Source organism: Juglans regia, chromosome 10 (assembly GCF_001411555.2).
Source record: "Juglans regia cultivar Chandler chromosome 10, Walnut 2.0, whole genome shotgun sequence".
Taxonomy (NCBI): Eukaryota; Viridiplantae; Streptophyta; class Magnoliopsida; order Fagales; family Juglandaceae; genus Juglans; species Juglans regia.
In genome coordinates this window covers 6,222,600-6,290,621 of record NC_049910.1, presented here as the reverse complement: position 1 = coordinate 6,290,621, position 68,022 = coordinate 6,222,600, and the positions used below count along the sequence as shown (strand labels likewise).

Genomic DNA, 68,022 nt, shown 5'->3' with positions numbered 1-68,022 from the left:
GTCGGCTGTGGATCCATTTATTTTTATAGTAGGTTGCATGTGGTTGCATGTAAATGCAAACTCTATCATGCTCAAAGGAAATTGGGAACTTGGTCATAAAATACAGACATTGGAAAAGAGGGAGTGATAGAAGAAGGAAAATGGGGGAGCATGGGATCAGTTAGGGTTGAGGTGTTTCTTCTTTTTAGTAAATGGAGGTGAAATCAACACCAGTCAGAAAGAAGGTAAATGACAAGAGATGAGCCAAAGATCATGAAATGACATGACCTTTTATCAGTGTGTGTGAGATTGAGACATGAACATAGAACATAAGATTAACCAGAGTCAAATTACTTTAAACCTAAGAATCAGAAAATCTTTAACAGTGCAGTAATCATATGGATTCAGAACATCCCGACAAGATCTTGGTGGGTTTGCTCCAAATGCTCAATAAAATCAAATTGTGTTGCACTAAGCTCCATTTAGTACATGAACTGCTAAAGATTTAGTAGGTCAGGTTCATATAATAGATATCAATCGCTCGGCCGGAGATTCCCAACTCTTCTAGCCTTTCAAAACTGTAGGCTTAAATTGAAAGGCGGACAAGAATCCTCTCCATTTCACTTCAACCAAACACAAGAACAATATAGAAATTTCTGCTGTTTTTAGTTTCAAAATCCAAATCTCACGGCTGTACTGATCAATTTTAGCTCCTCCAGATAAATCTTCATTTAGTTGGATATTTTCTTTTAAAAAAGGATTCTAACGCATCCTTGAAATTGACTTTTCAGATGTATCTACATGTGCCCCTTGTGTCTATGTGTACATACTCTCATTTTAGAGCAACTTAGCCATTTGAGCACAAATCATGTTAGTTACTATATAACTAAGGTTCAAAGTCCTGGGATATAAATCCAATTTAATATATGTATATATATATATATATATAACATATATATTTAATAAAAGAGAACAATTGAAGTCTCAACTCTTTTTTATTGGTGTAAGTCTGAAAAGAGAAGTCTCGGTCAGGAAATAATAAAATGTCATGCAAGATTATTGAAATAGGTGGAATTTAAGTGAGGATAGATGCCAAAAGGTATTCAGATGAAAGTAGAGTAAAAAGAGACTGCAAAAACTCTTTGGACATTCTTCTGTGTGTCAGTTCAATGACAAGTCCAGTTGCTAATTGCCATATATGTGTCTACAAACGATCCAAATTTAGAGACCACATCACATAATTGAATTTGCCATGCTTACTCATTATGTTTGTAGGAAAGGAACAGGGTTGTAGTAAGGTGGATAATTAGAGTTTAAGAGCCTTACACATATCGAGAAGTTGTCATAGGTAAAGAATTTGCATCTTGGGTTGAGCTATAATTGAGGTGATTAAATGGCTTAGTAAGAACCATACTATAAGAATTGATGAAATTATTAATAGGTGTGAAAACTGTTGGCAATAAAATGGTTTTTCACTTTTCATAGCTGAATATGCTACATTCAAGACATGTTTAGCTGCAAAAGGTTTTAGTCAAAAAGGGAGTGTAAACTTAATGAGGTTTTCACACGTGTTTTGAATCAATGCTATAAGTGAGTAGTCGTGACTGCTATATTTGGCTTAGAAGGCAAGCAGATTGATGGAAAAACTGTGTTTCAATGCCATAAGCTTGAAGATACCTTCCATATGCATCAACCAGAAAGGTTGACAGGAAAAACATATCACCCTTCTAGATTGAAATATGTTAATTTTTTAATTTATACTTCTATATTTGATAGGACTATAGATATTAACTTGGTTTATGACATCAGCTACAATGTTACTGATCATGTTGATTCAAACATGCTGGTGATTTGGACTAATTAAAATCCATGACAGTTTACGGTTTTACTCTCTATAATCGTGCTATTCCTTGAAGAGCTATATCAAAATCGATAAGAAGAGCTATATCAAAATCGATAGCAAGAGCAAAGGACTTAACATGAGATATCTTTTCCTTAGGGAGATTATGAAACAAAGTGCCATCTCAGTGAATAGGACAGTGGCCATAGAAAAACAAAAGATATATTAACTAAGCCTATTCGTGCTTTAGTTCAATTGCTTGGACTTTATTGATATTCATAGAATCTGAATTACACCCTTTGCGGATTAGCAGAGAAGGCAACTTGAGATGTTCGTTCTGCAAGAATGACTTGATGGAACAAAAGCCAATTTGAAGATTTACAGTTTACTTGCATTCCTCTCTTATTCATGCCCTATCTGACAAATGTAGGCTTTCAAAGCAAACAACATGCATCTTGATACCTTGTGTGTGCATGTTTTTCTGTTTTTTTTTTTTTTTTTAATTTTTGGTTAGTTTTTTTAATTCTTATTCACTTCTTGAATTATTCATATTAGGTCGAAGATGTAAGTATGTGCCTGGTTTCCAGATTTCTATCCGAGCCCCACTCAGGAGTCACATTATTCTCCACGGTGCTACCAACCAATCAAAGGGCAAAAGTTTGCAGGAGGTGAAGAATCGACGCATTTTAAATTGTTGGCATGGTCGCTGTCAAGCAAGCACTCCCCAATTTTTTAATATCCAGCAATGTAGTTGTCTGTTTCCCAAACATCTGGTTTGGTCCATAAATTTCAAATGAACTGAGATACTTTGCTGAATTATGAACTTCCCCCAAGTCTTGAAATCCTTCACTACAAGACGACAGAGAACATTAGGTGGAAAAGGAGAGAAGAGGGGGGAACACAAAGGACCCATCACTGGAGGCAACTAACATGATGGTGGAGTTGTCACCATGTCATGCAGATAAAAGTGCGTAGCAAATGAGTTCTCTCGATTACCGAATCCCATGATCTGATTGACCCGAAGAGGTTGGATCTATACACATATTATTTTCAGTCTAGAGTGTGTCACATTAGGACAAACACTGTTCTATCTTCTTATTTATCCACTAAAAAGGTTGCTTACTTTTCTCCTTGCCCTATTCCATTATTAGTTGGTGGGTCAGTTGGAGATTTTAGCTCATATTAGAAATGGGGGGCAAAGACAATCCGAACTTGATTTTGGTCTTGGATTTTTGAAGGAAAAGGCCGGTTGATAACAAAAGCATGTTCTCTTAGTTTTGGCAAAAGTTATGATTAAACCTGTTTAGGTTTAAACACCAACAACAAATTTCCCTGGTTTTTTTATTCTTTTGAACGGTGGTTTGGATCCAATTTATATCTAGAATCTCTTAGGATCTTGTTGACATTCTTACAAGGGATTGGTGATACGTGTTATTGCTCAAATAAAAGATTAGACAAACTGGTGGTTGATGCAGTACTAAAATGATAGCATGTCATAATTACATATATATGGATGCGAAGGTGACTAAGTTAGGAGATTGAGAATTATTTTAAAATCTACTTGGAATAGTAGATCCATTATATAACTACTTATGTGTATGTTTACATAATATATCTTATCAACTAAGTTGTCACTTTATTTGAACTGATATTTATGTTTATCTAATACTTTTATTATTACGTTAAAAAAATGAAGAAATAACTAAGGACTATTACTATTGTGCTACGTGCCGTAGTTACGATGATTTAACATGGTTCGGCAATATGCCTACATCCATAGGAGCGAAGGCTGAATTTTTACTAATTGTCAAAGGTAGGGTTATATCATATGTATTTATACTAACTTTCGTTTTGTTCCACTCGGTACGCTCCCCTCACTCCACTCCACTTCACTCTCGGCATCAGCCTGCTTTATCTGTATACGTGTTCCATTTGATATGAGCCAAATACTACAAGAACTTTGTCGGCACTGCTAATAACTAAGAAAGGATCCCTAAAGCGACATAAACTACGTTTTCTAAGTGGTATGTACTGTATTATTTGCTAAGACTTGCCTCCTCCATCAAATCACGTAGTACTGATCTGGCATGCAAGTGTGCAGGCTGAGGCTAGCATCTTGCTTTTCATACACTCTCATCTGCAGCAAATAGAGAGAAATTGAGAACAGGAGGACAAACACAAACACAAACAGAGCTTTCCAGATCTTTATTGGCAGGTTTCTTTTTTCAGAAACCAATTATTCTATCTGAGCATAAAGGAATAATATTGTAGTCTAGGGAAGCCAACTTGACAAAGTCACATCCTAGAAGACAGACTGACTATTTGTTTGATAGTACATTTGAGGGTTGAAGGACGAACAATAGTGTCCCACGTTTGAGTCCTTGCTGTGCCATTATCTCCGTTTGGGTTTGTTGGATGGGAAATAAGTATGTTGGTTTGCTTTGGGGAGAGAGAAGACTAATTTGGACAAAAAGCCTTGTTTTCTTCCCTCTTCCCCATTATATTTACACCGAAGATAGAAGCTGGTGGTCTTGTTTTGTCAGTTGTACACTCAGCTTCCATAAAAGATGGTCGGGGGACATGCCATTGGGTGATCTGGTTTTTATGGAGACTCGATCATCATCAGCCCAAGGTTGGCTTTGTAGAGCCATCCTCTTTAGCTTTTCGTGAAAAGCTACCAAGTAAAGTCAATAAATTATTATTATTAGGAATAATGCTAGATAAAAGTTGTAGTAGTTATAATCTCTTTAAAAACAGGTTCTATGTTTTTTTAAGGAAAATGCTGGTTCTTCCTGCTAGAAGTTACCACTGAGATTTTATTATTATTATTTTTTACTTTATAATTAAGTATTTTTTAATAATATTATGATTATTTTTATTTTTTTAAAAAATTTAAAATGTAAAAAAATACATGTAAAAAAAACCAAAAAATAAAAATAAAAAATCAGAAAACAACTAACGGGAGCCCAGTGAAAGAGAGCTCAGAGCGGTAAGAGTAGCACCACCCTTTTTTTTAAACAGCATGCACAGAATTTGCATATCTCGACTTATGTCTCCAAAGAATGACCACAGTCGTGTGTTGCTGTTCTCTGCAATGGCAGATCTCTACTCGATTTTCATATCTGGTACATCCTTGGAAATGAAGACTTGTTCAAATGGATGGATATTGTTAGTTACTTCTGCTGTTGGTCTTTCCATAAAGTTAAATGATAGTAAGAAAAGACATCCAAAAAGTGGGGAAATACATAAATGGCTCTGCATTTGTGTAGCTGGACGCTCGTATATACTCTTTTCTCATATGCTACAATTTTTTTAGGTCTTTGTCAGCAGCAGATGCTAAAATATTATGTTTAGATTATAACTTAAACGTAAGCTGGTTCAGACAATTCACTGAACAAAATGTGATTCAGATTCAAAGCAAGCAAATATGTCAAATTAGTCTGTAGCATTCATATATACTGATGCAATTTTCAGTATGCCTGTGGTGTGCCCTAACAACCCGGGACCAGAAAGAAGAGCTCGGGGTACCTAGTGGGGAATGCCTCCGATGTCTGAGTCAGAAAAAAGTTATGCTCGATCTTATGATAATTGATCAATTTATGAATCAATAGTATGTATCTGATTGGCTATTTATAAAGTTTGAGGTGACCTAATATTACAAGACACCATAGACATGACTCTTAGTGCCCAGTTTTGATATGTTACATTCTCTGGCATGGTTTGGCTGTTACTAGTGCATATCCAGCGCAAATATCTTGCTTGACCTTATCTTCAGAGGTACGTATATCATTGGGATACAGTTAGTCAGGTTTCCATATGGGTTATGCTCTTCTAGGACTTATCTTTATGGACTGATCCTGACGTTAGAGGGATATGAGTGATTGAGTTCATCCTTGAACTCATATGATGCATTTGACATGGTTGATCATTTAATCGCCCTCTGTCGTGTGAATCTCACGTGACCATACCTTTAATTGCCTGTAGCTCTTTCCTCACCTACCAAACATATTTATACCTAACATACATATATATACGAGAGAGAGAGATCCTGTTATAACTTATGATATACATAGCATGGATTATATTCTACATGGTAAGGTATAACCTAAGTGACGAAGATAATATCTCGTTGTAATATTCTAATAAAACATCTTAATAAAAAAATTTCTCAACAAATTATTATTAATCAATATTATAGAATCTGTATTGCAACCTACGAAATGGAGTTGAATACTGGAAAAAATTGGTGAACTAATTGGAGTTACAATGTTTTGAACATAGAGATTTGTGGGCCTACTGTAGAAGTTATTACTCTGGTCTTCTTGGGTGAGTAAGAGTATTCATACCCTTGGAGTTTTTTGAAAGAAAACACTATAGTCATAAAAAGATCTCACACTGATGTACCAATATGCCACGTCTCCCTTTTTTTTTTCCTCCTTTCCTCGTGCCTCTCCCTTTCCCAACCCCTCCCCACCCCCTCAGTCCGACCGAGAGAAGAGAGAGAGAAAGATCTTGTACCTATTGGTGAGGGGCAACAGCAGCGACGATGATGATGAACACAAGGGTGAAGGGCGACGTTGGAGAGTGGTGAGGAAGGTGAGGGGTGAGGAAGGTTCAGCAGTGACGTTGGTGAGAGGCTACGGCAGCGACGTCAATAAGGGGTTGGGAAAGGGAGAGGGAAAGGGGGAGGAGGGGAGAGGCACGAGGAGAAGGGGGAGAAAAAGAAAAAAAGGGGAGACGTTGGGAGAGGGGGAAAAATAGAGAAAAAAAAAAAATTAAAGGAAAGACGTGATGCCACATCAGTGTGTAGAATCCTTTTGTATCTCTAACAGCTCTATTTTTGAAAATGGTAGCAAACTCATAGCTCATCAAAGAGATTCTAACCACTTGGGTTGGGTAGGTTGGCATTCACATGAAAGTTATGAAACTATATTCTATTCAACAGCAGCTTTATCCCCATGCAAATAGAAATCCTCCTTCCCAGGAAGAGGAAAAACGACTGCTCCAAAAAACTGCATCTGCTGCTTCCTCTATTTCCTTGATTGTGCCAACTGCGTCCTCGCACTACCTAATTATTTATTTCTTCAATAGGCTACAATTAATGGCTTTGAATGCATTTAAAACCAGCCCCTGCCTACCAACTTACCAACCATCTTATATTCATACTTTTAGGTGCTTTTTCGAATCGAGTTCTCCCTGATGAGTCTCATTCTATCGATGGCGACTTAGAAATGGAATGAACTGGTTCACTCTAAAACTCCTTTCCCTGGGAAAACAAGAATACTGGATACATGCAATTGAACGTAGAATAAGGGTCATGCTACGACAGTAGGTTTCTCCCTTCTTGTAAAGTCCTTCAAACTTCGATACAGATAGTGCCAAATGCGATTACGGCTTACTTCATCACAGTCATATCTAGAAAAGAAATTCCTTCCATAAGTTGCCCAATGTTCCTTCACAACGTTAGAGACGGATACCAACTTCTAGCCTGGTTTCTTGTCTCTGTTTCAGCATGCAATTATTGAAAGCCAAGTTAAGACAGCCCTGTTATTTGGAGATATCGAAGTCATTTCACATGGGAACTGATGGTTTAGATAATAGAGGCAGGATGGAAATGTCATCTTTCAATGTTTGTGTACCCTTCATATAACTATGAAAACTTGTGCTAAACCATACATTGAAAAGTAAGGTTTTTTCGTTGGCATAACAAAAGATGAAGGCCATAACAACAATTAAAAAGGAATGGAATAACGAAAAGCATGAATAAGTGAAAAGGTCAGTTGCCAAATTTTATTGAAGGCCACCACACAGACATAGCTTTAAGTTTCCACAGAAGCTTCAACTTTCTCCATCACTGGCTGATCAAATGGATAGCCTTAATTCTCGGGTTAAGGAAACAATAAAAGACAGGGAGGAGCAATTGAAGAGTAACTGACTCCCCAAACAGAACCAACTGAATATATGACCCAGTTAGATTGAGGACAACATACCTGAAATTTGATCATGAAAGAAGACTTCGATAAGCTGGAAAGCCCATAAATTTTACTGATCTGAGCCCATATGAATTTTCATCTCAAGGATCAAAAGATGTATACATTTTTTTCCTACCTCCAGTCTCCAAATAGTCAGAAATTGGATCTACTACTTCAACGCTGAAGTTCCCATATTTAGTAACTCCAAGACGAGATAGGTCAATGTCCAGAATGTATCCCAACTTTATTTCATTAATCTGCATCGAACTTACAAAATTGTAGTATTATGATAAAAACACACATACACACACATTCAATGTAAATGAAAAGTGGAAAAATACAAAATACTTATGCTGCTTAAAAGCAAAAGGAGTAGTTAAAATATCAAGTTGTAGCTCAAAATATTTTGCAATTAAGGTCTTCATATTTTTCTGTCGGAAATTAAAAACAAAACCATTTTGAGAGAATGAGAAGAATGAACAATGATCTACATAGTATCTGACATAACAGACAAAGCATGGACATAGTAGTAGAAGGGACAAAAAACAAGTAAAAAGAACATCGAGAAAGTATTGGAGTTGATATTATTACAGACAGATTATTGCTTGGCTGCAAGAACTAACCCTTATCTTGCCTGTTTGTACAGTTTTATTTAGCAAGAAATGCCTATTGACTGGTTTAGAGAATTGATGTGTGCAACATTTAATGTTGCCAATAAGAATAGTTAGTTGACAGCACAAGCTACTGTAATTCCGCACATTCTTTAAGGTGAGTAATGGAGTCTCTCTCAGCGATCTAAAATGATGAAATATATGACAACCCAAAGTTGACACTAGGAGGATACAGTCAAAATGAAGAAAAGTTTCAACAAATGGGTCAAGTATCAACTTTCTCTTAAAGGCGTGAACTTTCACAAGTATACCATGTAGAATTGTCTAGGAACTTTATTCTTGTTTTTTTAATCAGTAAATAAGAATTTTATTGATGAGAACTAGGCATATTTCAGGCTCTTTAGAAAATAAGTATACAACTAGGAATGTTATTCTTGTTAATATTTAGAACAGCAATCAAGGCTTCCGATGACACTCAACATGGTTCTTCCCACACAATAAACACGCTGAAGATATTTGAATCAATCTTTCAGCTGAACAAAGGCAGCAACTTGTTGAGCCATAAATTCAGACATGCAAACACATAAAAACACATTTTTCCATACACAAATGACGGTGCACCACGGGAGGAAGAGGCGGAGTGGAAGAAGGGGTGGAGGCAATGGTTTCTAGGGTGGTGAATTAACCTCATCTCTGTGAAGAGCCTGAAATTGTCAGCAGCTATTAAACCCTAAATTGAGAAACCCCGAAATATATGTTCTACCATATGTCTTAATGGAATGCCCATCCGCTTTCAGTAATTGAAAAGATCTTCAACAAGAAAGTGACTAACTAACTAACTATATATATTAAACAAAAGGGAGAGTATGTCAGTCCTCTCTAGTTAGACTGCTCTGTTGTTTGGGAGCTGCAGCATTTCATGTAATTCCACTGTAAGTAGTTGTAAATGCTGCAAAGTTCGGTTAGAAACACCCTGGCTACATCGGTGTTTTGTTCTGAGCAGCAATACCATATAGCTTGGAAGGCCACTTCCTTGCATTTTGCCAAACTTTCAATGGGGTGGGAAGGACTACTTTGCTCAAGGATTACTTACCCCAGTACTCATTTGCATGGATAACCAAGGCTGCCAGTTTTTTCTCATCCTTTCATGAATCATATAGATTCTTTACAGTTAAAATTATTTTGCTTATTTTTTCCTCCTTTTTCAAAGTGGTCCCTCTTGTAATTTTCTAGTGCATTTAATTTCCCTCCCTTGGATTTCAATTTTTCCATTGCATTTATCCAAGGACAGAGAACAAAAAAAGAAAGAAAAAATCACCTCAAGACAAGAAGTGACAGCAACTAGGATTTAATCTTATACAGGAAGATAAACAGGACAGAAGAATAGGAATCAACAAGAAGAGGCTCAGATAATATAAGTCAATAAGAGTGTTTCCGTAAATCTTGTCAGCGATGGATTCAGGTGCAGGCTGACCACTGTTATTGAACTGGAAAGCAGACAGCAATGGCATTTTGAGTTGGAATAAACTAGATGATGTCATTGCTAGTAATATGAATCCCTCGGATTCTGCAACAAACATCAGATGCAAAAAAAAAAAAAAAAAAAAATTGCATTCACAAACTTCCACGCGGCTATGGTAAATGTTCTCTCGGAGATATTGACAAACAAATGGGGCAAAGATGATCAAGTAAAAGTATATACAAATCTGAGAACTGTGATCATCAAGACAATTAGGTTTGGTTGTATTTTATGACTTGCTCTCATCATAAATCCACCATTGGCCAGTGAATAACTGTTGAATTGCAGAGAGTTGGGAGGATGGGGGGATGCACAGCCAAAGGAAAATGAGTCAATTTTTTATCGCAGTTTTAAAGGGAAGACACTGGAAAAAAAAAAATAAGGGACTGCACTGCTGCCAAGCAGCTCATCATTCAAAATTAATGGAATTGCAAAAGCTGTAATACCACCTTGTTTACATAAACTTTCCTACGAAAATTAGCTACTATAGTTTGAATAGCAGCCAATTAAGAAACTTGCCAACCAAAGTTTTTCCAACATCATTCCCTGCAGCAATTTTGGTAATTATCTGCAATTTGAACATAATTTAGCTATAAATAGAGACTGGCACTCAAAGCAAACAGTTCCAATTCAAATCTAGCATCGAGCAAGGGAAAACTGACCTGTGCAGCTTCTCGATTGAAATAGCGCCTATCACCTCATAACACCAACAACCCATTCTTGTAATCCTCAGGTGGCAATGGACTAAGCAATGCCTACAGAATAAATTCTGATTCATAACGAATCCACAATCACCAAACATAAAAAAGAATTCCCTATTTCCAAGAAATGTGAGAATTTAAAACCTGGATCCAATAATTTTCTTGCATAAAAACTTTGACCTCCAAAACGTATAGTAAAAGAAATCAACAGAAGACCAATCATGACCAATCATGCTATGTTTTGATTGCAAGAGATTTCAGGTAAACAGAATGGCTCTTGACGAACTCTCTCGCTGTCTTTTACATTGAGACAGAGAGAATGAGAGTCGGAGAGCGATTGGGCTAGAGTGATGGTTTTGAGAAGCAACTCAGCAAGGGTACTGAAGCAGAAGATCTCAAGAGAAAGTTCTGCTCTTGCATCCTACACCGGATCTTTATTTTTTATCCTTTTTTATTTTGTGAACAGGGTAAACCACACAGTTAAACCCATTGATATAATTCACAGTATCTACTCCACGAATGCAAATATCGTTGCTCTTAAAACAAATTACGTGCTAATTTGTCGCAAGTCGTCCCAGCATTGCTTACATTTGATTAAAAAAATAAAATAAAATGATTCACCCTTTAAGTACCATTGCTTACTTTTGCGATACACACAACTGGCTGACAAATTTGAGATAGAGAAGTCATAGGCACAAAGACGTGAACAGTGTAACAAAGAAGTGAACAAGGTAATTGTATATATAATCACAGTGCATTGTTGTTTCTTGTTGTTGGATATTATATGCCCGTGCATGAGACACGATAATTATACACACATCTTCGGGGTTTTGGAAGAACATGATCATCCGAAGGCGACACTTCTATTATAAGCAGCGCATTTCTGGCTGTCCGATGAACAATTCAGTCTCCGCATGATCTATGTTCGAACCCTGGCTACAAGGACGACTCCTCCTGTTGGTTAGTGTAACTATGTCTTTCTCTTGATCGCCTGGTAACTGCTGCTGATCTTTTGCACCGCACTGATGTCACCAGGGTGGAAAAAGAAAGTGATAAACTTACAATATCTCTAACAGCTCTATCTCAAATGTATATAACTTAAATACTACACAGTTACACATGCAATCATATATCAAATGTCATGATTCCTGATTTGCCAACAGGAGAAGGATCAGAGCAAAAAGATAATTTTTGGTTTGGAAATGTTGTTTTATGATCAATTCCCAGAAGGGAAGCCAACTAATTAAACATGCAAATTCACTTTAACGGTATCTTGTAGTTGCAGGGTATGAACAGATGAGTACTAAAGGTAAATATTGAAGGTTCACCTTTCCGCTAATCCTTGCATTCTCTTCTAAAATAAGTCTCTCCTGAGTTTCAAATGAATGTATTAGAAATTAGTACTTGGACATGCAACAAAAAGTTATAAATAGAGAGCATATATTATTGGTCTTCAATGGCATATTACGTACCTTTTCCTTTAGATGCTTTATGTGATCCATTAATATCCGAGCCTGTCAATTTAGGCCATTTCCCCTTTGTTAGCTTCTACAACATTCGTTTTCTAAATGCATATGAAAAATGATAGATATTTGGTTGTGTTTATTATCTTTCAATATATATTTGATTGCTGAGAATGGCATATAGGAAGTGAAAAGATGGCTTCCAGCTTCTCAGCTTCCTCCCCCCTTTCAATGTCAACCGGTCAAAAATTTCTGGAAGAAAACTGTGTTGATATGTACCTTTCTTTCCCTGATCCGCTGTAAGCTTCGCACCAGCTGGTTCTCCATCTCTTGAAGTTCTTCAGAATTGCAAAAACTTAAACCATATCCAAAAAGTTGCCTACAGCAAGCAAATTTCGAAGTGGAAGAATTCCAGATGAGACTGGGATCAAAGATCCAAGTAACAAATACAGCAAGGAGAGCATTGCCAAAGCAAGAGAAGAACCTTTGAGAAACATCAAGAAGTCCAATCTTCTTTTCCATGATGGCAGTTTCGCTTCGCAATTGCTGCGCGTGTAATTAGTTTTAGGACATAGGATTAGGTAAATAATTGATTCTTATTGTTTGTGGAATTCAGGAGTCAAAATATATATGTTCTTGAGAGTTAAACTTGCACATCAAACTCAAAAGTGTCCAATTTGTTAGATCATTAGCATGGAATTATAGTGTTATATCAGCATTGTAATAATAGATACATACATACGAATCAGATTTTATTCGAGTCATTCAACGCTATTGGTTTTAATACTTAATGCATTATTGGCAGTATCATCTTTATCATTATGTTTTAACTGCCAGAGCTAGCTATAAAGCGTTAGCATACTTTCTATGAAGAATCAGTTGTAGAAAAAGAATAATCTATTAAAGGTGAAAGTAACTTATAAATCCTAAAAAGTACAATTTCAAAGAACAATCAAGAAGTCCAATCTATTTGAACTATGTTGTGTGGTCCATGACAACCCACTCTATCGACACTGGCCCAGTGTTAACCCTTTTTCTTTTGGTGGTTTTACTCATCTATCAGTATTCAATGACTTAACACTATGCACATACATATTACCAAGATATTTTAATCCAACATATAGGTTGCCCCATCTATGACTTGAACTCATGACGTGATCTCTGCTCTGATACCAATTGTTAAAGACCCAATCATTGGCCCAAAAGTCCTAAGACTATTGGATACTAATTTAGTTAAACTTTTAACCCTCCAAACCATAACATTGAATATGAGCAGCATTACATATTCTTCTTAACTCAGACTGCTACTGTTCACAACACCATGAACTTGCCTATCATCACCCCTTAGCAACCCCAAAACGCACTCCTCCCCCTACACTCTTGCATGCAGACCTTAAATTCCTTAAATATTTGCTGTACTTTTGCCTCAATGAACAATAGCAAAACTCCATTCATTAATGCCGTGTAGCTAGAAGTTCCAGAGAGAGTTCTTTTATGGTGTGTTGGGGTGGCTGGGTTTGGAGATCAAAAGGATTTGGATTTGGTCTTTAAAACCCAAATCCCTTATTTGTGGATTATATATTAAATCTGGATTTGGATTCACACTAGGGTTTTAACATTTTCAAAATCATAGGTTTAAAATCATGGTTGATTTTAGGATGGTGCAGTGCAAGGAATTGGGAGTTGAAGTGTTGAGGTTGGGTGCAATGCAGAAGAATGAATTGCAGTGTTGAGATTCATTACGATATGCAGCAGAAGGGAATACGACATCGTATAGTTGGAATCATATGCAATGCATGTGTTCATTAATAGATTGATAAGTCTGTTTTAGCCTTACTTACAAATAGGAAGTTATGATATTGTCCTTGTAACAGAAATAACTAACTCACTCACAGGAGTTATTGTATATAAACCTACAGAATGCTATGAGAAAATCATTTGAAGCCTTATACATAAATCATTTTCTTGGAGGTTCTGATCCCTCGAATGATCAGAAGTATTTCTTTCTCTTGTTTTCTTGTTCCAGTTACTAGCATTCTATAACAAAGTGGCATCAGAGCAGTAGATTCTTGGTGGTCTTGAAGCTGTGCAATTACTGGGTTGAAGCTGGCGGAAGGCACGAGATACAAGGATTTGGAAAAGTTGGTTTTGGGGTTGAGACAATCGCAAGAGTAGCAGCAGAAGAGGGTAGATCAGCAGAGAAGAGTCGAAGACCATCAAGGTGCTATGGAAGAATTAAGTTCCAAGATGGATTTGTTATTAGAGGCTATTAATGGGGGTTGTATTGGCTCAAGAAATGGAAATGGAAGTGGGAATACCAGGCATGAAGAAGATAACTCTGTTGTTCCTTTTCAAAGTATCAAGATTGAATTTTCTAGGTTTGATGTGAGAATCCAATAGGATGGATTTACAAGGCTAATCATTATTTTGCCTTGCATCCCATGCCTGATGGTCAAAATGTTCTAATGTCTTCTTTTATATGGAGGGCAGTGCCTTAGTCTGGTTCCAAGATGCGGAAGAAACCGGCAATTTCAGCACTTGGGAATCATTTGTAGCAGCCTTGCAACTAAGATTTGGTAATTTTTCCTATGATAATCCCATGGAAGCCATTACTAGACTTGGAAAAACTGCTTTTGTTCCAACATACAAGTCTCAATTCGAGATAATTTCTAATCGATTGAAAGGGTTGTCTGAAGTTATTAACTGAGTTGTTTCTTAAGTGGGCTAAGAGATTAAATAAGGTTGCCAATTAGAATGCTGCATCCACAGAATTTAAATTCTTCTTTTGGGTTGGCTAAGATCCAAGAAGAGTACATTAATAGTACTTGAGGAAGCTATAGAAATGTGATTGGGCATCATTCTTCTCATGTGTCACATTCTATAGGAGATGAGGCCTCTAATCATCTAGGGACAAGTGTGACAACAAATTCTGTTTTCAGAAAGGAACTTAATGTTGGAAATTAAGGGGAGAAATTTTAGAAGCATCTTACATGTTCAAAAGGTTTCTCCAGCAGAAATGAAAGAAAGAAGAGATAAAGGCTTGTGTTATTTTTGTGAGGAAAAATGGAATCCATCTCATAAGTGTAAAAAGGCTAGAATTTACTTGATGGAAGGCATGGACCTATGTTCAAATGTTAATGAGGATTTGCACGTGGAACTGGTGGATATTGACAGTTTTGAGGAGTTCAAGTTGGAGTGTGAGATGCATGAGATTTCTTTGAGTGCCATACCTGGTTCTTTAAGCCCAAGAACCATGAGGATCAAGGGAAAAGTCAAAGGGTGTTCTGTCATTATCTTGGTAGATACTGGCAGCACTCATAACTTCCTTGATCCAATGGTGGCCAAGAAAGTTGACATGTATGCAAATATGAAGGAACAGATTGAAGTTCGAGTTGCAAATGGGGAGAGGGTAAGAAGTAAAGGGTTGTTGCAAGGGGTTTAGTTTCAGATGCAAGGAACTGAGTTTGTAAGTGATTTTTTTCTGCTTTCACTGGGTGGTTGTGATGCAGTTGTGGAGATGCAATGGCTGAGTACTTTGGGTTCTGTGTTGTGGGATTTTAATAATCTCACTATGACTTTTGAGGTTGATAAAAAACCTGTGATGTTGAAGGGTTTAAGTCCTAATAGGCCTAAGTTGGTGGAAGAAGTTCAATTTTGTCAACTTACTGCAGTTGAGAGGAAGGGAATTTTTTTACAGATTGCTCCTCAAGATTCTACTAAGAAGTTGCCAATTTTGGATCCTAGCATTGAAGAGGTGTTGTTGAAGTTTGCAAGAGTATTTGCGGAACCTAAAGGGTTGCCTCCTAAAAGGAATAAGGATCATTAGATTCTCTTTGAAAGAGGGAACTCAACCTATATCTGTAAGACCATACATATATATCCCTTTTACAAAAGTCTAAAATTGAAAAAATAGTGCATGAGTTGTTAACTGCTGGGGTGATTCGAAATAGCCAATCTCCCTTCTCTTCTCCTGTACTTTTGGTGAGGAAATCAGATGGAACATGACATATGTGCATGGACTATAAGGCTCTCAACAAAGAAAAGATAAGTTTCCAATACCTGTGATAGATGAACTCTTGGATGAACTGTTTGGGGCAACAATTTTCTCTAAGTTGGACCTCAGATCAGACTACCATCAGATTAGAGTGAGGGAAGAAGATATTGAGAAGATAGCTTTCAGAACACATCATGGGTATTATGAGTTTTTGGTTATGCCTTTTGGCTTAACCAATGCTCCAACAACTTTTCAAACCTTCATGAATGAGGTATTTCAGCATTTCCTTCGAAAAGTTGTTATGGTTTTCTTTGATGACATTCTTGTCTATAGCAAAACTAAGGAGGATCATTTACAGCACTTGTCTTTGGTGTTGGATACCTTAGCAAAAAACACATTATTTGCTAAGAGGAGATTGATTATTTGGGCCATTTGGTCTCTACAGAAGGGGTTAAAGCAGATCCCTCTAAAATTAAACCCATGATTGAATGGCCATTGCCCAAAACCATTAAGTCCTTAAAGGGTTTCCTTGGACTAACTGGTTACTACAGAAAGTTTGCGAAATGATATGGTATAGTAGCTAGCCCACTCACTCAATTGCTAAAGGAATGATTCCTTTGTATGAGGACCCGAGGCTTCTAAGGCATTTGAGGCCTTGAAGTTAGCTATGACTAATCCTCCTGTGTTAGCTATGCCTAACTTTTCTAAAGAATTCTTAATTGAATGTGATGCATGTGGTAAGGGAGTGGGTACTGTGTTAATGCAATATGGGAAGCCCTTAGCTTATTTGAGTCAAGCTTTGAAGGGTAAGACATTGGATTTGTCTACCTATGAAAAAGAACTATTGACATTGGTATTGGCAATTAAAAAATGGAGGCCTTATTTGCTTGGAGGCACCTTTGTGATTAAAACAGACCAGATAAGTTTGAAGTTTCTACTAGAGCAAAAAATTGGAACTTCTTCACAACAAAAATGGATTAGCAAGCTTTTTGGTTATGATTTCAAGATTGAATACAAGAAGGGGAAGGGCAATGTAATTGTTGATGCTTTATCTAGAAGAGAGGAAGGCTCTGAATCGGGTGCTCTTTTGGCTGCTATAACAATATTGGATCCCATTTGGTTAGAGGAATTAAAATCTTCTTATTTGCTGGATAAGAAAATATCTGATATTTGTGGGAAGCTACAACATGGTTCTTTATCTACTTCTGAGTTCGAGGTTAAGAATGGCTTGTTGTTCAAGAAGGGGAGATTATTTTTGTCTGCTACATCTCCACTTAAACATCAAATTCTCCATTTTGTTCACAACAGTGCTGTGGGAGGCCATTGAGGGTATCAAAAGTCCTTGCAGAAAGCTAAGGCAGATTTCATATGGGCTGGTATGAGGAAAGATGTGAAGAAATTTATTAAGGAGTGTTCAACATGTCAAAAGTGCAAAACAGAAAACATGCTTCCAGTAGGCTTATTACAGCCACTGCCAATACCAACTTCTTCATGGAGTGATATCTCTATGAATTTCATTGAGGCCTTGCCACCATCAAAGGGATTTTCTATAATTTTTGTAGTGGTGTATAGGTTTACTAAGTATGCCAATTTCTTGCCATTATCTCATCCTTATACAGCTGCTACAGTTGCTCAATTATTCATTAATCAGGTTTTCAAGTTGCATGGGATGCCCAACACTATTGTAACAGATAGGGATGCGGTGTTCACTAGCAGTTTTTGGAAGGAAATTTTCAAGTTGCATGGCACGAAGTTAAACTTTACCTCAGCTAACCATCCTTAATCCGATGGTCAAACTGAGATAGTGAATAAGGCAATACAACATTATTTGAGGTGTTTTGTGTTTGAGAGACCAAAATAGTGGGTTCATTGGCTATTGGGCAGAGTATTGATACAACATTAATTAGGTTTTCAAGTTGCATGGGATGCCCAACACTATTGTAACAAATGGGGATGTGGTGTTCACTAGCAGTTTTTGGAAGGAAATTTTCAAGTTGCATGGCATGAAGTTAAACTTTCCCTCAGCTAACCATCCTTAATTAGATGGTCAAACTGAGATAGTGAATAAGGCAGTACAACATTATTTGAGGTGTTTTGTGTTTGAGAGACCAAAACATTGGGTTCATTGGCTACCTTGGGCAGAGTATTGGTACAATACTTCTACACATTCTTCTACAAGAATAACTCTTTTTGAAGCTTTGTGTGGCAGACCACCTTATTCCTTCTTCCTTGTTGCAATATGTAGTTGGTACAACACATAATCATGTTGTGGATTCTAGCTCAAATCAAGGGAAGAAGTTTTGGGAATGATTAAAAAGAATTTACTAGCTACTCAGTCTAGAATGAAGTAGTATTATGATAACAAGCATATTGATAGACAATTTGATGTGGGAGATATGGTCTACTTGAAATTGTAGAAGTACAAGCAGAAAAGTGTTGCAGCTATTCCTTATCCTAAGTTGGCTCCTAGATTTTGTGGGCCATTCAAAGTTTTAGAGAGAATTGGTGAAGTTGCTTATAAGCTGGAATTGCCCTCAAATGTTGTAGTGCACCCAGTTTTTCATGTTTCCAGGCTTGAGAAGCATGTGGGTCCTAATGTGAATGTGTCTCCTTTGATTACTTTTGCTGATGCTCATGGACATGCTAGACTGGAACCATAATGTATCCTTGAGAGGAGAATGACACCTGTCAACAATCAGCCTTTCATTGAGTTGCTTGTGAAATGGAGATGAACACCTTAGGAAGATTCTTCTTGGGTACCAGTAGAGCAGCTTAGATTTCAGTATCCTGACCTTGTGGGCAAAGTCTTTTGAAGGGGAGGGAATTGTTAGGATGGTGCAATGCAAGGAATTGGGAGTTGAAGTGTTGAGGTTGGGTGCAATGCAGAAGAATGAATTGCAGTGTTGAGATTCATTGAGATATGCAGCAGAAGGGAATATGACATCGTATAGTTGGAATCATATGCAACGCAAGTGTTCATTAATAGATTGACAAGTCTGTTTTAGCCTTACTTACAAATAGGAAGTTACGATATTGCCCAATCCTCAAAACTCCGACCATTCCTCTTTATCCATATGCAATGCCATAGGCAAATTGGTATCATCTTCCACATCGTTGCAATTTTATAATTACCTCAAATGCCTTGCCAGCTAGCCAAAAAGTCAACAACCCTTCTTGGCATTACCAAAACAAGTCCCACTCTAGCAAAGATATCATTCCATAAGTTCATGGCTACATCACAATGCAATACTAGGTGATCCACAGACTCCCCAACAACCCTTCTTGGCATTACCCAAACAAGTCCCACTCTAGCAAAGATATCATTCCATAAGCTCATGGTTACATCATAATGCAATAATAGGTGATCCACAAACTATCCACTTTTCTTACACATATAGCACCAATCCAATACCATCAATCGGCGTTTTCTTAGATTATCTAAGGTAAGAATCTTCCTTAGTGAAGCTGTCCATACAAAGAAAGAAGGTTTTAGGGGGGCCTTAGTCTTCCATATGTTCTTCCATGGGAATGTTCTTGTAGAATGTGTCATGAGGGACTTGTAGTATGACTGTACAGTAACGTTATTGCTAAGCTAGAGCTAGGACCTCCTATTCATTCACTTGGGAAGCGAGTAACGTTAAAATCTCCCCCAAGGCATCAAGGGAGGCTCCATAAGCTACAAAGACCAACCAACTCATCCCACATGCCTCTTCTCTTAGTATTGGTATTGGGACCATAAACACCGGCAAATGACCATTGATACCTATCTTCCACATTCGTGAAAGAAGTAGCCACTGTATAATCCCCCACACACTCATCCAATTTTTCCACCACCTTTTTATCCCACATTATCAAGATGCCTCCCGAAGCCCCCTTAAACACCCCACATGACAACAATTCCACAAACTCCGTATGATGTTCTGGGACATGAGTTTCAGCTTTGTCTCTTGTAAACATACAACATCCATTCTCCAACTATGAAGTTGGTTTCGTACTTTGGTGCGCTTCTCTAATTCGTTCAACCCCCTTATATTCCACGAGACTATTTTGAGCTTTATAAAACCATCGATTTTGTCCTACCCTTCGTCCACCACAACTCGCACGTCCTTTATAATTTACCCAACAAGTACGTCGCTTTGACTCCCTTTCCCTTTTCTTGGCTGAATGGCTCTTCATGGTTGCATTGGACTGCCCAGCTTCGATGGCAGCAAGTAAGGCTAAGAACTGATCTTCATAATCGAAACATGGGAGCCCGACACACAATTAAATCTCCTTGGCTTTAAAGTAAAACCCAATCTGATGCTATTTGTTCTTTCAATGGGGACATTAAATTCAATGGAGTAGGTTCAACCCAATGATCAATAGCTCCCATATTCCTACCTGCTGCTACCTACGCCAACTAGAACTCCCTCTCGTTATTATTGTGTTCAAAAACTCTGAATACAACCAATGTGCCAGCATCGGTTTGGTTGTCATCCTCAGAATTGCCCCCATCGGCATCTCAGTGTCCATTGGAGGCTCCGGTGCAAGTATAACAAGTGTAGGACTTTCAACTGTGTCGGAGAAGGTCGCCACCTCACTCTAGCCCTCTTCCTCTATTCGGGAACCCTTCGTACACTCGAAATGGACATTTTTGGCTTCTAACACCACCGAAGACGTCAACTCTGGTACACTATCGACCAGAGGCTCACCCACCAGGTCCCATGGTCCAAGCGATGGGTTCTGTCTGTTTTTTGTGACTCGTTGGCCCCTCGTACATCCAAAACAAGCTGTCTCGGCTACGATCTCCGTCGTCGATGTCAACTTTGGTGATGGTTCAACCAGAGGTGTCCCTGTGGTGGGGTTTGTCTCTTTTTCGTGACTTGCAGGCCCCTCGTACATCTAAAACAACCAATCTCGACTTCAATCTCCGTCGGTAGCGTCAAGCCGGTGATGGGTCAACTAGAGGCCCACCCACTAGATCGCCGAGTCTCGGCAATGGGTTTTGTGTGATCGCCGGCCGGTGATTGGACGACGTCAGGAGGTCCTTGCTGATGACAGGCACAAAGCCCATTTCGGGAGGCCTTAGGGGTTTAGCCTGCCAGCTATTGGGCTGGGCTGGGCTGGGCTGTAGCTTTGCCTTTCTCGGCCAGAGTGAAACGCCTCTCTTGACCCAGCGTATTCTTACTAGGCCCACCTTTGCCCAAGCTTGAGGACAATGGGTTCAGGGCCAAGCCCAATCTAGTCTTATCCACTTGCTGAATCATGTTGTTGACCAAATTTTTTAACTGTAGCAGATCTTGTTTAAGAAGGGAGAGATCTTCTTCCCTCTCCTTACTTCCTCTCTTGGTCAGAGAGCTACCTACCATTTCAACGTTATTTTTGCAGACTGGAGCATGCGGTGCACGTCTCTGTCCTTCTCCCTCAACGGCTATCTCCTTTACTTTTGAATACCCAATATTACCCTCCACCCATGGTTTCGCTGCTACTGCATCTCCCCTAGCACTCATTACATTTCTTGACTGCTGGCAACAAGTCCTGATGACCAGACCACCTATGCATAGGACTTAGGCAAAGTGTTCATCGACACTCTCTAGTTTAAGTTTTGAAACCTTGACAACCCAACCGTTCTCCCCTTCTTCAAGCTGCTGTAAGCTTCCTGCAATGCAACCACCATTTTTTTCCACCATTTCCCCTCCATTTCTTCCAGTATAAAAGCAAAATTCCGTCCGCCACCATTGCCATATTCCACTAACGCCATCTATCGACCTTGAGTATTGGAACATCTCTGAGCAATGTAGCTTCTATGACCATCCCTTAAGGTTGCAAAGAACTCCTTTTTATCACCATATGAACATTCCTCACGGGCTCTAATGAACTAGTTCACCGGGAACATCTCCAAGATCAATGCTTTCGTAACCTTCCAACTTTTCTCTATTATGCGAATCCATCAAGTACCTTTTTCAGACAGTTCAAAAACTTTAGATTCTATAAAAATCTACTTCAATTTGTGATCAAACCCATGATAATCTCATAGATAAGCACAATCATCACCAATGAGAAAGTACCGTACGGAGAGAAAGTACGTGTTATCCCAAAATGTTATACTAATTAGTCATAACTAGAGTTAGACTTTCTTAGAATCATCATCAAAGCTTAATTCTGCATGGTAAACAACCTACGTAGGATTTAGCACATGCCTAAACATCTCCCATTATCTATCAATTCAATGTGGAAACTTAACACATGATCTTTACATTCCATAATATCACATATATGATATAAACCCAAGAAAAAAGACATGATTATTGAGCTTAACTAAGCAATTACTCAAATGGCTAAAAACAAAGCATGTGGAAGAAAGTTTCAGCGACGTTATCTTTCTTATTATATTGGTTGTTGTGGATGGAAGGTTTAACAATTTATCAAATCATTATGAAGTGAGCAATACTATTCTTTTCATTAATAATACGACACCGAGTGTTTTTCTAGCTAAATCCAAGATAAAGGCCTACCTGTATATATTGTTCCTCTGCAATGTTGTTGAGTTGCCCACCTTTTGTACGGTTATGGTATCTCTCTATAATCATTTGTATGCTGAACTTCCAAAACACAAATTGTCATCAGTACGCATAACCTATATTTTAGAAGAAAAAAAAAGGAACTTTGCAACGTTTCGATGTAACTAAATTGCAATTATATGTCAATATAAAGCTGAAATATTACATTAACATATGAGGTTCTAATTTTTTTTTCCTTTTTATTTATAAAAACGAAAGACACTATCATTGATCCACAGCCCACTTAGCATGGGCGCGAGCAAAAACAACAATACACATCTTGCCGGCCTACTAGTAAGTGCATGAAGCCCCTCTAGGCAACAAATTAATTAACATGTAAATATAGGTAGGTCCATGCATCTTTAGGATTAGTCGAAACTTTGTCCTAATCACCCAGTATCAGTTAAAAAAAAATGTATGTATAGGAATTAGCGACTAAATAGATAGGGCCCACATTAAACTACAATGTTCAAGTTCCCCCGTAGTATTATTAAGGCAGTTTTGTTCTTAATTTGAAACTTCGTAAGCAGCAAAAATAATTTATTCAAAATCATAAATATATAAAATATGATTTTGTGGGACTACTAAAATGGATTTTCTAGAGATTTTTGAGGTAAGGAGGGATTTCAGAACTTTTGGAGGCCATGGTACCTTTTAGCTAGCTAGTGCTTTTTTGGGTCATGATTGGAGGCCGTATCAGATTGTAACATGATGTAAGCCCTAAGAAGTAAGTATATATATGAGACATGAGAAAGGGAGCTGGTTATAACTCTTCAGATCGTGATTAAGTTTCACTTTTGATGAGATGATCGTGATTAAATTTAGTTCTTTTGAAACATATGGGAACATGCTACTGCATTCACCTAGGTTGTAATAAATGATATCAAAATTGACCTAGTAATATCATGTAGATCTTGATCAATGATGATTACGTTAGAGCATTTTCATTGGCTTAGGCAAAGGTAATGCTAAAATTTGACTAAAATCACATTTTTGCCTTTTGCCTATTCCATTTAAGAGATCATATTCTCACATTAGATTATCCATATATTAGTCAAAATAATAATATGGTATTATTAATTTAATATTTTTTTTATAATTTTTATCTAATTTATTTTTCTCATATTTTGCAATTCAAATCCATTGTAAAAATCAGCTATATATATAAATAATAATTAGTGGGGCAACTATTATGTAGCGACAAAATGAGAGAAATTACTATAAATTATTTAATGGAAGGTGAACAGCAACCTGCATACAAACATAGAGTTACTGTAGCTAGCAAGAAAAATATTTGCCTTTTGCCTCTTCCAATTAAGGGATTATTAGCCAAATTTTGGTTTGCATTTACATTTAGCTAAGCTGATGAAAAGGATTTGGGTAGGAAATATCATGTGACTCAAAATGTGATGAAGTCTCTAGTTAGAGGATTGTGATGACATTGTACAAATGCTAAGTCTCACAGTAATTGTTTACTAGGTTAAAAAAATGATCTAGTTGTAGCTTTGGTTTAGTCATTATGGATATTATATAGACTTGATTAATAGTGCTTTCTTGGGTCGTGACAAATAGTATCGTAGTTGACTTGACAATGGTATTGGCGCTAGGGCATAATGCAACATATTGCATGTCTAACGATAGAGAACATCAGAGATTTGAGTAAAGGAAGTTGTAAAACCCTAGATTGTGGGAGTCCCATAGTTGATGGTTTAATTACATTGTATAAGTGTTAAGTCTGTAACTTCGATTGATCCTTTTTGAAGTATAGCGAGGGATACAAAAGTCGCCGAAGGGGGGGAAACTTGCTGATAGTAGCATTTTTCAAGTGGTGGTTGGACTTATTAATTACAGGTCATCACAGGGTAGGATCTTATATATTGGTGAGTCCTAAACTGACACGTTAGACATGTCTAAAACACCATAACTGCATCTAATTCCATTGATCAAGTGTGAAGAAGAATTATAGCGAGGATGACACCAAAAGTTATAATTACAATTGGGGGAGATGCAGGATCGAGCAACCACTCATGGAAGGTTAAATGGTAGTCCTATGGTTCGTTTGGAAGTGAGATGAGATGATATAAAATGAGATGATTTTAGATGAGTAGAATAAAATATCGTTAGAATATTATTTTTTAATAATATTATTATTTTTAGATTTGAAAAAGTTAAATTATTTATTATAGTTTGTATGAAAATTTGAAAAAATTGTAATGATAAAATGAGATGGGTTGAAACTGTTTATATATCCAACTGAGACTCTATTATTCAAATAGAGGACTGATTAAACTCATTAGGAATTCTAGCATTTTGTCCAGGGAGAGGATTGTCATCCCAAGGAGGAGCAAGTAAAGGATCTGGACGATATAAATTCCTGATGATACACCTAGCTTCTAGCTTCTGAGAATATTCTAAGAAGCTAGTGACTAGAACAAGACAAACCTTAATGCGCGTATAGTTTTGAGAAATTAAGATAGGTAAAACAAAAACTAAACCCTTGAGTGAAATATCTTAGAAGGTTTAGTTTTCCCATTTTGTTAAGATTTCAATACCCTTTGACTAGTGTGGTGAACTACGGTTAGAATTTCAGCAAGTTTAATGAAATTTTATATATGGTCATGCGCTTAAGGATCTTGGGAACCTAGCCTTTTGCTTGATTTGCAATTTATCGTATACCCTTATATATAGAAAATTACTTATCCAAAAGAAAAACACCATAAGTGCCTGGACTCTGGAGTCATTTACGAGGATAGAGAGACAAAAACAAATAAAAATTAAAAGTCTTCACGCTTATGTATATCATGGTAAGTGATATCACACGTACGAGAAAGAAGAGAAAATAAACTGAAACGAAACTACCTTAAGCTAACCAACTCATGATCATAAAATATAATAGAAACAAGCACGAACCTAACAGTGCTTTTTTCCTACTGTATGTACCTCCTAACGTTAAAGATATCCGTTATCTAGAAGGGAAAAAAAGATGATGAACAAATAGCATTTGATGAAAATCTCCATCTATATGTTCAAACTTGGGCATATCTAGCTGGCCTCTGAAATCATTAATGTGGTTGCATTTTTCGTACGTCTTTCAAAGCTTGGATTATTTCTAGGTGATCTTAATATTCTTGATCACGTACTAAGTTCTCATTGAAACAGAGACTTTCATTTATACTAGAAAACAAGGAAAAAATAGGGACATTATTTATAGTACTTGATCAGCTGCGCGCTGGTTGCTTCCGTATACCAGTCATGGGAGTAGCGAACTAGTTTTGGATGGACTTCAGATTGCAAGCTTGCATACACACACACAGTACATACATATATATAGAAGTAAGAAAGTACTAGGGGAATCTAGGAAGGAAAACCTTAATATATTTTCTTTTGAATTATAAAAAAAGAGCAAGAAATTGAAAGGGAATCGATTCAAGAATAAATTAGATGGGTGCTGCATAAAATACCACAACTGAAATTTAGTAAATTATTGGAGCCCTTGCGTACTCACAGAGAGAGAGAGAGACTTGAGATATGAATCTCATAGCATAAAATTTTTCTTAATTTCTTTTGTCTTTTTGGTCAGACAAAATATATAACGTTTAGACTGCATAAATGGAAAGTGAAAGATATATATATATATATATATATATATATATATATATATATATTCGCTAAAGATATTAGCTATAGATCAAGAAGCAGGTGTGCTTTATGGATTACTTTCACCTTTTATCTTGCTTGCTATTCCTAACTTTTATAATTTTGCATGCATGATGCATCGATCTTACTTAATTTTCAGTGCTACGACCTTCTTTTGTTTTTTATTATTTATTTTAATAATAATGTACATATTTCATGTGTTAGACAACATTTTCCTTAGATAAAAATATCTCTATCTCATTTCATATGCTAACAAATGTTGTCTAAGGAAAAACCTCCAAAACATTGACACTAAGAGAGCAAGAAGGGAAAATTCGTGGGGAGAAATGATATTTGCAATCATAAAATGCGCAAGCGCCGTGCACTCCTGAAAAAAGTGAGTAAATATAAGACTCACATGAAAATTTAATTTTTTAGTGGTGGACCCCGCTCTTTTTTAAAAGAAGTGCACAGCGTTGCACAACCCATAACTGTATCTAGTATTACTTATCTGTGGATCTCCCTTCTAACCAACCTAGTACCTTCCATATTCAATGTCTGACATTAATCAGTACTTAACATGGTGTTGTGGTGGAGTTCGTTATCACGTCAGTCTAACACTTTGTGTATTTGGTATATCTCGACTCCTTTGTGTATTTGGGTTACGCTTATCTCTTTTGTATACTTGTTGTAAAAATGATGATATGATACCCCATTCTGATAAATGATAAGGGTAAGTGGTGTATGAAGTTCCACATTACTTGGGAATAAGAAGTATTTGCTCTTTATAATATTCCAATGTGACTCAAATTGTATCATTGATTAATTCTTTTGGAATATAGGTTATGTGATTTGGATATTCCATTGGGGGGAATTACAAATGGTATTAGAATCTATTCCAACAAAAAATGTGAAACTTGAGCCCTGCCACCTGCGACGGACTGGCTCAATGAGGACGTCGGGAATATAAGGGGAGGAGATTGTGATACCTCATTCTGAGAATTGATAAGGGTAGATGGTGTATGAGATCCTACATTGCTTGGGAATGAGAAGTTTTTGCTCTTTACAATGCTCCAATGGGGTATTAACTAATTAAAAAATATTTTATTTGAACCCGTAAGGGTTGGCTCAAGTGATAACGGCCTTGAGCTTAGGGGTATGCTTCCCTCGGGTCTAAGATTCAAATCCCCTTGTGTGCAAACAATCTTTAAGGATCATCGGACTGAGAGATTTTCTCCTTGAATTACCCGAGGTGCACTTGCTATAAACTCCTTGTTGAGGGTCTGTGCACCCCTTGGATTAGTCGGGACGCTGTTCTTGGACACTTGGTGCCAATAAAAAAAATATTCCAATAGGACTCAAATTGTATTATTGATTAGTCCTTTCGGAATAAAGGCCATGTGATTTAGGCCTTCCATCGGGACATTTTTTTTTTGATCAATCCTTCCATCGGGACATTAGAAATGATAGAATGTTTTCATAACTAAATAGCCATATGCTCACGTCTCTTTAAAATTCTGCAAAAGTTAACGATAATACTTTCTTCTAATTTTTCTCAATTTTGAATGATTCTTCTTCTTGCTCATCTTAATTATGTGTATCTCCTTTGTATACTTATTGTGTATGTGGGTTACATCCCTATCCTTGTTCCCAATACAATTGGAACAAACTTGACTAATTTCTAAGTTGTGCAGGCTCTCGACAAAAATTTTTCTACAATTGTATCTAGGATAATTTCAGGAGAAATTGCCCTTAAATTACCCGTCCAATATTAGCCCCAAGAGCGTGAATATGGAGATTTGAACCCAGTACTCGTAAAGTAAGGCTTGCTCCAAAATCACTATACGCACCACCCCTTTAGAGTCGTCAAAAAAATATATCTTTTACATTTTCTTTCCAATAACTAAGCCTAGAGGCTACTCTCTCATCTTTTTTTTGTTAATAGGTAAAAGTAAGAATTTATTGAAATAAAGACATTGTCGAAGTAAAGTGGATGTATACAAGGAGTGCTTAATTACATCTAGGTATTAGTGAGAGATACAAGCAGGTCATGAAAATTGTCTATATTACAAATAATGGCCGAAGCCCATGAAAGTAAAGTATTGTAGAAGAATTGCTTCAGTTCATCCAAAGAACGCTACATGTTTTCAAAGCACCTTTTATTTCTCTTCAACCACAAGCACCACATAATGCAGTGAGGGATCATTCTCCATGCAACAACTATTTGTGCATTCCCCCTAATTCTTGTCCAACACCCCAGAATATTCCTAACTCTTCTGGGCATGACCCAAGCCACCCTTGTCCTGTTAAGAATCTCATTCCATAAACACCTGGCACCTCACAATGTAACAAGAGATGATCCAATGATTCCCCATCACTCTTGCACAAAAAACACTAATCTATTATGATAAGACCGTGTTTTCTTAGATTATCCGACGTGAGAATCCACCCAAGAGATGCAGTCCATATAGAGAAAGCGATCTTAGAAGGTATTTTACATTGCCATATAGCCTTCAAAGGAAAATTATGATCATTAGATACTCCCAAGAGGGCCTTGCAAAAAGTGCGCACCGAAAATTTGTTATTTCCATTCAAATACCAAATCATCCTATCCTCCATCTCACTGCCCATCAATATTGCATATAACGAGTCAAATAAATCAACAAGCATATCCAACTCCCAATCACGAGCAACTCTCGAGAAACTTACATTCCAATGGACAACACCATTAGATATTACCACTAAGTTAGCCACGACAACCTCTTTGTCGCAAGAAATCTAGTAGAGCGTGGGAAACACCTACGTTAAGACCCTTTCACCACACCAGACATCATGCCAAAAATAAACTCTATTACCTCTTTCAATTGCAAATCTTAAATACTTGGAGAATCTTCCCCATCCAGCTCTAATGTATTTCCACAAGCCCGCACCATGTGTCCCTCTAACTTCCTTAGAACACCATCCCCCCATCACTCTCATACTTAACATCTATGACTTCTTGCCATAAGCCCTCCCTTCCTTATGGTATCTCCATAATCATTTTTCCAAAAGTGCTTTATTGAAGACGTTCACATTGCACACCCCCAACCCACCACATGGAATTGGTTTGCAAATTTCATCCCAACCCGCAAGATAGAACTTAATTTCTTCCCCTATGCCTCCCCAAAGAAAGTTGCAAAACATTTTCTCCATACAAGAAGCCACACTTGCAGGTAATGGAAAAAGGGATAAAAAATAGGTAGGGAGGTTAGATAGGGTGCTCTTCATAAGAGTTAATCGACCACCTTTGGAAAAATATAAATGTTTCCACCCAGCCAATCTTCTTTCAAATCTTTCTAACGCACCATCCCAAATGGTTTTTGTCTTGAAAGCAGTCCCCAATGGGAAGCTAAGATATTTTGAAGGCAGCGAAGCAACCTTGCAACCCAAGATATTCACCAAGTCCTAGATATTATGTACAGCACCCAAGAGAACCATTTCAAACGTAGAGAGATTTACCTTCAAGCCTGAAATTGCTTTGTACAGCACCCAGAGAACCATTTCAAACGTAGAGAGATTTACCTTCAAGCCTGAAATTGCTTCGAAGCAATGTGGTTCTTAATAGTCATGATCCAAGTTAACCTGGCCCTCAACCTGAATCACCTTGATCGTATTATTTCAATGATGAGAATTAGCCACCCGGTAGAAAAATATAGTACATTTGTCCCCTTCCTTCAACCATAGGGCTCGTGACTTTTGTCTCCATAAAATTTCCTCCATAAGAGCACTAGAATTGGTTTCTCTATATGCATCTTCAAAATCAAATCTTTTGAAGATTGATTTTGCATATCAAGAAAAACTCTCATATTGGATTATACATCTTTAAATCAAATAATAATAAAATATTATTATTTTTTATTTTTTCTTAAAATTATTATTTTTTATATATTTTACAATTAGCACCATGTGCTCAAAAATACAAATTTTATATATCTAAATATTACCAATTTCATATATCAAAATGACCAATTTTATCAATGAATATTAATATGTACTAAAAAACATTTTATATCACCAACTTCATACAAATTTCCCATATCAAATCATTTTAATTCAAATTCCACAAAGTCGATTTTAATGGGTATGAGAGAGAAAAAAATAGTAAAATAATGTTTGGAGAGTGAATAGTATTTCTTCAGATTTAAAGAATACTATTCATAGCTATGCAAAATTTTGAAGATGCATAATTCAATGTAAACCAATTTAGAGAGATATTATGCAAATATGAAGATGCATAAACTATTGCCAATGCTCTAAGAAGCACCTTTTCCAAGTCCAAAATGATGGTTAATTTCCTGCAAGAGTCCTCAATCGAAAGATGAATGCTCATCTCTCTTTCCTTCAGAACACTTAGTTCCTCCATAAGGGATTGTTTTTTATTATTAATGTGTCCAAAGACTTCAATATTCCACATTTTCAAATCTTTTTTTAATGCTTTCAGCTTCCCTGCCAATATGAAGCTTGGTGATCCCTTAAAGGAATAAGAGGACCACCATGACCTCACCTCTACAAAACCCTCAATTTTCAGCCACATATTTTCAAATTTAAAATCTTTTATCCTCTTGAATGCCTCCACAATCCAGTACAGTGGGAAAGTGATCCGAGCAAACTCTATCCAATCTCTTTTGAAGTAAGGTAGAATAATGTGCCTCCCATGAGGGGGACACCAAAAATTTGTCCAAGCAAGACCAAGCCCGGTTATTAGACCAAGTGTGCACGCCACCTACGAGTAGTAAGTCCACCAGGTCCATATCGAAAATAAATTCAGAAAACTCATTCATTGTCTGACTATACCGGACTTCTCCCTTTATTTGACTAGGGAACCAAATGATGTTAAAATCACCCCCAATACATCACGATAAATTCCACCAGCTATCCAATCCCGCTAGCTACTCCCATAACATCTTCCTAAGTGTGTCCACATTTGGCCCATATACACCAGCAAAGGCCAAACAAAAACCATACTCCATGTTTTTTAACGAACACGCCACCATATAATTCCCAACACACTCCTCAAAGGCCCAACAAAAACCATCCTCCACCCTTGAATCCCACATGATAAGGATACTACATGATGCTCCCTCGGATGACAAGTACACCCATATCACGTATGGACAACCCCAAATACTAACGATCATGCTACAATCCATGAACTCCATTTTGGTTTCCTACAAACACACAATGTCCAATTTTCAATGCCATAAAAGATTATTCAACCGCAACCGTTTATTGGGATCATTAAGGCCTCGTTTGTTTTCAGGAAACTTCTCAACTCCTCTCATCTTATCTCATCCAATCATTACAATTTTTTCAAATTCCAATACAAAATAAAATATACAATTAAACTTTTTCAAATCCTAAAATAAAAATAATATTAAAAAATATATTATAACAATATTTTATTCAACTTTTTAATTTTAATTTTAACTCATCTCATCTTATCTGTAAAAACAAACGAGGCCTAAGACCCCGAATGTTCCAAGAGAGAATTCTAGGCTTCATGGATCAACACAGCTTTTCCTTTGGATCTACTCTTACTAGTACTCCCCTCCCTTCCGTCATAGTTAATCAAACAAGTGAGATGCTTCAGTTCTCTATTTCTCCTAGAGATGGATCTAGGAGATTGAAACCGATCCTCCTCGATAGAAATAAGTAATGCCCTGAATTGCTCATCGAACCCATCATAAGAGATCCCCACACACTCCTGGATATCCTTCACTTTCTGAATCACCCAATTCTGACAGTGCACCTCCTGTTGTGGGTAAAGGAGACAAAGTGCATAACGGTTTAGGGTCCACCTCCGCCTCCTTATAAACCAACTGAAGAGTGTAGTTCAAGTCCTTAGGCTCAGACGAGAAGTCAAGAGGCATTGGCTTCACTGCCCCCTGTCGCTGCCTAAAGACATTCACTTGAGCAAAAATTACTTGAACATCTTCCCCACAACGCCTCGATCCTGTTGTGGCTGTTTAGACTGAGAACCCACCACTATCAACAAGGAAATAGCCTGAGCCCCTTCCTCACTACCCATCGGCCCTGTCTGTGTATGATGTGGCTGGGATTCTACTACCGTCGGTGAGAAAATATTGAGATCCAACACTGGATCTACCATTGGCACCATCAAGATCTCCTTTTGGACCATTGTCGGTGGTTCCTCAGACCATCGAGATCCCAACGTGTTGATCGTGGCAGGAATTACATTTGTCAGCATCTCGGTACCTTCATCTCCTTCTCTTGGGTCCTCCTTTGCCGTCATTAAGCTTCTCAGTGTCACCATCATCTTCTCGCCAGTCTACTGAGTGACCTGAGGGTCCATTGGGTTCATCGGCACCTTCGCCGGCGACGTTGACTGTCTCCTGCCGGTAAAAGGCCCATCCTCTCCATTCCCCCTTGATCCTCCATGCTTGATGGGTTCCAGTCCTGACATTAGGCCTTGTTACCTGGAGCCCAACCAATCTTACCATTGGACCTGGCCCAGTCCTTGTGGAGCCCGTTTGTTTATGGCCTAACATATTTCCTTTAGATTGGCCACCTGTTCCCTCAGGATCTTTCAACTTGTCACATGCCTCATAGCCCAGACCCAACCCATGTACAACACCCAGGCCAGTTTGACCATCCTCCTCCACACATCGTATCAAAAAGACCTCCACCTTTTCTTGTAGTATTGACAATTGTGTTTGTACATCCAACAAGGTTATGTGCATGCCATCATTTGCTAGACCAACAACACGCCTGCTTCCTTCACCACTCCATTGTGCCCTCGCTATCCCAGAGGGAAGTGGAGCCTGTACACCCTTGTCGATCTTCATTGTTGCACTAGAACTATGAGTTGGCATCTTCTGCTGTACCAGGACCTCCCTATAAGAATGGCGCTGTGAGTGATTCACCACCACCCATGGCCTCTGCACCTTCCCTCATCTGCCATGAAACTCGTCCTTTCTACGAAACTACTTCCCACAGTGCATCCACCATTTTCCTCCAGCTCTTTCGTCCCATTTCTTCAAGTATGAAAATGAAGCTACGTCAGCCTCCACCAACATACTCCACCAGAGTCATGTAACATCCACGAAGATTCGACACTTCTGCTTGATAAAACTTCTGTACACCTTTGATTCTATCACCAAATGGTTCAAAAACCCCATAATCCCCCTAATCTCATTAAGACAATGCTCAACTCAACAAAAATCTAACCTCACAAACCCTAAGAACCTCATCGGTAACAACTTGTACGGAGAGAAAACTCAACACCTTTGGTAAACTCAACAAAATTCATTAATTTCTCATCTTATAAATCTATATTTGAGAGTTCCTTGATAATGGCAATGCATTTAAAATGTAACAAAAATTTCACTGAAGTCAGAATGGTAAAGAATACTTCAATCTCCTTGATGTTTACAACTTCAATGAGACCTTTGGGAACAAAAAGATATCAGAAAATGATAATTAAAGAATTCTCCTGTGGATATACATGCGCTAAGTGAGGATGTTTGGATGAGGTAATTTTTTTGATAAGTAAGAAAATATTTTATTGATATAAAGATAGGCATAGCCCAAGTACACAGGAGGTATACATGTGATTACACATATTTAGGCCTTGTTTGAATTCAAAACCTACATCAACTCATCTCATCTCATCATTATAACTTTTTCAAATTATCACACAAAATATAATAAATAATTCAACTTTTTCAAATCCCAAAATAATTTTTCTAAATTTTCACACAAAATATAATAAATCATTCAACTTTTATTTTACTATTTACAAACCATCTCAACTCATCTATGAATTCAAACCACTCCTTAGAAACCAAAAATGGTTACAAGAAAGTCATGGAAACTGAGACCATTTAAATCTAAAGCAATGGCCCACATAAATAAAGTCTTCCAAAAAAAACTCTTAAACTCTTCCAAGGATCGCTTACGATTCTTGAAATTTCTATCATTTCTCTCTCTAAATACACCAAAAAATACAAATGGGGGTCATTTTCCACACAGCTGTAATCTGTGGTGTCCCCATAATCCCTCTCTAGCTAGTTAGTAGTTCAACTACCGTTCCTGACATAACCCATGCTAATCTCACTTTGCTGAAAAAATAATTTCATATGGCCCTTACAAACTCACAATGTAGAAGTAGATGATCCACAATTTCACCACTATTTCTGCACATACAACACCAGTCGATGATCATAGGCCCACGTTCTCTTAAATTATCAACAATCAGTATCTTCCCTAAATCTGTTGTCCAAGTAAAAAAAGCAACCTTTGTAGGTGCTTTACTCTGCCAAATGTTCTTCCAAGAGAAGTGATTCCTACCTTGGGCAGTATGAGTCTCATAATAGGAGCGTACAGAAAATTTGCCTTTCCTGGAGGGCTACCACTCCAATTTATCCTCTGCTGTAACACCATGACTAATTTTGTATAACAAGTTAAGGAACTCTACCATAACTCCTACTTCCCAATCATGGGCCTCCAGAATTAAACTTAACATTCCATTGTTGTGCATCATTATTAATATCCTGCAAATCAGCCACCACATCTTGTTCCCTTGCAATTATGAAAATAGAGGGTAGACATCCTTAAGAGCCATATCTTCAACCCAAACATCATGCCAAAAACTGATTTTATTGTCATCCCCCATACATATCCTAGTGTTGCTAGAGAACGAGCACCAACCTTTCTAAATATGCTTCCATTAACCCACCCTATATGTCCCCCTAATTTCATTAGAGCACCAAACCCCCTTCCCTTTATACTCTCATACTTGGTATCAACCACCATCTTCCATTAGGCTTCCTCTCATAATTATATCTCTATAGCCACTTCTCGAGAAGAGCCTTATTGAAGGCCCTCACACTACAAACCTCCAATCCACCACCCCTCAAGGGAGAGCACACATTATCCCACACAACTAAATAGAATTTAAACTCATCTCCAAATCCACCCCACATAAAATCTCATTGAAACTTCTCAATCTTCGAGGCAACACTAGCAGGAAGAGGAAATAATGAAAAAAAATAAGTGGGAATGTTTGAGAGGGTACTCTTTATTAGTGTAATCCAACCCCCTTTAGAAAATACGCTCTATTTTCTCTAACATCTCATCCCAAATAGTCTTGGTTTTGAATGATGCTCCCAACGAGAGGCCAAGATATTTCATAGGCAGGGAAGAGACTGCACATCCCAATATATTAGCCAACCCCGTGACATTACACACATTATTGTCACGGAGATATGATTTGATATGATTATTATATTTTAGTAACATTTTCCTTTCTAGCTAAATATATACGTAATCGTGTAAATACTTACCTTGTATAGATACTTACCTTGTAAATTTCCTTCTATATAATGAAAGCAATCCCTATGGAAAGGGTATTCAGACCAATTTGACATGGTATCAGAGCCTCTACTCTAATATTTACCTCTGTGGTCTTAATCCTTCGTGTGCGACGGGAAGAATTTTGTTTTCCCTGTTTCGGCAAGTCCCAGCTTGCTCTTCGTGTGTCGATCCTTTCTGTGGTGAACCACGTTGTGGGTTTATTGTTCTGTGGTAGTCGACCTCCTCTATGGTGGTGTTCGACGTTTTCTGTGGTGGTTGAGTGGTGTTCAACCCTTTCTTCGTGGCCGTTGTTCTCGTTCTGGGCTGTTTTCTCTCTCTCTCTCTCTCTCTCTCTCTCTCTCTCTCTCTCTCTCTCTCTCGGTGATTGCGTTGTGGTGGCTGGGTCGCTGTGAGCACGTCGGCACTATCTGTGGTTGTCGGCACGTTGACAGTTTGGTTCCCGGTTCCTGTTGGCATTCTGGGCAGGTATCGAGTCTTTTCTTTTGGTGTGGGCTGTTGCTTGCTGTTAGTGGGTTTATTATTGGGCTTCTGTGGCTGTCAACTGTTGCGTGTTGTTAGTGGGTTTCTTATTGGGCTTCTGTTTGATTTCTTTGGTTGGTTTGCTCTTATTTTCTACGTGATTTCCTTTCATCATGCCTATTGAGAATAATATTGTTCGCTTTACTGGAAAGAATTTTTCTACCTGGAAATTTTAGTTTAAAATGCTTTTGAAAGGAAAAGAATTATAAAAACATATTGATAGTTCTGCTAAAGTTCCCACTGATGAAAAGGAACTTGCCCAATGGGAGGTCAAGGATGCTATGGTGATCTCTTGGCTGTTGGGGACGATTGAGTCTCACCTTGTGACAAATCTTCGATGTTTTACAACGGCTCAGGCTATGTGGGATTATCTCCGTCGTATTTACCACCTAAATCACAGTGCTCGGAAGTTCCAATTGGAGTTGAAAATTAGTAATTACAGTCAAGGTAATTTAACTATTGAGCAATTTTATTCTGGTTTTATTAATCTTTGGAACGAGTATTCTGCTATTGTTCATGCTAAGGTTCCCACCGCGGCACTCGTGGCTCTTCAAGCAGTTCATGCTAAGAGTCAACACGATAAGTTTTTGATGAAGTTTCGACCTAAATTTGAGCCTGTTCGAGCCGGTTTATTGAACCGTAATCCGGTTCCTTCCTTGGATATTTGCTTGGGAGATTTATTGCGTGAAGAATAGCGATTATCCACTCAGATGGGTATGACTTCTGAGAAAGTCTTTTCTAAGGCTGTGAATGTAGCCTATGCTGCACAAGGGAAAGGGAGTAACAAGTTGCAGTGTTTCAATTGCAAAGAGTTTGGTCATATTGCTCACAACTGTCCGAAGAAAGTTTGTAACTACTACAAGAAATAGGGTCATCTCATCAAAGACTGTCGGGTGCGGCCTCAGAATCGCCAATCCCAAGCCTTTCGAGCTGTTGTTCAGTCCTCGTCTTCTTCTGCACCCCCTACTGTAAGCTCTGACTCATCTGTTCTCACACCTGCCATGGTCCAACAGATGATTGTGTCTGCTTTTACGACTTTTGGCCTGCAAGGTACGGATCCTAGTTTTACTTCTTGGATTGTTGATTCGGGTGCCTCTAATCATATGACTAGTAGTACAACGGGTCTCCATAGTGTTCGTAAGTATGGAGGCACGCAAACTATTCAGATTACTGATGGCAGTACACTTCCTAATACTGTTGTTGGTACTTTGAGCTCTTCATTTCGAAATGTTTTTGTCTCTCTTGGATTATCTACCAATTTGATTTCTGTTGGCCAATTGGTGGATAATAATTGTGATGTTCATTTCTCTCGTGGTGGTTGTCTTGTGCAGGATCAGGTATTGGGGACGGTGATCGCGAAGGAGCCTAAAGTGGGACGTCTATTTCCTTTACAGTTTTCTATTCCTAATGTTATTTCCTTTGCTTGTACGACTACTGCCAATAATAATGAAATCTGGCATAAGAAATTAGGTCATCCTAATTCTGTTGTCTTGACTCATCTTTTGAAACATGGATTTTTGGGCAATAAAAATTCATTTTCTTCTTCTCCTGTATCTTTTGATTGTGCTACTTATCGTCTTGGTAAAAATAAAACTTTATATTTTCCTGCGCATGGTAGTCGTGCTTCTAATTGCTTTGAGATTGTTCATACTGATGTTTGGGGTGTCAGCCCTGTTATTTCTCATGATCAGTATCGTTATTTTGTGACATTTATCGATGATTATAGTCGATTTACTTGGATCTATTTTCTCCGTTCTAAAGCTGACATCTTTTTTGTTTTTCAAAAATTTGTTGCGCTTGTCGAGACAGTTCAATACTTGTATCAAAATCTTACGCTCCGACTCAGGGGGGAATACATGTCTCATTCCTTTCGGACTTATCTTCAGCAAAAAGGGATTATTTCCCAGCGTTCTTGTCCTTAGACCCCTCAACAAAATTGAGTCGCTGAGCGTAACAATCGTCATCTCTTAGATATTGTTCGTACTTTATTAATTGATTCTTCTATAAATTCTAAGTTCTGGGTAGAAGCTTTATCTACTATTGTTTATTTGATCAATCGATTGCCTACTGTCACTCTAAATTATGATTCTCCAATTTTCGGTTACTTGGCATATCTCATGAGTATCAATCATTTCATACTTTTGGGTGTGTTTGTTTTGTTCATCTGCCACCTGTTGATCGTCACAAACTTGCTGCCCAGTCTGTCACGTGTGCTTTTATGGGATATAGCCCTACTCAGAAGGGATTTGTTTGTTATGATGCTCATGCAAACAAATTTCGGATCTCCCGGAATGTGATTTTCTTTGAAAATCAATATTTCTTTTAGTCTCAGGTTATTTCTGATCCTCCTATTACTCTTCTACCTGCTTTTGATGATGTGCCTTCTTCCATTGAGCAATTTAAACCAGGTTTAGTGTATCATAGACGTCCTCCTTCAATGCCTCTTCCAGACACTGATTTGTCATCTGATTCTGTGATTTCTATACCTCGGCGCTCCACCCGGATTACACATCCACCAGATAGGTATGGTTTTTCTCATACCTCACTTGCTGCCAATCTCGACATTGTTTCTGTTCCTAACTCTTATACTCAGGCAGCCACCCAAGCATGTTGGCAAAAGGCCATGCAAGAAGAAATCCAAGCTCTTCAAGACAATTACACTTGGGATCTTGTGACTTGTCCCTCTGGTGTCAAACCTATTGGGTGTAAATGGGTGTACTCAGTTAAGTTTCGGTCTGATAGCTCACTGGATAGATATAAGATAAGGCCCGTCTCGTAGCTCTTGGGAACTGGCAGGAGTATGGTATTGATTATGAAGAGACATTTGCACCTGTCGCTAAAATGACTACTGTACGGACTATCTTGGCACTTGCTGCATCGCAGGGGTGGTCTTTCCGATAGATGGACGTGAAAAATGATTTTCTACATAGGGATTTAAAGGAAGAAATCTATATGTCTCCACCTTCCGGCATGTTTGCTACACCTTCCTCTGAGGTTTGTCGGCTACGTCGATCCTTGTATGGACTGAAACAGGCTCCGCGAGCATAGTTTGATAAATTTCGCTTTACTCTGCTTGCTTTTCACTTTACTCAGAGTCAGTTTGATTCCTCTATGTTTCTTTACAAGACTTCTATAGGAATTGTATTGCTTTTAGTATATGTTGACGACATTGTGATTACTGGCTCTAACATTGAGTTAATTAAGGAATTACAACAACATCTCAAGGCCTCTTTTCACATGAAAGATATCGGTCCCTTACAGTACTTTCTTGGCCTTGAGGTGCAGATTACTTCGACTGGTACATTTTTACACCATCACAAATACATGCAGGAAGTGATTTCATTGGCTGGTCTCCAATCGAGTAATCATGTTCTTACTCCCTTGGAGGTAAATCTTAAGCTTCGTCAGGAGGAAGGCGAGCTCTTATTAGATCCATCCTTGTATCGGCAACTCGTTGGGAGTTTGAATTACTTGACGATTACTAGTCCTGACATTTCTTTTATTGTGCAGCAGGTCAGTCAATTTATGCAGACCCCCCGACATCTTCACTTAGCTACTGTCCGCTGCATTATCCGATATCTGAAGGACACCTCTACACGCGGGTTGTTCTTTCCTAAGGAATCTTCCTTACAGTTGGTGGGGTATAGTGAGGCTGATTGGGCCGGATGTGCGAATACTCGTCGCTCTGTTACTGGCTGGTACATGTTTTTAGGCAATGCACTCATTTCTTGGAAGAGTAAGAAGCAAGATAGAGTTTCCAAGTCCTCCACTGAGTCTGAGTATCGAGCTATGTCTTCTGCCTGCTTTGAGATCACATAGCTTCGTGGGTTATTAGGTGAACTTGGTTTTCCTCAGTTTTATTCCACTCCTCTTCATGCTGATAGTACCAGTGCTATTCAGATCGCTGCTAATCCTGTCTTCCATGAGCGTACGAAACATATCGAAGTCGATTGTCATTCCATACGTGAATCATTTGATAGACGTGATTGCACTTCCTCACATTTCTACCGAACATCAAACTGCAGACATATTCACTAAAGCTCTTTCTCGGCACCGGTATCAGATCTTGGTTGACAAATTGATGTTTCTTGATCTACCAGCATCAATTTAAGGGGGGATGTCACGGAGATATGATTTGATATGATTATTGTATTTAGTAACATTTTCCTTTCTAGTTCGATACTTTCCTTTCTAGCTAGATATATACGTAATCGTGTAAATACTTACCTTGTATAGATACTTACCTTGAAAATTTCCTTCTATATAATGAAAGCAATCCCTATGGAAAGGGTATTCAGACCAATTTGACAATTACCCACAACAACCATTTCCATTTTGGAGAAATTTATTTTTAACCCGAAGATTGCTTCAAATTAAACACAGCAAAATAGCCTTTTAAGGATTGAAAATGCCTTGGATTTGCCTAAAAAAATAACATATCATCTGCAAATAAAAGATGCGATATAATGTTAGTATCCTCCACTGAATAACCTAAAAGAAAGCCACCTTCAATCAAAGCCGACAACATTCTACTTAAAGCCTCCATGACTATAACAAATAAGAGGGGTGATAGTGGATCGTCTTGTCGCAACCCCCTTGAACTGTTAAAGAAATCCATGGGGTCATCGTTTACCAAGACCGAGAAGCGAACTGTTGACACACAATGTCTCACCAACCCCCTCCATCTCTCCCCAAAACCACATCGCCTCAACAAATAAGAAAAGAATTCTCAATTAATGTGATCATAGGCCTTCTTCATGTCTAGTTTGCATAAAATACCCAAGACTCCTGACTTGATCTTGTTGTCCAAACATTCATTGGCAATGAGGACCGAGTCCAAGATTTCTCTACCCCTAACAAAAGCATTTTAGAGATGATCTTATCCATAATCGAGCTATTCCTATCAGCAAGAACTTTTGATATTATCTTGTACATACTGCCCACAAGAATAATAGGCCAGAAATCATGCATCTCTATTGCACCAACCTTTTTATGGATAAGTGCAATAAATGTCACATTGAAATTCCCTCCAATACACCACTAAACATCCCACCAAGAACACATTCATGCTAGCTCTTCCCAAAGAAACCGCCTCTCGCTATCCAAATTAAGACCATAAACCCCAGCAAATGCCCACAAAAAATCATCCTCAGTATTTTTAAAACACCCTACCGAATATTCTCCCACAAACTCATCAAAATTCGCCACCACCCTTTTATCCCACATTACCAACACTCCACCCGATGCCCCATTTGAGGGTAGATACATCCACCCTACATGTTGGTAGCCCCAAATGCTCCGGATAATACTTCTTGTGATAAACTTCAGCTTAGTCTCCATCAAGCACAAACTGTCCACATTCCATTGTCTTGAACAAATTTCTTATTCGGAGGCGTTTGTCTATCTCATTCATCCCCCTAAGGCATCATTTTTTTTGCAGATGAGATGAGATGAGTTGAGATGAAAATTAAAAGTTGAATAAAATATTGTTAGAATATATTTTTTCTAATCTTATTTTTCTTTTGGGACTTCAAAAAATTGAATTGTTTATTTTATTTTGTGTGAGAATTTGAAAATGTTGTAATTATTAGATAAAATTAGATGAGATGAATTGAGAAAAATTGTGAAAACAAACGAGGCCTAACATTCCAAATAAGAATTTTGGACTTCATTTATCAACTATTATAACCCTTCATTTGTTTCTTCCTTTGCTTGCATTTCCCTCAATTCCATCATAACTAATAGACCAAGATAGTCTCCTCAACTCTCTATTTCATTTTGACCACATTCATGATGATAATGTCCTATCTCGATTGCTGTGAGGAGTGCCTTGAATTGATCTTCAAAGCCCTCACAGGAAATCTCTACACATCTCTGAATTTCCTCTACTTTTTTCATAACCCAATCTGAAGATATACAAGGAGGGATAGTAGAGATAGAAATAGGATCATCCCTAGTTTTCTCTGGCCCAAACTGATAGAATCTGCCTTCCTCAGTTGTAACTCCTCACCCACGATTGGAATCAAGTTGGACCCATATAAGATCATTGTTCCTTCCCATTCTGCCTTCTCATATATATGTGTCTCTTTCTCCTACTCAACCCTCTCCATCAACCCTTTCTTTTTTTTTTGATCGGTAAACAAATTTTTATTGATCAAAAGGGAGACAAACCCTTTCTGTGGAGTTTTCCCTTGAATCTGGACTCCCATCAATTGTGTCCCTTGATTCTGGTTTGTCTTGGAGTCTTTTTCCAGCACCAAAATATCCCTTTGTACAGCATTGAGGTTAAGCTCTTGCCCATATGGCTCCTACAAAATTTTTTGTGTATTTTTTAAGTTCCTGAACACCCGATGATGCATATGTTGTGCTGCCGACAACGACAACATCACCCTTGCCTCTGCAGTGCCAAAAGGTTGCCCAAAGACCGTCGGCGCAGAAGTCTGTGTCAACCCGTAAAGCTTTGGCCCACCAGAAAATGACATCCGCGAGTTCACCACTATCTCGTGCAGTGACAGCGCTAGGATTTCAGTGCATGGGTTGCTGGAGACTACCCCAAATGACACCGACGAAAATGACGGTGGCAACCCTGTCTATTGTAACGGCATGGCCTCTGACCCAGTGTAGGACGTCGAGCCCATTTCGAACTAGGTAGCTCTTTGGGCCTGAATGGGCAAAGCCGCATAAGCCCAATTCTTTTTAGGTGCCATCCCACTTTAGGACGTGGTGCGCCCATTCGGCTCAAGCCCAGAACCATCTTGGCTTTGCCCTCTTCAGGCCTCCCAGGATTTCCTTGGCCCAAGCCCAGGCCCTGGCTAAAGATTAAATCCCAATCCACCCTTCCTATCATCACTTCGACAAATTTCTTCAGACATTGCAGCTCCTCCTTCCTGCCAACCAACTCCTCCTCTAGCCCAAAAAGGATTCTCTGCACTTCACTTTCCGCTATGCAGATATTGGGTAGACCACCTCTACCTTTTCCAGGTACTGAGTTGCAACCTTCCCTTACTATGTGGGAACACTCCCCTGCCACCCTTTGCTTTTTGTCATTTTCTCCTTGTGAAGCCAAAAGATTGCCTGAACCACTATGCACCGCCACCCTACTTTCTGCTCTACCTCCCATTGCAGCCTCAACATATATCCTAGCATGCATTCCCAATTCCTTCCCTTTCCCATCAACCTGACCCACCACTGGAGACTTGGAGGAGTTATGTAGAGCAAACTTCATCTCCATGGAAAGACTTTTCCACCCTCTGCCTTCCATCCCTTTCGGGAACACAAGCATACTTTGACGTCCATTGCCACCATACTCAGTGACTTCTAAATATTGTTTGTAAGTGTTGGAACGTCGAATAGCAACCAGTGACAGAGACCCACTATGAAAAGTCTTGAAGAACTCCTTCCTACCCCCTGAATGATAACACTCCTCCACCGTGATTGCCAAACAACGAGCACTGGCATGGCGGAAGATCATCTCCTTCATGACCTTCCTACTTCTTCCAGTAATAAAAGTAGCTTCCCCTCCATCGATAACACGAAAACCTTGGTTTCAATAAGTAATTGTTTTCTAAAACCCATCCTACACCGAAACTAATTCAGACCCAAAGAATGCTAATGTGATTCTGATGTAACTCACAAGAAAAAATCATCCATGTTGAAAGCGTACGGAGAGAAAAAAAGAGAGAGAAAAAAGGGATCGATACATGGAAGAGTTTAGCAGTACTTTTGGATGAGGTAATTAACGAGGGTATTCGAATAAATGCCGTGAGGAATAGATTTTTTCTTAGAACTCTTTAATTAGAGTGCTGGCCAGTTATATTTGCAGTGAAGTTTAATTTGTGGTTTTTGTGAATTTTTGAAAACTTTGAAAATGTGAATCTGAATATTGTGAACCAAAAAAACGCAAGCCCACATGACATAGTGCGGATTATAGTATAGTATTTATAAAAATTAAATGTATGACTTTGTTTTTAAAAGGTGAAAAAGTATATAACAAGTTGGGTGAAATTGAGGATTCATAATTTTACTATTTTTTTTTTAAGTTTGAGTCTGATCTCCAAATTTGAATTAAAAAGTTTATTTGTAATGAATTATGCAGATGTTATACTGTATCCTTAGAGTATATTATTATTTTTATGGTTTTGGGTGTATAATATATGTTTATGTCTTTATTTTACTTATATAATTACCATAACTTGAACTTCAAGTTCCAAGTTCTAACTTATATATAGTTGTACTATACACTAAATATTATATACAATAATTACATTATATCATGCTAAATGTTACAAAACCATGCATTATTTTACAATATTATATAATGTGGTATAAACAATATTATTAAGTTGACGATTACTTATAGCTGATTGATTTCTTTGGTAAAAAATACCCATGGAAAACCAGTGGAGGAGGGATCAGACCAATGAGAAATGGCTAATCTGACTTGAAAAATAAGAAACTATGACAATGGAAGAAAATGTGATATTATTACTGCATTAAAAGTGTTTGACAGAATGAAATAGAATAATTCGAGGAAAAATACAAGCTTTTGAAATGCATAAATTAAACTTGATCTTTATATATCTCTCATCATCTCCTTATCTTCTGTTGGTTCTGAATATTGTTTGCCTTATTAATTTGTTTGAATATGAATCATTAAGGGTGCGTTTAGATGTTGAACTGAGTTGAGTTTAGATAAAATATTATTAGAATATTATTATTTATTATTATTATTATTTTGGGATTTAAAAAGTTGAATTGTTTATTATATTTTATATTGAAATTTGAAAAAATTGTAACGATGAATTGAAATGAGTTGAAATGAATTGAGGTTCCAAACTAAGCCTAAGAAATAGCAGCAGCCAGTTTTTTTCTATTCCAAGTTGCATTATATGAGGAAATGTAAAAGGCTGATTTCTCCAAAAAATGGTACGAGTTTGGGTAGTTACTAATTCAATGCCAGAGCGTTGAAATTAAATTTTCTATTGTAAACTAATCCATTATTTTATTGTAAATTTGTTGTTCTCTTCCGCTTAACAATTTTTTATTCTCTCTTTTCAAGCATTTACTTCACAAACATGCATGCTTAAAATGCATGGAAGAAACATCTAACATGGGACACATTTACAACATGTCCGGCCTCTCAACCTTTGAAAAAAAAAAGACACTAAAACTCATAAAGCTACAAGACTTCCAAAACTGATTTAGCTTAAACTAGGTGGCTGCTACTTTATAGCTAATGAAATTGAGCTTTATAAGTAATTCTAGGGAGGTTACAAGTTGAGTGGCCTTTTGGTATTATCGCATAGATGTGGCTAGCAATCTCCCTAGCTAAGTCGTGACATATAGTAATATTAGAGCTCAGTTGTAAAGCTAACATGTGATACTTGGATAACTAAATGGCGTGACTCGGACGAAGTTGTTGGGAGTTTAAGAGTACTGGAAGTATGTGACATCCTAGTCCCACATTGGGAATGTGAATAACTCATATATTTGAGTAGCTTATAAAAGTAATCATGAGTGCCAAATCCCACGTTAACTACTTACTAGGAGAAACTTGACTTTATAAGTGACTCTAGAGAAGTTTAAAATTCACTATTGTTTTTGGGTTATAGCATAGATGTGGTCTTTTGTAGTTTTATATATGGGAATGGATGGCTTTCTCTTGTGCTTTGTTGTGAAGCCTTATGTGCGTACCTAGTGTTTGTAGTTATTTGCTATACTTGCCTTGGATGGCTACTCATGATGAGTTCCTCTATTTCACTTGCTATTTGTAACTTCCGGTACAGCAGTACCCCTAGTTCTATTGGTTAATGAATCATTTCTAACCAAGAAAAAAACTACTTCTTTATATGTATTTTTAACTTTTTCAGAATTCGCAACCTCTTTTATAAATCCAAAAAAACTGAAAGTAGATGATAAGTTCATATTTAATTATTTATATATTCTTAAATTTTATTGTTATCACAATTGCAGACACAAATAAGGATGATGTGGATACATTAATGATCATTGGCATATCTTTTGATATACATGTTGTAAAATAATTTTATAGCTTGTAAAGCAATTAATTTGTATTGGTGACCTAGTTTTAGGATTGCATGTGAGAAAGAAGCTTCAGTGGCTAATTGTAAGAAAATATTTGATGACCTAGTCCAATGGAACATGAATTTCACTAGGGCGGCCCAAGATTGGGAAGTTGGCAGCTTTGAGGAGTTCTTTAGTCTCCTATTCTCCATGAAATCGAGAACTCAAAGAGTGACATGTTGTGGTGGGTACCTACATGCAAATGTACATTCTCGGTTTCGTCTTTTTATAAGTCTCTCGCACAACTACAAAATAATCAATTTCCATGGAGATTGGTGATAATAAGGCGCCTGCCAAAGCAGTTTTTTTTTGCTTGGGCAGCATCACTAGGTAAGATTGGTGATAATAGTGGATTGGTGCAATATTTGAAAGAAAAGTGGTGAGACTGTAGATCATCTTCAACTGCATTGTAAGGTTGTTAGAAAGCTATGGAATGAAGCGTTCGGTAGAGTAGAGCTAGCTTGGGTTATGCCCGCTGCAGTGGTTGAGCTTTTGGCTGGACAAATTTACAAGTTATACCACAAATCACAACCTTGTGGAAAATGGTTCCAATCTATATCCTGTGGTACCTATGGAAAGACAGAAATGAACGGACGTTTGAAGACAATGAGTGCTCATTAGAAGAACTTATATTACTTTTTGTCAGCACTATCTTCCAATAGGCCACAACCGTAGATTTTAGTGGCCTTGATTTTCATGAATTTTTTATTTCCATATCTTCTTCCTAAATAAGTGTTACCTCTTGTATGCCATCTACTTGGACTATGCTTATTCTTATCAATATAATCATTTACTTATAAATAAATAAAAAAATTGTATTGGTGTACATTTATGTTGATATTTTTAATGTTACTGTTTAACACATATTTAATATTGATTAATACGTTTCCTCAGCAAATTCATTTGAATATGTTAACTTATTTATGGAAATGGATACACAATTACATATGTGAAGAAAGGGAAACCAAAAAGCTAAAAATAGACATATTAACTGATCAAGTCCTTTAGCAAAACCATTGAAAAACACTATTGTAGTAAGATCAAAATCTCATCAAGGAGACTCATTGAAACATCATTGAAACAATATCATCGCTAGAGCTCTAAATTTTATTTGTGTTTAATACACATGCAGTAAAAGGAAAAACATTGACTCGCACATGTCATATAAGCCATTAGAAGGGTATAGTTGTAGGAATATTATTAGGTACCTCCGGAGTATAACTCACATGACACTTTCATCTTATCATAAAATGTCATGTCTGCTTTTAAATTCACATATATAAGAATTAATTAGTTAATCTCAAGGGGTTGGCCCAAATGGTGAAAGCCTTGGTTTTGGGGTATCACTCCCTTTAAGGTTCAAGGTTCAACACTTTATAGGTGCAAACAATCATTTGGGGTCACACCCCCTAGTGAAAAGCCAGCAATTTAACTAGTTCTGTGTAGAAAAACTTTCGAGGGTGTGGTGTACGAGACCGGGTTTTACTCTGCAGGAGTGGGTCCAAAGGGCTTTGCCATGGAGAGGTTCTCTGACATAAAAAAATAAAAAATAATAATAATAATTAGTTTTAATGACATGGCACAGTGCTATAATAGGATGAGACTATCGCATCTCTATATTTTGAGATTACCTAATAATTATTTATAGTTACAGTCATACAGCCGTACGTGGCTAAAAGAAAAAGGAAAAAGATTAGACTTGAGCTGCATTTCCTGGCAGCATATAAATGCGTGAATGCAATCCTCGAACGTAGTCTGTTATGGTAATCGAAGTTATTATCATAAAATGTTAGGAGAGGGTTTAGATATTGCATTTGAAATGCCGAATAGGGAAAATCCCATTGGATGAAGCAGAAGAACCAACGCCAACCTGCTGGCTCCCCAGTTCTAAAATCAAATTGGCTGGCTGTATATACCCCAAGTTTCGTCAAACTTTGACAAACCCTAATTAATGAAAACTTCCATGACATGACAATTTAAGAGGTACAGTCAAGGAAATTCACTAAAGATAAAAAGAGGCACAAAGCCAGTAGTGAGAGAAAGAGAAAGATCATCAGACCCACTAAGAATTTTCCAGGCATTTGAAGATGCAAGGAAAGAAAATGGTAATTAAGATGGAAATCACTCGATATAGCTATTTTTCCTCCTAAATATAGATATACCTAGCTCAAGCTGAATGTCAGGGAGTCAGATCGAGGAGTTTGACGAGGATTTTGTTTTCGAATATGAACTGAATTCAAAAGGTATGAGCAGATCATATCTATCACTCAGGTCAAAAGAGATGAAACAAAAGATCAATCAGAAATACAGCGAATACTGGAAGGCCAGCCAAGTTCCTCGTACAGTAGGCCTTCACTACAATTTACCAGACCTTTGTTGCTACATCACGCAGTAGTAATAAGTATTTCAAAACCGTGAAAAATCTTTTATAGATATATATATATATTTCTTACTGTTCATAATTACTGTTTATAAACAATAACAAACGGCAAAAAACTATAAAAAAAAAAAAAAACTTTTGTTACTATTCATTTAATTACTGTTCATCTATGAAGTATTAATATTTACTGTTCATAATTACTGTTTATAAACAGTAACAAACGGCAAAAAAACTATGCGAAAAAAAACTTCTGTTACTGTTTATTACTGTTCATATATGAAGAGTAAATTTATTGCCGCTTTTATTTAAGTATAGGCCGTGATTTAAGTATAGGCCGTGATATCTTGGCAAAAAAGAACACAAGTGCACAAAAATATATGGATGCACGTATCGAAGCAGCATAAGAAAATTGAAACAAACAAACTATAAAGGATTTGTGTAATTTATATTTGGCGATGAAAGAATTACATACTCAGAGCTTGAAAACTCATAGAGCCTGCCTTTCTGTGAAAAGACGATCGCGGCGACTTCGGCCTCGCAAAGAACTGAGAGCTCGTAAGCCTTCTTTAGCAGCCCATTTCGGCGCTTCGAGAAGGTGACTTGCCTGCTCGTCGCGTTTTCGATTCGCTTCAACTGAATCTTCCCTCTCACCATCTCCTCTATAAATTACAAGAAAAAAAAAAAAAAAAAACTGCTTCATACGAATCAAAAGGCTTAAAAGGGATATTCAACATGAAATAATTCCGGGTCTCACCAAGTTCTAGGGAAATTTCCGAAAACGCGCGCTTATGCTTTGGCTCGAGAAGTAATGAAGTTAAAATTAGGCAGGAACGGCAACAACTTAACCAGAAACTGTGAGGACCCAGAATCGAAATGAAACTGGATAAAAACTAATTTGTCAAGGCTTTTCTTGAAAATTAAACACCAAAAGCCCGGAAAGATTTACAAAAGGAACAGATCACCAAAACCCGGAAGAACTCTCGATAGAAATTTCCTAGAGAAGCGATCAGAAGAAGTAGACCCCGGCGAGATTAAACCCAGCTATATATCATAGTGTTAAAAAGTTTGAAAACTTTTAGAAACCCTAGGAAGATTCTCAGAATAGAAACAAACAAAAGAGAGGAGGTTATTCGTAGTTTGGATGTATGGATCTCTTCAATCTCAGACCACACATCCCCTTATTTCCCAACTCGTCAGTCCTTGTCTTTTCTCAGATTCTCTCTCGTCATGTTCTTGACCCCCACCAAGGAAAAGAAGTAATTGTTTTTATTTTTGTAAAGAAGCGAAGTTGTTGCCAATTTAATATTTATTGTGGACATAAAGAAAAGTTTATTCACAGCACCACCTGAACATCATCGTACAGTGACGTGCGCAACCACCCAATCATATAAAGACACCACAGCAACTCTGACTCTTGGCCAATGGATGTCGACCTCGTCACGTGGTTCGCATTGTACGATGGTCAGGTCACATTCTTTTTTTTCTTTTTCTTTTTTTATTTATATTTGTATTTTTTTTTTAAATAATTTATTTCCTTTTATGGTCAAGTAGGTTCTTCTGCGGAAGGGATTATGCAGTTGGCGATGGTGACTTTGCTGCCGGTAAGCTGGAAATCTTATGGTTAGAAGGAAAACACATTGCTGGTCTCTTCTTCTAACGTTAGTTCTTCCCCTTTCTTATCGAAGTCTCTCTCTTTCCCTCAGTTTTCTGATAAACAAATCGGGAACATCAGTTGCGAAGGTGGAAGAGTGAGTGCAGTAACGGACTCGACTCCTTGGCCTTAATCGAAGACCTGCATGAGTTTTGAGGCCTCCATTGTTTGAGAAGATGTTTCTGGAGGTGGATTGTGCGTCGTGGCTGTCCTCCACCACCTCCTTGTCGGCAGATATTGGTCGTCGGATCATTTCTCCGGTCTCAGATCGGTGACCATGGACTGGTAACTGGGTGGATTTTGGAATTTTTTCTTCTAAGAGCTCCATGGGGAAAGAGGCTCAGCGTCACCATCCACGTAGGGGAGGCTGTTTTTGTTTGTCGTCCGAGTGTTGCCATTGGGGAGATCCTTTGCTTTCATTCTTGCTTCTGTTGATCTCTTCGTTTTGCCTAACGTTCTGATACTCTTGTCGGAGCTTTGGTAATTGGTGGAATTCGTGTGAAGCCATAGAAGATGTTTGTTAAAATGCCCAGATTACCTCAAATTTATGGAGATTTCCATTAACAACCTTACATTTGGAGCAGCAAATTTAGGGTAGTTCTCAGAAGTTCGAATAGAATGTCAAAGGAGAGAATTCTCTTTGCCAAGTTGAAGGAAGGGCAATCACGAAAGGTTTGTTAACTTAATGCTAGAATAAGCTTATATAATGCTTTCGATAGTACAAATACCGTTTTGACATCATTTACGTTGGTTACCAATGTCTGCTTATTGACATTTATAGGAAAATTGTTGTTGGTTTTCCAAAACTTTACGTAAGGCGCTGAATTTGGACTATTATCTAGAGAACCAATTTGGACTATTATATAGATCAGTTCAAAACATATGCATCGCATATGACATTATGTGGAGCTATGGTATGTAAATGATTTTCAGCGAGGCGTTTTGAGATCTAGGTGCTTTACATCAGTGAGGCGTGCTCTTTGAGCCTTGGCTCTAGACAGTATTTGAACTTAAGTGCGCCTAGTGCTTTTAAGTTTTAACAGCACTGCTTTGAACAGTAAAAATACTTCAGGGAGGATGAAGACGTGTAAGTATATTCACAACGAAAGCATCTTTAGCCATACTGGAACTGAGAGAAGTTTGATTCGTATACGGAGGGTACATAACTACATATTGCTGTCTTAAAGAGTCCCTATTCAGTCGATTAGATTGTTCTTCTATTTTATGTACTGCAGACATGGGAAGCGGATTACAGGCTGTGCAGGACGAGGAAGCAATTGAGCAGAAGCTATTTGAAGATCGCTTGATCCAATCGATGTATATCTCTGCTTCATGGGTACGCGAATGGTTATTGTTTGTAAGTTTTTCTTTTTGACATTATTACCTCTGATAGATCAAGAAAGCATGCTGCAGCAACACAATTTTTTGTACTGAAGGAATTTAAAAGACGACTAGAAGCCTAATTGAGCACAATAGAGCCTTCCCATCTGTTCCTCTCATGAGTTTTCATATTATTTCTGTTTTTTATTTTAATATATAGTCAATGGCTTGGATAAAACCCTGTAGTTTTCGATTGCTTAGATTTTCTGTTATTTGATGGTCAGTTAATGTCATATCTAATAGATTTCATGGCATGGTCGTGTGGTTTTGTTTTTGGTTTTTTTTTTTCTGTTTTTTTAAATAATAGAACTTTCTGCAACAGCTATGGGGATGGACATGTCCATTTCATTATGGTTTTGGTTTTGTGAAGTTATTTTTCACCAGTGGTCATATATATGTATACTTTGTTTGCTCCATTTGATTTGTGGTGTGGGCATCTACTGTACAAAGTGTAAAAATTTCAAATTCCAATTCCATTCCAATTTACACTTTGACACTACTTTGATTGGAGTTGGAGTTTTCGAAGTTCTTAGTTGGAGTTTAGGTTTTGCTTTTAGAGTCAAAGTTGGAGTTTAGAGTTACCCAAAAAAAAAAAAAAGAGTTGTAGTTTGGAGTCTTCCAACAGAACTCCAAGTACTAACCCCAAATCCGACTTTTATTTTAAAGAAATTATTAATGAGCATATCTATAACATATATAATTTTCGAAATATGAGCTTTACTCCTCTTTAGCTACGCTGTCACATTCTCTTATAAACATTATAATTTAAGCATTAAAAAATCATTAAGTTCTTTATCCAATCCAATAAAAAGATCCTAATTCAATTATTTGTCCAATCCAAAGAAAAGGAGGACTCTTCAGATCTCCATCCAATGCAGAAAATGACCTTTTAATTCTCTCCATGCAATCCAAGAAACGAGACCTTTCCATTCTCCTGAATGACTTTTTACCTCTATTTAGCCACTTTGCCCATTTTCATCCATTTCATTAAAAAAAAGTAATATAAATATGATTGAGAGTTATTGAGTCATTAGGGGTGCTTAGTGGGCCCCCCATACTTAGCCCATTAAGCATATCCCCCCAACACCACAGCGCAGGTGGGTGGGCAGATCAAGAGTAAATACTAAACACCATTTAAAGGGGCCTAGGGCAAGTGGACTACACACCCACCCACTACCTCCAGATATATAAAATAAAATCCTAATTTGCACATATCACTTGCCTGCTATCTCACTCCCTCCCACCACGTTCCCTCTTCTCTGATTTCTCTCCTTCTCACTCTGTTATCTTCTCTTTCTTTCATCCTCTCGTTTCTTTTGAAGTCAAAGGCTCAACCCATGGCTCTCGAATTCTCAATGCCTTGCCTCAAATTTTCGAGACCATTGCTTGGTGATGGAGATGCTAGAAGGGCTATCCGCAATGCCACTAGGAGGACTAGGCGTGCCGAGGCTCGGAGGGTGGCTTTGGGGGTGCTTGCATGGCTCAGAGGGTGAGGCTTTGGGCGCACAAGGCAAGGCCATGGAGGACCAACCGCTTGACACCTAGAGGTTGATCGAGTTGTTGGCAAATCCCTTAATTTTAGGGGATTGGGCGATTTGGAGGATGATGACCGAGTTGTGCTTCTTCAAATTAGGAAGTTTATCCATTTGTTATTTAGTTAATTTGTTTCTTTTATTTTAGGAGTTGTTGGGATTGTTTTCTTAATTTTAGAAGTTTGATTTGTTTTGGGATTGTGATTTCAAAAGAAGTTGTTAGAGGGAATGATTGGGGGAGGGCTAGCCGAAACCTAGTACTATTTATTTCAGTTTTACATTGTAATTGATTATTATGTTATTTGCAATAAAAGTGAAGCTTATGTTTTGTCACTCTAATTTTCGAGAATTGAGTGCTAGCCCGAGTTAATCTTGATTTTCATCTTCCAACCATTCGGATCTTAGTGTTGCCTCAAGGTAGCCCTTGATTCATCCATCCAACACGACCATAAACACTTGAGCGCGAGTGAGGCTTCCATCATTGGTGTTTTCATTGAGAGGCGTCCAACCTGTGGAGAGGAAACCAAGGAGGAAGATCATGATCAATTGACAACCAATACATAGGGAGCGGATTGAGAACCTTGAAGCCATTTTGGAGGCACAACACACTGCCATCAATGAACTACTTGGAAGGTTAGAGGAGGTGCTCCACCAATTGGTGGATCAAAATAGGAATGGAGATGGAAGGCACCATAAAAGAAGAGCCGAGAGGCATCATAGTCTCAAGGGCTCCGTGGGGTCTAGAAGAAGCCAACACCGTGAGAGGGTGGAGGATTCGGATTCAGCTAATCAAGATTCCTGAAGCACCAATGAGGAATCAATCGAGGAAAGTGAAAGGGAAGAAGAGAACCGAGGTGAGAGAAAAGGCACACGTAGGGGGAAGTTCTCAAACCAAAAATGGACTTTCCCAAGTTCAATAGTGATGACCCGAGCACTTGGGGTAGTAGAGCCAAGTAATACTTCGAGCACAAGCACATGGAGGGCCATGCTAAAGTGTCCTATGTCGCCTACTTCCTTGAGGGGAGGCTAACCAATGGTGGCAATGGATGAGGAAGACCTATAGAACTCAAAGGAGGGAGTTGAAATGGTGAAAATTTGTCAATGAGCTCTTAGGGAGGTTCGGGCCAACCGAATATATGGACTACCATGAGACTCTCTCAAAGATCAAGCAAACCGGATCTTTAAGGGATTATCAAAAGGAGTTCGAATACTTGTCTACGAGGGTACACGGGTGGTCGGAGAAGGCTCTCATTGGGACTTTCATGGGAGGCTTAAAGAGTGAGTCGGTGGCAGAGGTAAAGCTTAAGAAGCCGAAGACCTTGATGCAAGCCTTGGGGGTTGCACGAATTAAGGAAGATCAACTCCAAGATTTGACGAAGAATAGTTGCTTGGATGTGAGGAAACCACCTCTAATGGTTTCCAAGTTTGATGCAAACAAAACTTTTAGCAAGGACTTCGCACCGGGAGGCCCTAGTGGAGTTGCAGCAGGAGTGAAGAGAATATCTTGGGAAGAGATGCAACGATGAAGAGAGAATGGGCTTTGTTTCAATTGGAATGAGAGGTTCACAATGGGCCACAAATGCAAAGTCAAGCAAATTTTTCTCATAGAGATGGAGTCGGAGGAAGAGGAAGACATAAGGGAGGAAGAGGAAGACATAAGGGAGGAAGAACAAGATGAGGTCGTGGGGGGAGATCCTCATATCTCTATCCATGTATTAGCGGGTGTTGCGGGACCTAGAACAATGAGAACACAAGCTCACATTGGCAAGATAGAGGTAATGGTTCCTGTTGATAATGGTTCATCCCTAAACTTCATCAACTCTAAAGTCGCTGAGAGCTTGGGGTTGCCTATGACTTCTATCACTCCATTTGAGGTCAAGGTAGCTAGCGGGGAGAAGTTGATGTATAGAGAAGTATATAAAAAGGTATGTTTGAAAATACAAGGCCTTGAGATTGTAGTAGATTTGTATTCTTTGCCAATTGTGGGGTTGGACGTTGTGTTGGGTGTGCAATGGCTAGAGGAGCTAGGGAAGATAGCCTCGGACTATAGAAAAATGACTATGGAGTTTATGATGGGGGGCAAATGGGTGACTATGAGGATGAATGGAATAGGGGGATGTAAGGCCATGGGGCCTAATGAGATGGAGAAGATCTTGAGACAAGGGGGGCAATGTTTTGCTATCACATTGGCCTCCCAATCGAGGGGCTTGAGTGAGGGGCATAAAGTGGAAGATGGGGGGCATGGAGAGGGAGTTAGGGGCAAAGGTTCCTAATGACTTGAGGGGTTTGTTGGGGAGGTTTTCTAGGGTGATGGAGGATCCGAAGACACTTCCACCCTCAAGGATAGATTTCCAATTCCAACCATTGATGACATGTTAGATGAGCTTGGAGGTTCGATGTTCTTCTCTAAACTTGATCTAAGAGCCGGATACCATCAAATAAGGGTGCATGAAGGGGACATTCACAAGACGGCTTTTCGAACTCACAATGGCCACTTCGAGTACTTGGTGATGTCGTTTAGTCTATGCAATGCTCCTTCAACTTTTCAGGCATGCATGAACCAAATCTTTAAGCCGTATTTGAGGAGGTATGTGTTGGTATTTTTCGATGATATTCTTGTTTATTCGAAGACATGGGAGGATCATTTGGAGCACTTGGAAGTTATTTTGGGGGTGCTACTTGACAACTCCTTCTATACTAAGTTGTCCAAGTGTGCATTTGGCCAAAGGGAAATTGAGTATTTAGGGCATTTGATCTCACGTGAGGGGGTCAAGGTGGATTCAAGAAAAGTTGAAGCTATGGTGGCTTGGCCCAAACCGAAGACCATCACCAAATTGAGGGCGTTCTAGGGCTCACGGGTTACTATAGAAAGTTTGTCAAGGATTATGCTTCCATTGCAAGACCACTCACCAACATGCTCAAGAAGAATAATTTTGTTTGGAGTGAAGAGGGTGAGAAGGCATTTGAAGCTTTGAAGAAGGCCATGACAACTACACCCATCCTTGCTATGCCTAATTTTGAGAAGGCATTTGAGTTACACACGGATGCAAGCAATGTGGGGGTAGGTGACACAAGAAGGGAGGCCACTAGCCTTCATTAGCAAGACCCTTGGTGTTCAAAAGAAAGGGTGGAGTGTGTATGCACGGGAGATACTTGCTATCATGGAGGTTGTGAGGGTATGGAGGCCTTATTTGTGGGGACAGAAGTTCTTAATAGTCAGGGATCAACAACCTTTGAAGCATCTTTTGGAGCAAAGAGTCGCCACTCCGGATCAACAAAGGTGGGTAGCTAAGTTACTTGGGTTTGAATTTCAATTGGTGTATAGGCCGGGTAGGGAGTATCATGTAGCTGATGCCCTATCTAGGAAGGAAGATGGTGAGGTGTTGGAGGACTTTTCGGGTCCTTCATGGGGAGTGTGGGATGAGATTAGAGAGGGAATAAAAAATTATCTAAGGTGTAAGGAGGTGATGGAGAAGTTAGATGTGGATGCTAAGGGAGTAGAAAACTATGAGATTCGTGACAGGCTTCTAAAATATAAGGGGAGAGTAGTGGTGCCAAGTATGGGAGATCTTAGAAAGAAGATTTTAGGTCACTTTCATAATACCAAAGAAGGGGGACATTCAGGGGTGTACCGTACTTGAGTAGGGAGGCTAACTTGTTCTATTGGGATGGCATGAAAGGAGATGTGAGGGAGTATGTTTGGAGGTGTGACACTTGTCAAAGGGTGAAGAGTGAGAGTAGCAAGCCCAAGGGGTTGATGCAACCCTTACCGATCCCTACTCACACTTGGGAGGATGTCACCATGGACTTTGTGGAGAGGTTGCCACTTTCAAATGGATGTGATGGTGTTCTTGTGGTGGTAGACCACTTGACTAAGTATGCACACTTCATTGCAATGGTGCATCCATACACGGCCAAGACTATTGCTAAACTTTATGTAGATCACGTGATGAAGCTCCATGGGATGCCGATAAGCATGGTGACGGATAGGGACCGCGTGTTCATGAGCAATTTTTGGAGGGAGTACTTCAAAATGCATGGGACGGAATTGGCCCGAAGTTCAACCTATCACCCTTAAACCGATGGCCAAACGGAGGTGACCAACGGGACTCTTGAGCAATACCTTAGGTGCTTTGTGCACCAATACCCAAAAAAGTGGGAGGAGCATTTGGTTTGGGCTGAATTTTGGTACAACACATCATACCACCAATCAATCAAGATGACACCATTTGAGGCGCTCTATGGGAAGCCACCACCGGTGCTTGTAGCCTATGAAGTAGGAAGTTCACCTAATGAGTTGGTGGATATGAAGTTTGGAGAGAGGGATGAGATCGTGAAAGAACTCAAAAAGAACTTGGCACGTGCTCAAGACCAAATGAAGAAGCAATTTGACAAGGGAAGAAGCATGGAGTCCTTTGAGCAGGGAGATTGGGTCTTTCTCAAGTCCTTACCAAAGGAGCACAAGGCACTATCCAAGGCAACATTGAGCAGGTTGAGGGCTAAATATTTTGGCCCATATCAAGTGTTGGAGAAATGTAGACAGCTTGCTTACAAGCTAGACTTAGTGGTTGGAGTTCACATTCATCCTATTTTTCATGTCTCATGGCTAAGGAGGAAGGTTGGAGATCCAACCAAAGTGGTGAATGAATTGCCCATGGTGGATTAAAAGGGAAGGATGGCAATCCAACCTGAGAAGATCATGGAGTATAGGCTTGTGAGGAAGGGTGGCCAAGGGAGAACCGAAGCCTTGGTTCAATGGAGGGGGCTTCCAACCAAAGATGCTACATGGGAGAGTGTTTGGGTTCTCAATGAGCAATTTCCAGAACTTGACCTTGAGGACAAGGTCAGTCTTGAAGGGGGAAGGAATGATAGAGATGCAAGAAGAGCTATCCGCAATGCCACTAGGAGGGCTAGGCGTGCCGAGGCTAGGAGGGTGGCTTTGGGGTGCTTTAATGGCTCGGAGGGTGAGGCTTTGGGCGCACAAGGCAAGGCCACGGAGGATCAACCGCTTGCCACCTAGAGGTTAATCGAGTTGTTGGCAAATCCCTTGAATTTAGGGGATGAGGCAAATCCCTTGATTTTAGGGGATTGGGCGATTTGGAGGATGATGACCGAGTTGTGCTTCTTCAAATTAGGAAGTTTATCCATTTGTTATTTAGTTAATTTGTTTCCTTTATTTTAGGAGTTGTTGAGATTGTTTCTTTAATTTTAGAAGTTTGATTTGTTTTGGGATTGTGATTTCAAAAGAAGTTGTTAGAGGGAATAATTGGGGGAGGGCTAGCCAAACCCTCATACTATTTTTTTTGATTTTGCATTGTAATTGATTATTATGCTATTTGCAATAAAAGTGAAGCTCATGCTTTATCACCCTAATTTTCGAGAATTGAGTGCTAGCCCGAGTTAGTCTTGATTTTCATCTTCCAACCATTCGGATCTTGGTGTTGCCTCGAGGTAGCCTTTGATTCATCCATCTAACACGACCATAAACACTTGAGCGTGAGTGAGGCTTCCATCACTTGGCCATGGGCCGTGGGTCTAGAAGAGCTGCAGACTAGGACTGGGCTCCAACTCCGACAGAGTCGAAAACCCAACTCCGAACTCCAACTCCAAACTCCAACTCCGACAAAAGTTGGAGGCAAAGTTGGGCTCCGACTCCGACTCCAATCACGAGCGAACTCCGACTACTGTTGGAGTTGCCAGAGTCGAAGGTCGGAGGGCCGTTCAAAGTTAAGCTTTGTTTTTTCAATTTTCTTACCACTTTCCCAGCATCCAAACAACACATGAAGGCATATGAAAAAACATAAAAAAAATTAAAAGACTTTACTCTCGAATTGACGCCATTACTGGATTTCACAAAGCATACAAAAAAAATAAACAAATCAAAATAATCCCACTACATGGTCTTCGAGTAGTCGTAATCTGGCTTCAGAAACTCAAGCTGAAACGGGGGATCAAGAAAGGGACGGATCGAAAAGGAAGCTTCGTACCAAAGACAAGATCTAGACTAGGTGGAGAGTGAGTGTGTCAAGAGATAAGTATGTAGTAGAAGAGAGAGAGTAGTGGTACGTGTTGTGAGTAAAATTTCAATGAAATGATTTCACGATTGACAAAGATAAAGGAAGAGAGAAAACAAAGTTGGAACAAAGAGAGAAAACAGAGGAAGAGTTCAAGAGAGAAAATAAAGTTGTTGTCAAGTGTCAGTTGAGGAAATGCGTAGGTTTAGCTAAAAGAATATATGAATATATAGGAGGTGTAAACTACATCGTTTTAAGAGTTTCTTAAAAAAAAAATTTATAAAAAACATGTCTCATACATGGGGGGCTCGAACGTGGGTCAACGTGTTGCAAAACACTTGCCTGCACCGTTAGGCCACTCAAGTGTCTATTATTTATAGTACAACATTAAATATATTAAGTGTAAATATCGGATGTCAGAGTCTAAATCGGCTCCAACTCTGACCAAAATTTTTGGAACAACTCAATTAGAGTCGAAGTGGATGTTGGCCGAAGTCGGAGCTACTACAAGTTTTGCACAATCCTACCGTGGACATGGCCAAGGGTATCGAAGGTTCTAGACTGCTAGTTGTAGATTTCAATTCTGTTTATTTTTTCTTAGGGTTTTTTTTTTTTTTTTGATCGATAAACAAAATTTTATTGATCAAAAGGAGGCAAAAAGCCCAAGTATACGGGACATATACAAGAGCAACGCCTGTGCCTGCTAGTTTAGAGATACAAGGAATTCATGAAAAGACATGCCATGAAAATCAATTACAATCGACCAATGAAGCAAGGTATTGAAAAATAAATTTCTAAGCTCTTCCATCAATCGCTCTTGATCTTCAAAGCTTCTTGCATTCCTCTCCCACCAAATGCACCATCATAGACATATAGGTATCATTTTCCATATGAATGCAATTTGAGGGTTGCCCCGAATACCTCTCCACGAGGCTAGAAAGTCACATACCCTTTCCGGCATCACCCAAGCTAAATCCAATCGAGCAAAAATTTCGTTCCACAAGATCCTGGCAATCTCACAATGTAGTAAGAGATGGTCAGTGGACTCGCCCGTCTTCTTGCACATATAACACCAATCCATAACTATAACACCACTAGTATGAGATGGTCAGTGGTCAGTGGACTCGCCCCTCTTTGTTCCACCAATCCTGGCAATCTTAGGGTTTTTTTACAGTGATCAATTTGGTTCTTAAAGCTATTTGGATTTGAGATGGTTTTTATGATGTGAAACTGGTTTCTGGGGTTTGGAAGGTGAGCTGTGTAACCCGCCTATCCATTCAACAAGGATGGGCACTGGGGAAGAAAAGGTCACCCAGCCCAGGCGGGGCCTGGTTGTGGGGTAGGGTGCTTTAGGGCAGGTAGCACCCATATTTGTCATATATAAAGAGTTCTTGGTTTATCTCTCTATTCAAGCAAATCTTGTTAATGAAAATGCTAATATTAACACTCGTAGGCCTCGTTTGGATGTTGAGATGAGATGAGAATTCTGTAAAGAGTTTTGCTACTCATCACCCCACACACCACACCACACTTTTTACTTTCTTTTTCTTTTTTTTTTTTTTTTTTTTTTTGCTTTTATTATTCTTAAACTTATTGAATTATTACATTCATCATCCATATACCACACATTTGGTAAAAAAAAATAATAATAAATAAATAAGTGTAGTGTGTGGTACTGTGTGAGGATGATTAATAGAATTTTTCTTCTGTACATAGTAGTTAAATGGTTTAAATTAAGATGTTTTATGGTGTTTTAGGAAATGAGAGAAAAAAGTTGAATAAAAATAATATAACAGTTCAAACATTGTTAGAATATAATTTTTTAATATTATTCTTATTTTGGGATTTAAAAAAATTGAATTATTTTTTGTATTTTGTATAGAAGTTTGGGAAAGTTATAATAATTAGGTAATGATTATATGAAAAAGTTAAGATTTGAAATTGAAAAGTATTTATGTTTGAGTGGTGCGTTTTGATGTTGAGATGAGACTAACTCAACATCCAAATGGGGCCTTAAAGAGTTTATTTATTGTATAATTATAACATAAAACCTAATGAGAGTAAGAAGAGAGAAGATCAAGATACTACATTTGATGTTGAAATCAAGATACATACTACCATCTAAAGATTTTATATATTGTATAATTACTCAAAAGTATGCTAGTTATTACATATAATATGTTTTATTTTTATATTTTTATGTTTTTATTAAAAGGGCCGATCTAGTGGTCAAGGTTGTAAATCTCAGTTGGTAACACATATTTGAAATAATTTCGTGAGTTTGAGCTTCTTTAAGCCGAGTCTGTTATTTTTCAAGCCTCGTTTTTTAGGCATCTAAACGGCACCATTTAACCTTTTTTATCAAGAAATAAAAAATTAAAAGCCCAATCATTTTCTAGTACAGCTAATGTGAAAAGCTTTCACATCAGTGGTGTGTTAGATGTGTAAAAAATAAGACTTATAAATAGATTTTTTCCTAATAATTTTATTGATGATAGGAAGTAGGCATAATTCAAGTAAAACATATACAAGAGCAACACTTATGCATGATTGTTTCGGAGTACAAGAAAGCCATGAATATTTATGCCATTAAAATCTACTTAAACGGCACCATTTGATATTAGCCTCACTGGTGCCTCTCCCTTTCATTTCTCTTTCTTCCTTATTTCTCTCAGTCTCTCTCTAGATCTATTGACTTTTCCTCTCTCACGATCACAAGTTGCAATCACAGGTGGTAGCTAGGTAGGTTGCACGCTGCTTCAATCAAACTGGCAACGTTGCCGAGCTCATCAAATCGAAGCAGAATGCTGCTTCAACCAAAAAGCTACTGCTAGTGGGCTTGATGACTTCGACAATGAGTTAATTAGAAAGCTTGGATTCTGGCCGCAATTTATCCTTCATGTAAATCTTCACGATTCTCTTACTTTTCATTCAATATACGAACTTAAGCTGTAGTGGATTTTTGGTAAATTACAGAAATTATAGAATCTTTGCTCTTTTTTAGTAAATTAGTGTAGTGCTATTAGTTTGTTAAAATTCAAAATTTAACTCAAGGATCAGTTATAGTTTCTGGAGTAGATGTATATTCGTATTTTTATGAATTTGTTTTGGTTTTTCCTCATTTGTTTGTGTTTAGATACGTGGAAGTGATCTCCATTTGATACCTGTTAATTGCTAAACACATGAATAAGCTTTGACAATGAATTCTGACTCCGAGAAGGAGAAACAAAGCTGGATTCAGGGACTCTTGAAGTAGAAGTTGGGGGGAAAGAGTTTGTCACGTTGGATTCTGATACTATCGGAGTAGGAACCCAACCCCAAAAGTACTCCCAAGTTAACCTGGCTTTGTCCTACTTTTTTCTCTCGAGTTTAATTAAGGAGCTGGTCGATGAAAAGCAGTCATCCTATCCTTGGATGCTAAAAACAAAGAGATATTTGCTGTTGTCATGTATAGAATTGATGTTCAATGTATCCTTTATGGAGGTCTCTCTATTCCAAGGCCTCTTTGTATCTTTTTTTTTTTTTTTTTTTGGGGGGGGGGGGGAGGCAGCATATATTTTATTACATTTTTTATTTATTAAAATGAATTTATGTTGACTGCTGCAAACGATTTAACACGTTTTAAGGTTTACAAATATTTGATTCAGCATTTTATGCACGGATATACATTGTTCAGATGTACTAATTGAGAGTAAGTGTATCATACCGAATAGCCCTTCTTTTTTTCTTTTAGTGGGCAAGACACAAGGTCCCGTTTGAATTCAGAAAGTATTTCATCTTATCTCATCTCATTCTTACAATTTTTTCTAAATTTTCAGACAAAATATAATAAACAATTCAACTTTTTCAAATTTTAAAATAATAATAATATTAGAAAATAATATTCTAATAATTTTTTTTTAACTTTCATCGTTTATCTAAAACTATCTCATCTCATTTCTAAATTCAAACCAGTCCGAACTTTTGTATCCAAGGGTAACCTATCTAGGAGGTGGTTGGCTACCCTTGGAAGAAGTTTATTTAAAAAGAAATTAATTATGAAAAATTTTCTATCCCAAATATATTCTTAAAGATATAAAATAGGTATATATTTCTCTCACACTATAAGAAAAATGGGATTTTGTAGTTATTTAATTGCAGCGAAAAGAGTATTTATGACCAAAACAGACTCATTTTAGCTGTAAATAGTCATTTCGCTGAAATTAACTGACCACAAATAAGCAGTTTTCTTGTAGTATCATCTTTCATATTTCTCCTTTACAAATGCAAGCAGCCAACCAAAATATATTAATTCATTCATTCATTCACCGAACGTGCTCTGTGTCTGCATGCTTGTCTCCCTCTGTCAAAGTACGTAATGGCCAGGGTTATGGATGTATATGGCTGAAGTTATGCAAATATTCGAGATGAACAGCTGCATTTTCACGTGTTCCCTCTAATAAAAATATATGAACGGAGATAGAAATCACTTCTGATGAGCGGGGGATCTACAATATAAAAGTTATTTATAGACACGGGATGGACTGGTTTTTTTTAAAAAAAATAAAATAAAAATTAACGTAGGCGCCCTAACAATTCAGGACAGGATTTTACAAGTACTCCATCTAGCTGTAAATTGTAATCAGTTTTCATAACATTTTCCCTAGTCATGTTATTTTCCAATGTAACGCAATAAAAACTTTAAACAAGAAAAAAAAATGTATGCTAATTTGTCTCAATCAGCACTAAGATTAATAATTAACATAATGAATGAAAATTATTACAGATTGGTGATTCCCTCGATTAATATATTATTACTTACAGTACTGAAATCATATGATATATAGAACGCAACAGTACTATTAATTATGAACTTGACATGGACAAATATGTGATGAACAAGCTGTTTATACAATCACACAATGCATTTGTTTATTATTTCCTCTTATTTCGAGAATTAATCTTCAAATTTTTGGGAGAACATGATCATCAAGAGCAGATGCCGAAACTTCTTTCATGAGCAGCGCATTTCTGGCAGTCCGATGAACAATTCAGTCTCCACATGATCTCTGTCTGAAACTTGGCTACTTTGGCTTCTGTAGGGTACAATATATTTCCCTTGAGCTGGTAACTGCCATTGAGTTTTTGCACCACAGTAAGTGTCATAAATTTGGGAAATATTAAATACTAAATATATATTTATATATATATATATGTATGTATGTATGTATATCAATCATCATGCATGATTTCTGATTTGCTAGAAGGGATGCCTATTGGAAAGGCTATCTTTCCACAGACATCAAGTATTTTTAGCTCTAGTTTAGCCCTGGAAAGCATGAAGGGGAGAAAATAATTTTGGTCTTGGAAATTTTGTTCATGTTTATATCCCACATTAATGGAAGCCAATTAAAAAAAATGCACTTCTGTTAAAACAAGTTACACGTAAACTGATAGCTAACATCTTCAAAAGTTGTGGCAGGTTTGAGTAGATCAAGAGCCCTTGAAGGCTCACCTTTTCGATTAACCTTGCATTTTCCTCTAACAGAAGCCTCTCCTGAATTTCAACAGAATGCATGCATTAAATTTAGTTAAGACATATTTTGGCGACGATATATAGTTAAAATAGAACGTATTTATTGATCTTCATGGAAAGTATACCTTCTCTTTTTGATGCTCTATTTCATCCATCCATAACTGAGCCTGTAATGTAGGTCATTTCTTTCTGCTTGTTAGCTTTCTTAATATTCATTTTCTAATTATATATTTGGTAATTGCTGGGAATTTCGAGATGCAGGTTAGTGTAAAGACAACCAGAATTTTCCGGCCTCTCAACCTCCTAATCCCATATTTCCATGGCAAACGGATAAAAATTTTAAGAAGAAAGCCATGTTCAGATCAGGTAGTAATCGCGTACCTTTTTTGCCCTGATACGGGATAAGCTTCGCACCAGCTGGCTCTCGATCTCTTGAAGTTCCTCAGAAGTACACGAACTTAAACCATATCCCAAAAGCTTCCTATGACAAGCAAATTTGAAAGTGTTGAAATTCCGTATCAGACCGAGACTAACATTCCAAGTAACAAATGCAGCGGGTAGCAGCTTCATAGCAGGAGAATAACCTTTGAGAAGCATCAAGAAGCTCAATCTGCTTTGTCATGCTTGCACTGCCACGCATCAATTGCTGCATATGGGAATTCTTTGTCACAATAGGACTAAGCAAGCAACTGATTTGTGTTGTTTATGGAATTGAGCAGTCGTAAGCTCTGAGTTAAACTTGACATCAAGCTCAAGTACCCAAATTGCAACATAATTTTCATAGAACGGTGAGCTGATTTGGCATGATAATTCTAGACACATCCGTCTTAATTAGCAATTAACGACCAGTTCTATACTATATGTTTAATGTTTTTATACATAAAAGACAAAATTGATATTACTATATTTATCCTTCTGTTCTATTTCTCATAGCTGGAGATGAAGTGTCAGCATACGTCCTTTCAAAATTCATGGTCACGAAGTCAAGCCTAAAGATATTCCAGCTCGTCACTCCCGATGTGTGAAGGCATATCGTTGCCAAAAATATAAAGAAACAAACTTGATCATTTGAAATATGTTGAGTAATTCACTTTATTTGTTTAGAAATGAACCCTACATCTCCTTCACAAGGATACTGTTCACGGCACCATGAATCTGCCTTTTATCACCCCCTAGCAACCCTAAGAGTAAAAGTTAAAACTTTGAGCTACAGTGAATCACTCTCCCTCGTCATATTTGGCGAGCCACTATTCATAGGCCAAACGTATATTTTATTCATTAATTTCCATCCAATTACCCGCAGTTTCTTTCCCACGTATTTCTCTCTATTTCTGTCCCCCACGTTCTCACTCTCTCTCTCCCTTTCTCCAATTTTTTCTCTTCCCTCAACATCGTCTCTCTGTTTCCTCGAGCGATTTTAAGTGGAGCGATTTTCTCTTATTTTCTCTCTTCCCTCAACAATTGTCTTTCTATTTCCCTAAGCGATTTTCTTCCATTTCCTTCTAATTCTCTCTCTTCCTGCTACAAATATTTTTCCAGTTTTCCTGAGCAATTTTCTCTCAAAAATACAACCAAACTGACAAGCCCTAACCGACCAAGCTTCCACCGTTCCACAGTCCAACCCAAGAAGATTTGGTCACTTGTAGCTCCTCTAGGTCCAGTACTCACGGAAACAAAGGTAATTTTCTTTGGATTAACTCCTTTCGTTTAGATACTCGTGGTTCTGGAATGAGAGTAAAAGGAAATGAGTTTCGAGCATTTTTTTGTTAAATTCCGCAATGTACGTAGGCTATTTTGGTCTTCGCTGCATACACCGTGCAAACTAATTCTAATTTCTTTGGTTGAATGTTGCTATTTTTAATCAGATGTAAGACTTTAGGAAACTCAATGTTTTTCACAACTAGTCAGTCAACTTGAAATTGTTTAATGGTTGGGATTTGAACGTGTCGGAACCATATGAGATGAGATTAATTTTTGTGGGAAGGTATTGGCTGTACGGGTATGATTGAAAAGGGAATGAATCAAAACTTCAAAAAATTGATGAGCTTATGATATTCTTTTGTTTGTTCGTTTGTATCTCTTCCTTGAATGCAATTGAAGATAAGAGTTGACTTCAGTTTAGATATTCTGGAGTGATCTTCGAATATCTTGGTCTCTAGCTTTGCTTGGCTGGGATTATAGTGCTTATTTGTGAATATACCTATATGTGGTGTTTAGGATGTGGTGTTTTGGGCGTGCCCTAGTTTGCTTGGTTGTGGGCCTTATTGGTTTGGGTAAGTTCGTATCTATTTAGTAAGTTGTTGGAAGCTTTTTTAGTTTCTTGATGCGCACACTGAAATTTGGTTTACTTGCTAGGAATAATTTACCTCAGCTGATGTTCAATATCTATATCCTCATGCAGCAATTGATTCCAGTATTGGACTAAACCCAACTCTTTTGGAGCTTTCAACTGCAATTGGCAAGAAGGATCTCAGTTAGCTTGGGTCAAAGTTGGATTTGATACAGCTTCTAGTTCCTTCCCTCATTAGTTTTAGATGAAATCAATCATTTAGTCTTTCCCATACTCATTATTTTTTGTATTTAGTCATGTAGTTCCTTCCCTCATTAGTTTTAGATGAAATCAATCATTTAGTCTTTCCCATACTCATTATTTTTTGTATTTAGTCATGTAAATCATCAAGTCAATGGCCTGGAATTTGCAACAATGCATTCTTGATAGGTAAAAGAGTATTTTCCATACTCATTGTTTTAATTCTTGGTTGGTAATCAAAACACTTGCTTCACTGGGGTAAAGGTCATTTGTATGAAAAGAATCACAAACAGAACAAAAGGCTTTCTTGCAATCATTTAAACAAATATGTTTGTTGGTTTCAAAAATTATATATGTGATTGTTGGGTAAAAGAAGGGTTGACAAAATGTGTTTGTTGGATTATTAGGTTGAGGAAAAAAATTAGTTGAGAAACAATAATTTAAATACAAATTAAATTATTAATATGAAAAAAAAATTAAAAATATTATTATTAAAAAAATAATATTATATTATTATTTTGATTAATCTAATGGCTATTCCAATGTGGGGTTATAGATAGGTTTTGAATTTATGAAAAACATGTACTTTTTATCAAATTTTGAAGATGGCTTTGATGAAGCCAATGACAATGCTCTAAAACACGCTCCTTCCCTTTCCCTCTCAGTCATTAAATTCCCTAGATGATAAAGTACTTTAGCCTCTGATAAACAATTCCAGCAGACAATTATTTTGAAGTAATCAGAATCAGTGACTTTCCCTTGAACATTAAGCATATGTAGTTACTCGAA

At 37.9% G+C, this 68,022-nt stretch overlaps 2 protein-coding genes across 11 annotated transcripts in view; both read right to left on the bottom strand.

The window, feature by feature from the left end:
- Positions 1-7,434: 7,434 nt before the first annotated feature.
- Positions 7,435-49,887, bottom strand: LOC108996826 (MADS-box protein AGL42-like). 7 transcript variants are annotated; one of them, XR_004802589.1, is made up of 10 exons: positions 49,366-49,860; positions 49,084-49,270; positions 22,574-22,655; positions 12,570-12,631; positions 12,365-12,464; positions 12,095-12,136; positions 11,951-11,992; positions 10,584-10,676; positions 7,810-8,048; positions 7,435-7,673 (listed from the first exon to the last, which is right to left on the bottom strand). XR_004802589.1 is itself a non-coding variant. In XM_035694907.1 (9 exons), exons 2-8 carry the CDS (start codon positions 49,263-49,265, stop codon positions 10,620-10,622), a joined length of 567 nt encoding a protein of 188 aa, XP_035550800.1. In that variant the 5' UTR covers positions 49,266-49,270; positions 49,366-49,860; the 3' UTR covers positions 7,435-8,048; positions 10,584-10,619. The 7 variants fall into 7 exon arrangements, 4 of the variants coding, with proteins under 4 accessions (XP_035550800.1, XP_018828401.1, XP_035550801.1 ...); XR_004802588.1 differs by having other exon boundaries at positions 7,435-7,809; positions 7,915-8,048; XR_001997092.2 differs by having other exon boundaries at positions 7,435-7,809; positions 7,928-8,048.
- A 14,009-nt stretch (positions 49,888-63,896) lies between these two features.
- LOC108996737 (MADS-box protein AGL42-like) overlaps positions 63,897-68,022 on the bottom strand; it is a 17,837-nt gene continuing 13,711 nt past the window's right edge. For 3 of the 4 annotated variants that reach the window (XM_035694432.1, XM_035694431.1, XM_018972754.2), the window contains 5 exons: positions 65,288-65,349; positions 65,085-65,184; positions 64,829-64,870; positions 64,683-64,724; positions 63,897-64,298 (listed from right to left, as the gene is read on the bottom strand). In XM_035694432.1, coding sequence (XP_035550325.1) covers positions 64,182-64,298; positions 64,683-64,724; positions 64,829-64,870; positions 65,085-65,184; positions 65,288-65,349 — 363 coding nt within the window. In that variant the 3' untranslated portion in view covers positions 63,897-64,181. The remainder of the gene's footprint in view (positions 64,299-64,682; positions 64,725-64,828; positions 64,871-65,084; positions 65,185-65,287; positions 65,350-68,022) is intronic. The other variant, XM_035694433.1, reaches the window with a different exon arrangement.

Bases quoted from the DNA above. Each gene is read 5' to 3' on its own strand.
- LOC108996826 (XM_018972855.2), bottom strand. From the start codon at position 49,265: ATGGTGAGAGGGAAGATTCAGTTGAAGCGAATCGAAAACGCGACGAGC. The intron at 12,465-12,569 runs GTTCTTCTCTTG...TGCTTGCTGTAG, and splicing joins CTTCTTGATGTTTCTCAAAG to GCAACTTTTTGGATATGGTT. The intron at 11,645-11,950 runs GTGAACCTTCAA...TGGTGACATCAG, and splicing joins ATGCAAGGATTAGCGGAAAG to TGCGGTGCAAAAGATCAGCA.